The following is a 72089-nucleotide window of genomic DNA, read 5'->3' on the forward strand; positions in this document are numbered from 1 at the left end:
TTCTAGAAATGTGGAAGAGTTGGTAGAAGAAGAGGTTCAGGGATGGCACAGACAGGCTCCTAAGTATACATGGAATTGTAGCAGTGTTTGTAGTATTCAGCAGTAATCAATTGATTTGTTGAAGACATTTGTATGCAAATTTCAATACAGAAGATTGAAACAAAAAATTATATTTTGCAAGGATTAGATCAATGCAAAGTTAGAAAGCATACCGATTTACAAGGATATTTGTTAGCTTCTTTATCTAAGAAAGCGTGCCAAAGCACCTTTCATCACTTTAGGATATTGGCAGTTCACCATTCAAAAATACGAATGGTGACTTTACTTTGTGAATAGTCCAGCATTATTTTTAGGAGAAATGAATAGAGTACTTTTGCAATCTCACCATACAAGAGGTAGAGAAAAGTTTGTGAGAATGTGCAGTTTCAGTTCTTTGGTCCTGAAGACAAATATAGGGTAAATGAGGAATTTGTCGGAACAAGTATTAAGGAAGAGATCCCAGGTCTTGCTACTGACAATTTTGAACAAGACATTATGGCGGTCATTCTGACCGTGGCGGTCGGCGGTCGCCGCCCGCCAAGCGGTTCCTGCCGAAAGACCGCTCCGCGGTCAAAAGACTGCGGCGGCCATTCCGGCTTTCCCGCTGGGCCGGCGGGCGACCGCCAGAAGACCGCCGGCCGGCCCAGCGGGAAAGCCCCTTCAACAATGAAGCCGGCTCGGAATGGAGCCGGCGGAGTTGCAGGGGTGCGACGGGTGCAGTGGCACCCGTCGCGATTTTCACTGTCTGCAAAGCAGACAGTGAAAATCTTTGTGGGGCTCTGTTAGGGGGCCCCTGCACTGCCCATGCCAGTGGCATGGGCAGTGCAGGGGCCCCCAGGGGCCCCACGGCACCCGTTCCCGCCATCCTGGTTCTGGCGGTGGACACCGGCAGAAACAGGCTGGCGGGAAGGCGGTCGGAATCCCCATGGCGGTGCTGCAAGCAGCGCCGCCATGGCGGATTCCCTGGGCCAGCGGGAAACCGGCGGGAAACCGCCGGCTCCCCTTTTCTGACCGCGGCTTTACCGCCATGGTCAGAATCGCCATGGAAGCACCGCCAGCCTGTTGGCGGTGCTTCCGCCGCACTCCGCCATAGCAGTCATGGACCGCCAGGGTCAGAATGACCCCCTATGATTTTTATTACAAATTGTTCTAAAAAAAACTATGTTTGCATTTGCTGTAGACGCACTCACTATAAAAGTCAAACCCAAATCATTGATATATTTTCCAAAACTGAAGGGGAAAACAGAGAAAAGTGGCAAGAATTTGCTGCTTATTTATTTGTAGAGGAGTGTTTTGACTTGTCCATTCAGTTATATGTAAGTACTGCTATAATAAGTTAGAGGATCAGAAAACACCAGCTAGAGCAGTGAATAACAGGTTAGAACTTTTGACTATTCCAGAACAATTACAAGACTTAAATGTATATGAGTCTATCCTTATACAATCTGTGCATCCATTTCAAGTGATTTTACGATTGCAACCAAAGACAGGTATATTGCACCTAACAGAGTTATTGAAAGGCTTTAAAAAAAGAGTAATGTATTTGCCATTAGACTTTTAAAAAAATGTAAACTGTAGGAATAGATAAAGACAATGAACCACTGATTATCCTGGTAAATGGTTTGTCGACTAAGAATAAAACAATTTGGCAAGATTTAGTTGATGTTAATAAAGTAAAACAAGCACCATTACACCTGGTACAAAATAATGTTCATTATAAAAATGTTAATGTGGAACCTAATGTATCCAATATTGATGTTGACAGTTTGCCAGCAAGTGGACAAATAGAAAAAGTAGATCCATCCCGATCAGAGCAAACGTATGAGCACTACAGCATACATTGGTTAGATTCCAAAGAAATCATTGGTGATGCTATTGACCTTTTCCAAATGAAGCAAGCTAAATGAACTCTGATGAGTTTGAGAGAAAAAAGTTTAGAGGCTCTTGTTTTCCCCACCTTTTTTTTCCAGTGGAGTAGGAGGTTGGTATGATGACCGGCCCATATATATACCAGCAGCTGAATACTATTCAGAGGATCTAAGATTCAGACAGTGTATCCCATGCATATTTCACCTTCTATTTGAGATTGACTTGTCTGGACTTTCAAATGAAGTGAATCACATATTAAAAACAGGAGTTAATCTTCAAAATATGTCTGCAGGAGATTTTGTTAACAAAGTTCAAGAAAAGGATGAAAACTTAAAATATAACTTAATCAATTAAATGGCGTGCCAAAGTGGCGCCAACAAATATTGGTTCCTTCGTCATGGAGTAAAAAGAGAAAAAGTCCCCGGAGGAAATGACAAACTAGTCAACACACACTTTCACTCAAATGACTGTTCTCAAATACAATCCACACTATGGCGGTAATTATGAACACAGTGGTAAAAACCGCCGTGTTCAGACAGGTGGACAAAACCCTGACCGCCAGCGACCCCGCCGGCCAAATAAAGAACATTTCTGGGACATTGCTGGCGGCTCCACATGGAGCCGCCGTCAGTGCCTCTGTGTTTGAGGTGCAGCTGCACCCTTCGCGCAGATCACTGCCCGAAAATCGGGCAGTGATCTGTGCGACAGGGCACTGCACTGGGGCCCCTGCACCGCCCATGCAAAAAGCATGGGCAGTGCAGGGGCCCCCAAGGGTGCCCCGGGGCACCCCCTCAGCCAGCCTTTCCCTCACGGAAAGGCTGGCGGAAATGGAAACATTATCCGAAGGGAAGCGCAGCTACCCTGTCAGATAGTGTTTCCACTCACTGCCATGCTGCCTGGCGGTGAGTGAGGGCTGCCGATGGCGGCCCTCACCTTGTTTATTATGTGGCGGGTTGGCCCTCCATGCCGGCTGGTGGATTCAGCCACCAATGCTGGCATGGCGGGCCAACCCGCCATGTTCCTAATGAGGGCCTATATCACCCAATAAATCACTACAATGATTAATCTCAAATAAAGGAATCCATAAAATAATTAATTGAATTAAATAGTCCCATAAAATTACAAAATCATACTACCCATAACAAACAAAAAACATGAAAATTATTTAATGAAAACCAAACATTTAAAAGACACCATACACACGGTGGAGACAAAAAAAGACATCCATATTCATCTATTATCTTCAAGCTGTCCCAATTTTGGTATGTACAGGCCAATCAATTTCTGCAACCAATCCCTGTTCAAATTTAGGCCCGTTCCACTGGGTCTAGCAGTTCAGTTAACTTTGACATGTTTCGGTGGTCAGATAAGGGTTCTTCCACCACCTTCTTCAGGACAAATTAATATGCTCCCAACGTATACTGTTCAGGTCTGCATCCAACATAAATCAGACAGACCACTGCTAACAAATCATCACAAATCCATATCCTTATTCAAGTCTTGACTTTTGCTTCATAATATTCAGAAAAGCAAATAGTTTCAAGGAGTCCCCTTTTTTTTCAGACTCATTTAAATGATATATAAAATCCAATATCATCAAGTTAGGTATCAGTCTCTAATCCGAATGACAGGCCAACTTCCTTGTCCTTTCCTTTTCAATCCGTCATGGAGAACTGAAGTGTATGCTGAGTAACCTAGGGCTACCAACCTGTTTTTTTACATTGAGTTGCTCAGAGTATGCATGGGATGATCTGAATCTGATTAAATTCTTGAGAAAAGCAAATTCTAACATAAAACATATTAATTTGAAGATAGCTGGAAAACTGTGCTCATTAGCTCCTACTAATGTTTGTAGATATTTCAACCATAGGTTCCAAGCTATGCTTGCTTTTATCTGCAACAAAAGAAATCCTCCTCTTGGAGAAGTAAGTGATTTCTTTTGGTGGAAAGTGTACCAGGTAAGAGGTGCTCCTCACATTCAAATACTACTATGGATATGTGCCCAAATTCTGGAGCAGAAAGTGATGAGTCTGTGTTGTCTTTTATAGAACAGCATGTCACATATACTATACCAAAACAGATAGGTGAAAAAGGCCTCAAAGAACAAGTTTTGCGTTTCCAAACACATAGATATGGAAAGTACTGTTGTCGTACATAGAGGTCCAAAGAAAAGTTTTACACAAGATGTTGATTTGGATTTCTATGACCTGACATTTCAAAAGGAAGAGTCAATGGCTCCTTATCTTCACTGAGACATACAGTCCCATGGAAATCACCCAAAAAAAATATAACTTGAAGAGAAGCAAAGATTCCAAACATATTAATGACTATAATCCTGTCATTTTAAAAATGTGTAATGCTAACATGGGCACACAATTTGTCCTATGAAGCCTGTGACTGGTTAAGTTTGGCATGTTTGTTCTCAAAATCTAAAGGAATTGTCTGGGTAACTATTGGTCTATCTATACAAGAAAAAGAGTATTGAAGTCTTTCCTGAAATTCAGTACATGGCAGAGATTGAACCAGAAAGTACAGACATTGTAAAATCAAGTATGTTTGGATACAAACTATCCAAGAAGTAGTCCACATCTAGCAGACAAGTCCCTGTATGGAATTCCTCAAAACTATAGATACAGAAGTAATGTAATTGAAAGCAGATAAGAAGGGAAATATTGAGTATGTGGATGTGATGGATGCTTAGTAAAAGATGGAAAAGAAAACCTGATTAAACAGCAAAAATGTAGCTTCCAAACTTCTGAGAAAAGAGAATTTTTCTATTTAGCAATTCTTCAATTATTCAAACCTTGAAGTACTGAATTGGAATTACTTGGAGATTATGAAGATTATGGAGATTCTTTCAATGCAGTCAACAATAGAATTCATTGTCCCATGTTCAAAAACTACTTACAAATCTTAAATGATGAGATGCATCAAGAAAACAATATTGCTGCTGAGGTAGCAAAGGTTAGTTCTCAAAGCAGCCAAAGTTCAGCACCTTCAAGTCAGGATCCTCTTGGAAAACCTATTATTGAAAATGAAGCTGCTATAGTTGTGAATGAAGTGGAAACTGCCATGAAACAAGCTAGACAGAAAGCAGCAGATTTGGAAGAGTTAGTTGGGCACCTTAACAATGAACATAAAGAGATTTTTATTGAAGTAAGAGCCAAAATAGAACATGGATTGCAACATAAAAGACAGAATATAATTGCTCCTCATTCAAGAAAATACTATAATATAGTGGTCCGGCTAGTACTGGAAAAAGCTTTTTAATCAAAGCTATCTCTACTTACTTACTGAAAACTGCAGATTCAAACTTATCATGTATATTAACAGCACCTACTAGACTTGCTGCACACAATATCAAAGGAATTACTTTAATAGACTACTAATGCTACAGGTTGAGCATGACAATAAACTTGAACACCACAAGTTATCTGATGAAGCTTGTCAAGAGGTGGCAATAGTTTTGAAGAAAGTGACATTTTTGATTATTGATAAAGTAAGCATGGTTTTAAATCTAATGCTTGCCTTTGCTAACCTGCGAATGCAACAGATTTAAAAAACTGAATATGATATCTTTTTTTGGAGGAAAGCATATGATTGTTTTTGGAGACCTACTACAACTTACTCCTGTAAAAGGTCAGCCTGTTTTTAAAACTCTTTCACATGAAGAGACCTAAAACTTATTGGGAAGTATTAGCAATGTTAACATTTGCCAATATTTCCAATACTAGGAACTTGTTAAAATGTGCGTCAAACTTCTGGCATTGAAAAGGAAACATTCTAAAGGACAGAGTAGGAGTTTTGACAAAGGAGGGAAAACTGATGTTGGAAAGTCAACTCATTCAGAAACTGTTTTCCTCAAAGAAGACAGCAGCAGAGCTAATGTATAACTTTTGTAAAGAGGGGAAGCATATAGTTTCTTTCATGCTTCACCTCAAGAGTGTGCTGCATTTAATGAATAATTACTAAAAATTGAGAATGAAGATATTTTGGTGATTACTGTGATTGGCAAAATGGAACAACAAAGAGTAACTGTTCTGCTGAGTGAAAAAGTAAAAAATAAAATTACCTCTTTGGAGAAATCTTTATCCAGGACTATAAAGGTGTTTACATGTATGCAAAAACTGTAGAGTAATTTTAAGACATGATTTAAATGTTGAAGAATGATTGGTAAATGGTGCAATGGGTAAAGGTTTCGATTTCATTAGTTTTCTAGTAACTGTGATCAGGTTGAATTCTTATCTATAAAGTTTGATCAGGTTGATGGTGTGAAGCAAACTGGACATTGTGTTGTATAGGTTTTGCTTGTGAAAGATTTGTATGTCCGATGAAAACAGTTTCCAGTTTGTCTTGCACATGCCATAGCGATCCACAAGTCTCAAGGGTTAAGTGTTGATGCTGCATTTATTAATATCAATAGTACAGTTTTTAAAGAAGTAATGTCATATGTAGCATTGTCGTGAGTTCAAACATCTGGTTTGTTTCTGATTGATTTTGATGAGAAGAAGCTTAGTGCAGATGCAAATTACATGAGAGAGTACAATAGATTAAGAAGTAAATATTCTCCTCATTTAGGACAGTATCTTGTATATGAAAAAATGGGTATTATGCCCTAAGTGGAAACTGACAAGATAATCAAAAACGATTATAGAAAAGACAGAAAGCAAAGCTAAAGAAGAAGGTATGAAGAAAAGGATATTGGAAAAGGATGGTGATATGGTAGGTTACCAATTGGATAGCACTAGTGGTGTTAACTGCTATGCCAATGTTGTTCTCAGCGTTCTCTTCCATCTACCACATGTTGTAAATGCAATCGAAGAAAAAACACATTCTACACAGCACTATTTAATTGTCCTCAATGCTTAATACAGTACAATACATTCTGCTTCAGGCATTCAAGAACTAGTAGACAAATGTAGTGGATCTGTAGTATTTGCTCTAAATGCTCAACAGGGTACACGTGAATTTATTATGGTAATCCTTGGAGTTTTAGAAGAAGAAGATGTAAATGTTGACGACACATTTCGACTGAGTTAAACATAGACACAGGAATGTGAAGATTGTTCTTTCTCATCTACCACTGAACTCCAGTCTGAGGGATTTCGGCATTAAGGGGGTTATTCTGACCCCGGCGGTCAAGGACCGCCGGGGCCGGGGTCGGCGGTAGCACCGCCAACAGGCTGGCGGTGCTCCGCCGGGCATTCTGACCGCGGCGGTACAGCCACGGCCAGAAGCGGAAAGCCGGCGGTGTACCGCCGACTTTCCGCTGCCCATGGGAATCCGCCATGGCGGCGCAGCTTGCTGCGCCGCCATGGGGATTCTGACACCCCATACCGCCATCCTGTTGGTATGGGGTGTTGTGGGGCCCCTGGGGGCCCCTGCAGTGCCCATGCCAATGGCATGGGCACTGCAGGGGCCCCCGTAAGAGGGCCCCACTTTGTATTTCAGTGTCTGCTTTGCAGACACTGAAATACGCGACGGGTGCCACTACACCCGTCGCACATCCTCCACTCCGCCGGCTCCATTCGGAGCCGGCATCCTCATGGAGGGTTGTTTCCCACTGGGCTGGCGGGCGGCCTTTTGGCGGTCGCCCGCCAGCCCAGTGGGAAACCCAGAATCACCGCGGCGGTCTCCTGACCGCGGAGCGGTGTTCTAGAGGGGGGAACTCTGGCGGGCGGCCTCCGCCGCCCGCCAGAGTTAGAATGACCCCCTAAATCTGCTGGATTGTAAACGTGTGTCTTTTGATAAATTAGTTAAAAACAGTGATCAAAATATGGCCTGTCTAATCTGTAAATCAAATGCATTCTCAACATTTGTTATACAGAGGAGTGGCAAATACATTATAGCAATGTTTAAACAATGCAGAGCAGAAGGAACGAAACTGGATAACAAGATTACAAACATTAAAGCTGGACGGATATAAATTTCTGGTAGGACATATTGTACTTTGACTATCATCTTCCATAAAGGCTTAACTATTACATGTGGACATTATACTGTATATTTAAATACTCAAAGTGGAAGGACATAATGCAATGATAGCTGTCTGCAATTCAAATAAAAACTATGTTTCAAACTTCCTAAATCATATTTATTGTTTCTTCAACCAAAGGTCTAAGGTGGATGAGTGGAATAATATTGGAAATAGTGTTCTTTCTATGTAGATCATTGATACTTAAGATATCATTTGGCCTAACAAGGGTGATGTCTTCAAAAAGATGTCAAAAAGTGTTGTGTGCATGACATGTATTCAAATCATTTTTAGGAACCAAACGGGTACACAGCTGTATCTGTACATCGATCATCACTGGTTCAGATGCCTATCAAGGGTGATATCAAGAAAAGCTATTGAAAAATAAACTCTGGATGAATATGTTCACACTCTTTCTATGGAAAAATACCTTTACATTCTTCTGTGTTCCTTGATAATAACTCTTTAAGACAATATTCAGCCTACTGCGGCTTGTGTACAAAAGGAAATGAAAAATTTAAATGGTGGATTACATCTATTCATAGCTTTATACCAGGTATAATTCTAAGCAACAAGTTGTTAGCTTCGGTTGCTTAAGTATTTTTTTTAGAAATTGTAGTGAGCACGATTCACAATAACACTTATTTGGAGTGAAATGCTGTGAAGTTGCAAATGTGATGCATACTGATATTAATTTTAAATAACGTGGTATATGCTCATGGTTTTTTTTTTAAGCCCATATGACTGTTTTTTCCCCCCACTGTTCAGTGATGAGCAACTATACACAGTTCTTTTGTAGCGAAAAAGTATAGAAGCTGAGAACAGTGAACAAGGGAACATAATATGTATAATTGCCATATCAAAAAACAAAAGCTGCTTGTGTTTTGTTCTTAATAATATATTTGATATTATAGATTAACAAGTTTTAATAGCTGTAATGATTATATCAAAGTTTAACTATTATTTGTCTTCTTTCTATTTAAATACAGATCACAGGACTTTGCTTTAGCAGTAATGCAGGTCAGTAATTAAATGTTGCTTCATTAATAGATTATCCATACATAAACGTATGCACTCAGTCACTCCCCCTTACAGGCACTCATGCACCCATTCATTCACCCTTCAGCCCCTCATGCACCCATTCACTTACCCATACAGTCACTCATGCACACATTCACTCGCCCATGCAGCCAAATATGCACCCATTCATTCACCCATACAGCCACTCATGCATCCTATCACTCATCCATACAACAACTCATGCACCCAGTCACACACTCACACACCAACTTATGCACCCAGTCTTACACCAATACAACTACTCAGGCACCCATTCACTCACCCACACAGACACTCATGCACCCATTCTCTCAGCCAGACAGCCGCTACTGCACCCACTCACTCACCCATACAGCCACTTATGCACCCAGTCACTCATCTATACAGCCACTCATGCACCCATTCACTCGCCCACATAGCCACTCATGCACCCTATCAATCATCCACATAGCCACTCATGCACCTACTTACTCACCCATACAGCCACTGATGCTCCTAGTCCCTCACCCATGCAGTCACTCATACACTCACCCATACAGCCACTTATGTACCCAGTCACTGGCCCATACACCCACTTCTACACCCAGTCACTCATCGATACAGCTACTCATGCACCCATTCATTAACTATTACAGCCACTCACTCACCCAGTCACTCACCTATACAATCACTTGTGCACCCTATGGGTCATCCATACAGCTACTCAAGCACCCACTCTCTCTACCAGTCATATATCTAAACAGCCACTCACTCACCCACACAGTCATTCATAAACCCAATCACTCACCCATATAGCCACTCATGCACCCATTCACTCACCCATACAGTCACTCAGACACCTAGGGGGTCATTACAACATTGGCGGTAAAAGGCGCTTACCGCCGTGCAGAAGACCGCCAATACACCGCCGCCGCGGTGGCATTCCGCCACAGCTATTATGACACACATCTTGGAATCCGCCAAAATTCAGACACCCACACAACACCGCCACACCAAAGGTCAGTGATAAACTGGCGGAAACAAATCCTCCACCTCCACGCCAACAGAAACACGCCCATGCTATTACGACCCACGATTCCACGCAGCGGTCTTTCAACCGCAGTATTCCATTGGTGGTACACACCGCCGCGCTCAAAATACACACACATCTACAAAACACCGGCACATTGGACAATTCGAAATACACACACCTGACACACATACAAACAACACTCCCACACACCAAACACAATATAAAACACACACACTCATCACCCACAAACCCCTACGACCAAAAAGTAGACACAGAGGCGACAGAGAGAGAGCACAGAATAGACAACCCCACTACACAGAGGCATACAACACAATCACCCACACAACATCCACGCACAAAACACCACACACCACTACACTCACCACACTCATCACCACATACACCACCCCACACATCACCCACACCACCCCATGACACGCCAAAGAGGAGGCGCTCAGGGTCATGGTGGAGGAAATCGTCCCGGTAGAGCCACAGCTATTTGGCTCACAGGTACAGCACACATCAATAGCCAGGAAGATGGAGTTATGGCGCAGAATAGTGGACAGGGTGAACACCGTGGGACAGCACCCAAGAAATCGGGAGGACATCAGGAAGAGGTGGAACGACCTACGGGGGAAGGTGCGTTCAACGGTCTCCAGGCACAACATCGCGGTACAGCGGACTGGCGGCGGACCCCCACCTCCTCCCCCACAACTAACAACATGGGAGGAGCAAGTCTTGACCATCTTGCATCCTGAGGGCCTCGCAGGAGTTGGTGGAGGATGGGACACTGGTAAGTCAAATCTTAACTATCATATCCCCCACCCTACCTGCATGCTATCACACACCCCCTCCCTCAACCCCTCCCCTATCACTACAACTCCTCACTAATCTACCCATGACACAAACCACCCATCCCAACACCAAGCCCTGCATGACACAACTAAGCATGGACACCCCTCACTAAAGCATGCCCACTGCAAAAAAAAAACAGTACACCCCCCCAACCATCATCACACAAACTCACACACAGGAATGCATGCACTGGGGTACACAAACACCCACCCATTGCACACCATTACACACACACATGCAATAATCATGCTCTTATGCCCCTGCAGGAACCCGAAGGACCATCACCACACCAGAGGGTCCAGACAACACCACTCCACCCACAGAAGAGGCCCACAGTGACGACAGCAGCTCTGCCCTACTGGATCCTGATGACCAGCCCGGACCATCGTGGGCCTCGGGACAGTCGGTTCCCCTTGCACAGGCACAGCCCAACACCGACCTTCCACCCTCTGGTAACACCAGCACAGCACCCACCCAGCGGGCCCAAACCTCCCTACCCAGGACAGGTCAATCAGCTGTGTGTCCACCACTACAGGGCACCCAGGCTAACCCACCACCCCAACAACAACAGGGACCTGGGGGCAGTGGTAGTGGGCACACGGTCCAGGGGACAGAGGCACAGGAACACAGGGGAACTGGGAGGGCTGCTGTGCGACAGGGAGAGGACAGGCCAAGGGAACCCACTCTCCACGAGGCCCTATCCTCCATCATGGGAGCATACCACCACTCCCAGGAGACGATGGTGACGGTTCTGGACAAGTTGCAGGAGACCCTGCGCCTGCAGGACCAACTGTATTTGGGGTTCAGGGAGGAGCTCAGGACCATCAGCTCCGCCCTGGGCACCATCGTAGGGGTGCTGAAGGACATACAGCAGACCTTGAGGGACACCGTGGCACTCCAAGGGGCTCCTGACACTAGCCAGGATGATGAAATGCCCACCACCTCCGCCGGCGCTAGTGGACAGGACGCCCCGCCACAGGACCAACACACCAGCACCCCACCCCCTGCAGATGGACAACCACCACGCAAGCGGTCCCTGAGATCCAGGAACAGGACAAAGCAAGATGGCAAGACCCCCGCCAGGAAATGACACCACCCTGATTGTCCTCCCACTGTCCCACTTTGTTACCTTGTCCATACTTTAACTGCCCCAGCTCCTCTTCCTATGCCCAGATGGGCAGTGCATGTGTGAGACTAATAGACTGGTCTCTGCCATGGACATTCCTCCACCATCACCCATCCTCATTTTACAACCCCCTCCCATATCTGAGCACTTCAATAAATACCCTTGAAACACAAAACAATCTGGAGTCAGTCTGTGATTTAGTAAAAATGTATTATCAATGACAGTGTCATAATGGGTGTACCATTCTAAAGCTAACATACCTATGTCACACATCACAAGCCCTTGAAGGATGCAAGCAGTTGACACGTAGGTAACCACACCTGTGAAACCGTAATGGAAGGGTGCAACTCAGTTAACAAATGTTGACTTAAATTGAAAAACAGGATAGAGGTAGACGTGTGAAAGTTAATGTAATGCTAAAAATGAAAATGTTCTCACCTGTGTCTCACTGGAAATATTGCTGTATGACTGACTCCCTGTTGTCGTTGTCTTCTTCATCAGCTTCATCCTCATCACTGTCCACAGGCTCCACAGGCTCCACAGCTGCTACAACACCGTCATCTGGATCATCCTCTTGCAGAAAAGGCACCTGGCGTCGCAATGCCAAATTATTGAGCATGGAGCAGGCGATGATGATGTCGCACACCTTTTTCGGTGAGTAGAATAGGGATCCATCTGTCATATGGAGGCACCTGAACCTGGCCTTCAGGAGGCCGAAGGTGTGTTCGATCACCCTCCTAGTCCACCCATGGGCCTTATTGTAGCGTTCCTCTGCCCTGGTCCTGGGATTCCTCACTGGGGTCAGTAGCCACAAAAGGTTGGGGTAACCAGAGTCCCCCTAAAGCCATACACGGTGCCTCTGGAGTTGAGCCATCATATCAGGGATGCCGCAGGATGTAGGCGTCATGCACTGAGTCAGGGAACATAGCATTTACCTGCGAGATGTACTGGTCTGCCAAACAGACCATCTGGACATTCATGGAATGATAACTCTTCCTGTTCCTGTACACCTGTTCACTCCTGTGGGGGGGACACACCAGAGCTACATATGTCCCATCAATAGCACCTATGACGTTGGGGATATGTCCAAGGGCATAGAAGTCACCTTTCACTGTAGGCAAATCCTCCACCTCAGGGAAAATGATGTATCTCCTTACGTGTTTCAGCAGGGCAGACAACACTCTGGACAAGACATTGGAAAACATAGGCTGGGACATCCCTGATGCCATGGCCACTGTTGTCTGAAATGACCCACTTGCAAGGAAATGGAGCACTGACAGCACCTGCACATCAGGGGGGATTCCAGTCGGATGGCGGATTGGTGACATCAGGTCTGGCTCCAACTGGGTACATAGTTCCTGGATTGTGGCACGGTCAAACCGGTAGGTTACGATGACATGTCGCTCTTCCATTGTCAACAGGTCCACCAGCAGTCGGTACACCGGAGGATTCCGCCATCTTCTCATATGTCCCAGCAGACGGTGCCTACAAAGGACAACAGCGAAGAACCAGTCATTAGTCCTCCAGGTATGTACCCACAGTCACAAACAAGACTACAGCACTCACATAACCCTTCCTGTATGTGTGTTGAGTGTAGGCCTAGCTATGTGTGTCGCAGTATGAAATGAAGCCATGTGGGTCCCTGAAATGGCAGCTGCCTGACCTCTAAACTGGGACAATGGGATTGTGGGGTAACTGCGCTGTTGTTACACACCGTCGCGGTAGGGGGTCGTAGACCGCGGCGCAATGCTGCATTGGTTGACATTGGACCCTATGGGTCCCAGGAGCCAATGAACAGGTGCGCGGGCGGTGATGATGCGCACCGCCGCGGACGTCACCGCCGCGGACGTCACCGCCATTTTCTATCTGTTCAATCACTACATACCTGACCTTCGACAGGAGAGGACCTACACTGCAAGTGCTGCTGTGACCTCGGTCTGGAAGCGACAATGGCTGCTGCGTCTGGGGAAAGTGCCCCTGCCTTCACTGCACAGGAGTTGGAGAAACTGGTAGACGGGGTCCTCCCCCATTACACGCTACTCTACGGTCCTCCAGACCAACAGGTTAGTACACAGGGAGCACGTTGTATGGGCTAGGCCTGGGTGGAGAGGGCTGGTTGGAAGAGGGAAGGGGGCAGAGTCCATAGAACATTAATGCATGGGAATGAATGGGCCACATGGCCAGAGTAGGGAGGGGGCCACTCACAACGACGGTGCAGTTGGTAATGACTGTTCCCCTTTCCTCGTGCATGTCATGTAGGTCAGCGCCCACCAGAGACGGGGCACCCACTGCCATAAGAGATGGGAGGACATTCGCCGCTGCAGCAAGAAGACAGCGGAGGCTCAGCTGGGGATGGCCTCCCAACGTGGGAGGGGTGCCCGTCGCACCATGACACCCCTGATGTTCCGGATCCTGGCGGTGGCCTACCCGGAGTTGGATGGGCGCTTGAGGGCATCACAGCAGACACAAGGGGGTGAGTACAACCTCATTCTGCAGACTTTGAGTGCAGTGGCGGTGTCTGGGTGGGGGAGGTGGGCTGTGGGTGTCCCTAGGCCAGGGCGAGTTAGGTAGGCAAGGCCCCTCCTTAATGTAGCCCATGTGGCACTCTACCCCACCTCAGCAGAGTGCCAAGTCGAGGTATAGTTGCCCCTGTGTCATCCATGTGCGCCGATGTCCACCATTGCCATATAGGCCATATCCCAGAAATTGCATGTGCATCTGCTCTCCCTGTACTTTTGTACATCAGCATCAACAGGCGGAGGTACAGTGGCACCGGAGCACGAGGGAGCTGCATCCCACATGGCCATGGAGGGCCACACCACAGACTCTGAATGCACCAGTGGGACGGAGGGCGAGGGGAGCTTCACGTCGGCCACCGGATCACCAAGCAGCGACACGGACTCGTTCGACAATGGGAGCTTCCTTGTGGTGGCGGCACCATCTGTGCCCCCCACCTCTACAGGTACAGCCGCCACCTCCCCTACTAGCACTGCCCTCCCAGCAGCCCCTCAGCGTTCGCCCCGTGCACGCTCACCCAGGAGGGTGGGCATCACCTTCGCCCCAGGCACCTCAGGCCCTGCCCCAGTCACCCCTGCTGCCCTCAGTGAGGAGGCCATTGACCTCCTCAGGTCACTCACTGTTGGGCAGTCTATGATTGTGAATGCCATCCAGGGTGTAGAACGAGAGTTGCAACACGGTAATTCATTCCTGGAGGGCATTCATTCTGGTCAGGCTGTCCTTCAGCGAACCCTGCAATCTTTGGCCTCAGCACTGATGGCAGCAATTGTCCCTGTGTCTAGCCTCCCACCTCCAACTTCCTCCACCCAGACCCAATCTCCTGTACCCGAGCCCATCCCAAGCACACCTACAGACCAGCATGCACGCAAGTCAACACACCCAAGTTGCTCAAGCAAACATAGGCACCACACACACCACAAGCACTCACGCAAGCCTCACCCACATAGAGACACAACAACATCCACTGCCTCCACTGTGTCCTCCTCCTCCTCTTCACCCTCCTCCCTCCCAGTGTCGTGTACACTCTCACCTGCATGCACTATATCTACAGCCACTAGGACTCGCACCAGTACACCCAGCACCACACCCCGCTCACCTGCACTCACCACCTCCACTGCCATTTACACGTCCCCTGTGTCCTCTCCCAGTGTGTCTGTGACGCCCCCTCCCAAAGTACACAAACGCCGGCAATCACTCACCCAACATCCATCCACCTCACGACAGCCTACATTACCTGCACCTGCACCCAAAACACCTAAAGTGACACCTCCGACAACCACCTCTTCTTCCTCCACTCCCAAACCCCCTCCAGCTACCCATCCCAGTGTTCGTCAGAAACTGTCCCTCTGTAAAGTTGACCTTTTTGCCCCCACCCCACCCCCCTCCAATTCATCAGTCCCGTCGTAGCGCCTCAGCCAAAAAGCCTCCAATACCAGTGGTGCCTCTTCAAGGTTTTTGAGTGCACCGGCCACCAGGGCAGGCAGTAGGACCCCGAGCCAAGGCACTGGCAGCCCACCCCCTGTAAAGGCAATAAAATTGGAGAGTGGACGACGGGACCGTGTTAAGACTCCAGGTGGAAAAACTACTGACATGGGTTCCAAGGGGATTGGAGAGTCAGCTGTGACTCCACCAAAGGTGGGAAAGGGCCAGAGGAAGTCTGCCCAGCCTGTAGTGAGTGTCACGGCGGAGAAGTGCGCCATCGTTTCCGGCGGTCGAGACACAGCCGCCAACACTGTCGTTACTGGTCCAGATACCACCGCCAGAGACACAGCCCAGGAGGGCCCCACTATCGTCACTGGTCCGGAGACCACCGCCAGAGTCACAGCCCAGGAGGGCCCCACTATCGTCACTGGTCCGGAGACCACTGCCAGAGTCACAGCCCAGGAGGGCCCCACTATCGTCACTGGTCCAGAGACCACCGCCAGAGTCACAGCCCAGAAGGGCCAGGTATCGTCACTGGTCCGGAGACCACCGCCAGAGTCACAGCCCAGGAGGGCCCCACTATCGTCACTGGTCAGGAGACCACCGCCAGAGTCACAGCCCAGGAGGGCCCAGGTATCGTCACTGGTCCGGAGACCACAGCCACCGCCGGAGTCAGTGCCCAGGAGGGCCCCACTATCGTCACTGGTCAGGAGACCACCACCAGAGTCACAGCCCAGGAGGGCCCCACTATCGTCACTGGTCAGGAGACCACCGCCAGAGTCACAGCCCAGGAGGGCCCAGGTATCGTCACTGGTCCGGAGACCACCGCCACCGCCGGAGTCAGTGCCCAGGAGGGCCCCACTATCGTCACTGGTCAGGAGACCACCGCCAGAGTCACAGCCCAGGAGGGCCCAAGTATCGTCACTGGTCAGGAGACCACCGCCACCACCGGAGTCAGTGCCCAGGAGAGCCCCACTATCGTCACTGGTCAGGAGACCACCGCCACCGCCGGAGTCAGTGCCCAGGAGAGCCTCACTATCGTCACTGGTCAGGAGGCCACCACCGGAGTCAGTGCCCTGGAGGGCTCCGGCTGCCACAGCCACGATGGGCAATGATGAAACGCCATGCCACACACCAATGTCCTTATCAGAACCACCATGGCAAAGCACCGCTGAACTCTCCTGAACCGCCATGGCAAAGCACCGGTGAACAGGGCACAGACCGCCATGTCAAAGCACCGCTGAACAGGGCACAGACCGCCATGGCAAAGCACCGCTGAACAGGGCACAGACCGCCATGGCAAAGCACCGCTGAACTGTCCTGAACCGCCATGTCAAAGCACCGCTGAACAGTCCTGAACCGCCATGTCAAAGCACCGCTAAACAGGGCACAGACCGCCATGTCAAAGCACCGCTGAACAGGGCACATACCGCCATGTCAAAGCTACGCTGAACAGGGCAAAGACCGCCATGGTAAAGCACCGCTGAACAGGGCAATGCACCGGGTAGGAATGAATGGCCCGCCACATCAGGCATCCTTATCCCATGTGCAGCTGGGACAGTGACAGGACACGACCTTTCACGGGGAGACTCATCCAGTCTGGGCACCAGTCCCCCCCAGTACCAGTAGAGACCTGCAGCAACTTGAGAGACTGTGGCTTTGCACTCGCCAGGATGGCACAGTGGGCAAACCACCCACTGTATAGACTTGAGAGACTGTGGCTTTGCACTCCCCAGGATGGCACAGTGGGCAAACCACCCACTGTAGTGACTTGAGAGACTGTGGCTTTGCACTCCCCAGGAGGGCATGAATGGGCATGGAGCCCCGTCGTGGATCTGGCTTTGCAGTCATCCGGCTGAGGTGTCCCCCCTTCCCTTCCCCCTGAGGTGCCTGTAGAATTTCTATCTGATGCCCCGGCAGTGTTCTCTCCGATTGTGGTTAGGTATCGTTTGTGGGCCTCGCCCATGGATATTTGGACTGATGGTGCACGGACATTGTTATGTACATATCTGCACTACTTCTCGTCTTGTATATAATTATGACTGATTTTCAAATATATATCTGTATATTTTTGTATGACATGTATATTTGCACATTACATTGTTTGACCGATTTTCGCTTTGTGTATTCATTCTTCCGGGGGGATTGTGGGTTGTTACTGTGATTTTTGTGAATGCAGTGGTGTGTATGTTGTAATATGCGAGGGTGGGGGTGGGGGTGTTTGGTGTGTGTCTCCCTAACTTTTGCCTTCCCCCTCCCCTATGTCGTAGGTGCAGTACTCACCGTTGTCTGCGGGCTCTACATAGCTGTTGGTCGTAGAAGAGCAGAAACACAAGGGCAGGGAGTATTTGGAGTTCCGGCTCCATGGAGTCGTTGTTCCTCGTGGGATATGTTCAGGTGAGCGTTTTCCCATAGCAAAAGCTGTTTCCGCCGTGTTTTTATCCACGGTGAATCCGCCCCGGAAAAGGTGGCGGATTGGCGGGTTGTAATAGTGTGGGCGGTACATTGTCTTCCGCCTGTCTGTTGGCGGTGACCGCCCCGCTGCTTGTCTGTACCGCTGTGGCGGGCGAAGTGTTAAAGTGGTTTTCTGGTGAAGCAGCTGCCATATTCTTCTCAATCAAAAAGAAAGAGAAACACCCCCAGATAAATAATCAAATTCATTCTAAACCAACACAGGTCTGCTCCAATTGAAACAAACTCAAATGAGGCTGAAAAACAGGTGGGACTGTAAAGCTATCTATTTATATTTCTAGTAGTTTTTCTAATATAATAATAAACCACTAACTTTGAAACATATTTGAAAGTTGTAGTTATTTAGTAATTCATACTTTTAAAAGTGCAGTTGATTTGCGTCTCAACATCGACCCCGGAAACACGTCACTGCAAGTTTTGCGTATCTATCGCAACTCCACTAAAATTATCAAAACCAATGTAAAATAACTTTTGTATACAAAATTGTATTGTTTAAGACTCTATAAATGCATCTCTTAATGTGATTCATACTTATGAAATGTGTTTACATATTTTTTACGAAAATTGTAACTGCGATAAAGATGCAATTCCAGTGTGAAAATTCGCAATGGGATGTGACTCCAATAAAACATAAAAAAATACTAAAGTATATGTCAATAAAATATGCATGTAAATATCTTACGGCCCTCACAATTTGTTTTATAAAAAAGAAACAAATTACAAAGCCTTAAAATAATAGTTTTAAAATAGTAAACTGTAAAAAAACATACAAAATAACTTAAAACAGCAAAGGTTACAGAGATGTTTTATCTACAAAATAAAAGTAAAAAGAGCATAGCCTTCTTAAAAAAAATACATGGATATGATAGTTTTTTGCTAACAAAGGTTATAGAAACGTTATAGTTAGGAAATAGAAATAAAAAACGTTAGACATTAACTTAAAAAAAACAAAGGTTATAGTGATGTTATAGTTAGGAAATGGAATATAAAAAACATTGGAAATTCACTCAAAAAACAAAAGTTAAAGGGACGGTTTAGTTAGGGCCACATTTTTTTCATACAAAACCATAGACATTCAACAGTTATAGGTTTTTGAGCTAACTATAACTTACGCCCTCACAATGCACTGCTTATGAGCTCACATATTACATCACTGATGACATCGTCAGTGACATCAGTGATAACATCATTGATGACATCTGAAATGACATCAATAATTACATCACTTATGACATCATTGACAAAAATGATAACATACCCACTGATACCCACACACAAACAATCCTGCATCCACACACATAATTGGTCAAATTCTCGTTCATTGACCCACAACACTACTTACACACTACCATTTAGTTGGTCATACAGACACTAATAGAAGAACACACTCACCCGTTTATCGCTGGGTCAAGTTTCCACTCACTTACACAGCTACTCACTCACCCACTCACTCACCAAACAGTCACTCACACACCAACTCATACATCTGACAAACACTCACATAAATCTACAACAATCTCATATAGCTAGTAGCATCACTCACCAATCCAACCAGTCACACACCCACCGCCTCAGCTATGCAGTTTCAGACATAGGTACTTAATCACCAAAACAGACATTTACACTCACAGACAGTCATCCATACAACTAACACACCCAGTCACTCACCTATACAAACTGTCACACACCCACTCACTCATACAGGCTCTAACACACCATGTTGCTTCCTCATACATCTATTCACACAACTACTTAATGACCTATTCTGTGACTTACATATTCTCCCATTTATATATATTCACTCATACACTCACTTGATTACCCCTAAAGTCACTGACTCACCAACTCACTCATCCAAACACTCACTAACACAACCAACCACTCACCCACATAAGCACTCACACACCCACTGACTGATCCATGCAGGCACTCATACACCCACTCTCATACCTATGTACCCACTTACACTCAATCAATCATTGCTATACCTACAAGGTTTTTTTGGACCATGTGTACAGCTAGTAAAGCCAACCCCATGCCACTCAGCCTTTGGCCATGGGCAGCATGGGGCTGGCCAGAGGGATTAGGGAAGGGAGCATGCGGCCCCCTCTGCAACTAAAACTGTTCCTGGGGACCCTATCCAGGACAAAACTTCATTTAAAGTAGGGGTGGTAGTAACTCAGAGAACTCCAGGTAGCATATTCATGTGGAATTACCTGAGAATTCTGCAAGATTGCTCAGAATTACGAGAGAGGAGTAATTGTACATTTAGCGCTATTTCATTCCACCAAAATGCCTCCTCATGTCCAAAATAGATGCAAGGATGCATTTAGAGATAAGAAATAGTGCTAAATGCAACAGAAGTGAATTGACCGCCTGTGTCAGAATGGAATGGAGCCTTGTCTGTGCATTTATTCAAGAACAGTACACAATTTTGCATGATATGTCAACCTAACTGGAGTACTTTCTATTAGTTGATTAGTAAGTGCTTTCTCATTGGGTGAATGTCTAGTGCCTAATCTACACTAGGGCCAGCTTTAGAGCAGTGTGACCGGTGCAGACACACCTGGCACTCACCTCACGGGGAATGCTGTGTTTAGAAATAACTTATGGTTTTAGGAGTACCTGCTGCAGAGTCCTTGTGCATCCTGCAGTTTTCAGGCAGCAATAAAAATGCCATGATCAGTCTTGTGATTTCCTACTGGAAAGGGATCTGAGTTTTGTCTAGTGGCAGTTTGACTCCTAGTAAAGTAGTACAGAGGGTTAATATGCCAGCTGCAAACAATGCGTACTATGCATATCACAGAATGGTATTTTATGTGGCTAGCTCTGTCGATTACTGCTTTCGTCACAGAGAAGCATTTCATAAGTTACAACCCTAATTAGGGGTTGGAGAAAATTGTGAAGTTTGTCTCCATAGATTTTCACAGAGTTACATAAATACTGTGAAGTTCCACACATGGGAAGAAAATATGCACTTCACGCTGCATTTTAATGCTGGTAGCATAAGCAGCACTGAAAATCAGTGCAAACTGCACCATATGCTGCTCAAGAGAGCACTGCCATTGCAGTTGATTCTTCTTCTGCTTGAGTAGAATATCTACTCGAGCACCAGCAAATCTACATGAGAAGCAGCCCTCTGACTGAGACTGCCAGTGACCAACCGAGTTGGAAAAGCGTGCTTAGGGATGCCAAAATCTTGCTTGTACTCATCAGCTCTTATTTCTGGAACCTCGCGGGAAAAAAATGACACCACTCAACAAACTCACCACTAGAACACTGTTTTACAAATTTTGCGAGTGGAATTAAAGATTCTGTCCACCTGTAATCCTAGTAAAGAATAGTGATTTATGAACTGACATAAACGAGCTACATGCAAACTGCATAATATTGACTAGGATGTGATTTTTTCCCCATTCTTTCATTATGAATGCCTAATGTTGGTAAAAAAGGTTCATTTGGGTAGATATACATTCTTATTAGTAAAGCCAACCCCAGCCAGCATTTTAGAAAAATAACTGAAATGCATATGAGAGGGGGTGATGGAGGGATGAGGGACACTGTTGGAGGGTGGTAGGGAGGGAATTCATAGAGGAGGTAATTGGTGGGGGAGCACCAAAATCATTTGCCACCCGAGTCGCCACTAGGGCTAACGCCAGCCCTCTTCTATATGAAATTGTGTGAAAGACCAGAAGAAAATGTCTCCAGTGACTTTGTGTTCATGTACTTTTGGCAATGTGTTTGGTCCACAAGCGTCTTTAAATGGGAGTGACAGATATAATTAATCTCCACCAAACAAAGGTACTTCCTCCTAATTAAATAGAATGAGTGTTGCTTTATTCAGTGGAGATTTCCTTCTACTCCTCTCCACCTAGGACGCACCATCAAAAATTGGCCAGAAAACATGCTTGCCGCCCTTCGGAAAGTTGAAACTGTCCATCAGCCTAGAAAACTGGGGTAAGACAGCTGCATGCTACTAACATAAAAGTGGTGGGGAAAAATGGGCAGAGCTAGTAGATGATTTGGCATCCATGCCTACTCTGCAGTAATTAAACTGTAGAACCATGAGCTTGGCTCCCAGATCAGGGGAAGACAAGAAAGAACTCACCCATCTTTGCCTTGGACAGCCGCTTCAGAAGAGAATGCACTCTCAATAAATCAATGATGCATTCACCTCAATCAAGGATTTAAGTTTGTTTTCCAATGAGGAATTGTAGTGAGAACATGCTTGGCTTTGCCTGGACCAAATGCAATACCTTAGGATGGTTTTGGCTTTTACAAAGGTGAAGCTTCAACTGGGGCACCTGCCATGTTCATATTCGTAAGTGCTTCCCATTGAAGTTTCATTTCTTGAATTGAGAATCTTTTCAGAATAGAAAACTTGCTTGTTTATTCATCCAAGAGGTGTCCACAGTTTGGCATTAAGGCCCTCATTACAACCCTGGCAGTCGGTGTTAAAGCGGCGGTAAGACTCCCAACAGGCCGACAGTAAAAGAAAATGGGATTACGACCACAGCGGAAACCGCCAACATAGACAGCCACTTTAACACTCCGACCGCCTCAGCGGTACAAACAAACAGCATGGCGGTCACTGCCAACAGACAGGTGGAAGACAATGTACCGCCCACACTATTATGAGAGGCCAATCCGCCACCTTTTCCAGGGCGAATTCAACGCGAACAAAAACATGGCGGAAACAGTACATCGAAGGGGAAACACTCACCTCACACAACCCACGAGGAACCAGGACGACATGGAGCCAGAACTCCAAATACTCCCTGCGATAGTATTCCTGCTCCTCTCCCAGGAGCACGAAAGACGGCGGCGACAACCACGGTGAGTACTGCACATACAACACAGGGGAGGGGGGGGAGGGAAAAGAGAGTGACACAAACACGCAACACCCCTACCCCCACCCTCACCCACAACAACACACACACCATTACATGCTGCGACAATAGATTTACAACCCCCAACCCCCACTGGAAGAACGCAATGACAAAAGGAAACAATTGTAACGATTGTAATCAATAAAAATCCATTAGTCAAAACTTTAAATACAGTATAAACAATTATGTACACCAACTATACAAGTCCGGATAGTGCACCATTCAAAGTCCGTGGACCACTGGGCCCAAAATGCAGTAGTGGATGCCTTTCTCCACTGGTTCTGGAGGGGGCTTTGTACCCAATGGCTACAGGGTCTGGGGAAAGGGCCCCTGCCTTCACTGCGGAGGAGTTGGACAAACTGGTGGATGGGTCCTCTCCCAGAACACGCTACTCTAAGGTCCTCCAGACAAACAGGTGAGTACGCTGTGAGCATGATGCGTGGAGGAGGACATCTCAACCATTAATGACATAAAAAAGAGGTGGCAGGATGAGAAATGGGTGTAGAATAATCTGAAAAGGACAGATGTGGCCAGTGCTCTTACTAGTGTTTAAAGTGGAACCCATCTCTGTCTCACTCAAATTGAAAAGGACACACTCTACACCATGCACCCTAGCCTGCTGCATGGGCTGCCTGTGACTGGTGAACTTAGTGCTGTGTCAGGCATGACATGATGCTTAAACAATCATTTTGTTTGTAAATATGTGTATTTACCAGTGCAATTTTGATGATAGAAGACTCAATAATCAAATTGATCATATTGTCTCATCTAAGGAGTGGCTCCAACTTGCGGAAAGCCTAAAGACATATACACATAGGTTAAATCACATCCTCTTTTGGACTCTAATATTGATATGATGGCTTCATTACATCTGCTGTCAGGAGCACCTTAGTTATTAGGAGCGCTACTATTACTGTACCCAGGGTATCAGGAGACATTCTGGCTACAGCATTTACACCCACTGGCAACCGTCTGTCAGGTAATTGTGCCAAACTGTGTTTTAAACTATTATTTTGCAAAACGCTTGCAATGACATCTTTGTGAAATTAACTTCACAGACAATGCCATTTTTTCTAAGCATGTAATGAGGGTGCGCGAACTTTTCAACATATTCAGTAATGTCCATTTTATTCTGCATGTCCACTTATTAATCATGCTTAATGTTAATGAAGGTGTCAGACTTCCTTTTGAGGCTGTTGGATCCAGGATAATGTCTTCCAACCTAATTTTGAGGAGCCAGGTTCAGCAGCAGATCTCACATGGGACATCGAAACCACATAGATGTGTGCCTGAAGTTGGAGAGTAGGATTTTGCATTTCACATTTTTGTTGAACACCTCACTGCTAAAGTTAGAGCTATCACAAGTAGGTTTACACAAACTAGATATCATGTGTAACCTTTGATACATGCAAAAATGAATTTATAGGTCTATAGTGCTGTAGCACATACAATAGTATGTCAAATATTTCAAATTCAGCAACATATGTCTTTTAGGTACTGGGGGCAATGAGTCACTAGATGGAGCCCAACCATCCACCAGCCGAGGATGGCGGGCAATCCGAGGAGAGAATCTGATCCTCCTCCATGCAGCAATGTCAGCAGCCAGCACTGCTCTTCAATATGAAGATGAGGAGGAAGAAGATGACCAGAAGCTGGAGACATTGATGAAGGGGGGAGCATTGTTGGCCCACTGTCAAACAGACTGAAGGCTACATCATGTGCAGCCAGCTTTGTACCTTCCACTATCTGTATGAGGATTGCCAGTCCCCAGAAGGCAGCCAACCAGCCACAGGGTCTATTGCTTCCAACACAACCATCACCTCCTCACAGTCCTCATGTCCTAGGTCGTGGGTAGATTCTCTTATACACTCCTCCTAAGAAGGTGCATCCCAAGCCTACTTTCAAACATTAGAAGGAGAGTGCAACCCTGGTGAGGAGCAGGTATCCCTGGGCATGAATCTCCTCCCCAGAGCTTCCCATCCCTCCCAATGCTGGTTGACCTGATGCTCATTTTAGAGGGCATCCCATGCGGAGTGGCTGGCAGATGCTCATGGTGGCTAGTGGGAGAAACAATTTTTCCAACAACACACCGATGTCCAGTGTGGCAAGACATTTGTGCACTAGGGTCTACTCTATTTGATATTGCATACTTATGTCAAGGGCTCCCTCAGGTGTTTGACATTTAGACCCATGCATTAGACTATGTTGCAAAATGTTGTCAGGGCATGTTGAGGACCAAATCAGAATGTATTGTGAAGAGAGTGCAAGAAACCATCCCTTCTTCATGAAGATGATGGCGGGAATGTTGAAAATGTTGCAAAGTCGTCCTTCATTGTCAACACATGGAGATGAATCTACACACATACCTGCACCCCACCATGCACAGCCACCTGCACCCACCGACCTGTACGGTCACCCCTACCTGTATAGGTACCTGCACCACCCTACCTACGTACACATTCACCCCGACCTGAGCAGGCACCTGCACCCCCCTTTATAGGTACCCCAACTTGTACAGGCACCTGTGCCCCCACCTGTACAGGCAATTGTACCCCACATGTACCAGCACCCCCCACTTGAACAGGCACCTGCACTCCCCACTTGTACAGGCACTAGTACACCCACCTGCACAGGTACATGCATCCCTACCTGTAAAGGCACCGCCCAACTATACAGCCACACCCTCTCCTGCATAGACTCCTTCAGTTGAGCAAACTAACCCACCTGCACAGGCAGATGTCACAAAGTCACCTATACATCGACACCAACTCAGAATGCGCACTTACTCACAAAGATCCTCACCCCCATAATTGTGTAGTCAAACAATATATACCTTGTGGCAACTCTAAATATTTATCAGTACAACTGATATGTAAATTAATTTAGAAATGGGCACTGATCACAACTTCTATCCTGACTTGAGTTTGATTTGGTGTTTTTCAAATGATTACTCTTAATGCAGAACAGATATGTCAATATAGCTGTGTGTGAGTACTACATAGTGACATGTGGGACTATTTGTGTTATAAGCCAGCATGTTGAGAGCATAGCAAATCATCTACAGATATACATTTAACCACATTGAATGCAACCTACATAATGCAAATTCAATAGGAGACTGGTTCAAATATTAAATAAAGTAGTAATGATGACCAAATAAATAGAAAAGTAAACTGTTAGATGGAAAGGGAAAAAGAAACACAGATAAAGTCATCTTTCAAAATGGGCAAGAGGACTTGGAGGGGGGGTTCGCAACATATAAAAAATATCAGAAAGCATCAGTGAAACCTGCCTATATACAAGGGCAAAGAAATGTGGTATATAGACAACACATTGTCCAGACATAAGAGTCCATGGTCAACAGAATAAACAATGTCCACCCCGAAGCCACATATAATGTTGCTACTTTTGACATAGTCAATGGCCATACTTGCTCTAATCTTTGATGATAACATTCAAATCCTCCACATATATGGACTCACAATGACTGGTTAATGCAGGACCAGAACCGTTGGATGGAGACAACATGAAGGTTAGCAGAGGGAACAGAGAGGGATGACACCCTTGGAGACACAACAACAGTGGTTTGGATGGGTCTTTGGACAACACAGACAATATGACTGCACAGTTCATGATGTTATGTTATGTTATAATTGCTTATATAGCGCCTAGACTGCCCAGAGGCCTTGTAGCGCTTATACTGCAATAGCTGGATTGTACTGTTTATATTCGTGCAGGAATTTAAGTTTTAAATAACCAAGTCTCATCCTTCCTAAAATAAATCTCTTGTGAGTTTGATCTGATATTAAGAGGAAGGTTTTTCCAAAGCAAAGCACCTTGATATGCCAACGATCTTCCACCCCATCTTGCTTTCTTCACAGTTGGCACTATGACCAGCTGAGGTGAGGAGGATCTAAGTGGCCTGGCTGGGATGTAGACAGATTCCAACGTTTTGAGCATTTCAGGACCATGATCGAATATGGCTCTATGAATGTGGCATAGGGCCTTGAACTGAATCCTTTTATCCACTGGGAGCCAATGTAGGGACGCAATTCCTGCCCGTATGGAGTGTTGCTTAGGAGTATTTAAGAGCAGACGTGCTGATGGATGGATATGATGGAGATATTGATGTTTTCAAACCGCCTTGACTGTGACTCTCTGAACAATAGATCTCATCCCTTATCTCCTGTAAGTCCTGACATCAACATCTGCCCTCATCACCCCTGAGGTGAAGCCACAGGAGCTAACACACATGGAGGGGTTTGAGTTGCACATAATGGGAGTATGGTGTCGGGCAGTTGCTTTCCTCAACTCTTGCAATTGTAAGGGGAGTAGTGGTAGGGGGCAGCTGAAGGCCCCAATGGATTAGGGACCTCAGGAGTTATGGAGGGGTTGGTGGCAGACCCAGTTGTTGGTGGGGCCTGCTTGGGAACACCTCGCCACTAGTTCCTGTAAGCCAGTAAGACACCAAAAATCATCATCCCTAGCTGATGGTGTCCCTCTCAATGCCCCCCCCCCTTTAGTCTCCTTAGCCTCCTTGCAAGTTGTTGATGTAGATGGCATTGTCATTATACGGGTGGGCTCAATTCCCCTGCTGGGTGTTTGGTCTCCCTCCTCCCCCTCACTGGTGGTTATAGAGCAGATGTGCCCGCCTATGAACTCAGAGTCTCCTGGTCTGCCCCAGTCCTGTCCAGATGTTCCTTGGCCAGCCCAGCCCACTGACAAATAAAATAGAACATTTATGTAGGTGGCATAACATTTTTGTTAAAGGTAGACACAACACAAAGCAAGTGCTGACATTATAGTTCCTTGATCTAAATACGCAATATTATGTGCTTTGAAAAAAAAAGTAGCTGTGATGTGAGTTTAATGTGAATAAAAAATTCACATATTGAATGATTACTGATATTTGGTCGGTATTGTCTGCAGTATTTACCAACCTTAACTTCAGCCTTAGTGTAATTTGAGGTTCCAATAATGTTCAGATACTAAGGGGGTCATTACAACATTGGTGGTAAAAGCCGCTTACCGCCGCGCAGAAGACCGCCAATACACCGCCGCGGCGGCGGAATTCCGCCACAGCTATTATGACACACATCACGGATTTCACTAAAATTCAGACACCCACACAAGTCCGCCACACCAAAGGTCAGCGATAAATATGCAGAAACAAATCCTCCACCTCCACGCCAACAGAAACACGCCCATGCTATTACGACACACGAATCCACGCGGCGGTCTTTCAACCGCGGTATTCCATTGGCGGTACACACCGCCGCGCTCAAAATACGCACACATCTACAAAACACCACCACATTGGACATTTGGAAATACACACACCTGATACACATACACACACCACTCCCACACACCCAACACAATATAAAACACACACCCACATCACCCACAAACCCCTACGACCACAATTTCTGACAGAAGGCCAGAGAGAGACAGCACAGAATAGAGGACCCCATCACACAAAGGCACACTACACCATCACCCACACAACATCCACGCACAAAACACCACATACCACTACACTCACCACACTCATCAACACATACACCACCCCACACATCACACACAACACCCCATGTCACGCCAAGGACACCCCCGCTTCTCCGAGGAGGAGCTCAGGGTCCTGGTCGAGGAAATCATCAGGGTAGAGCCACAGCTATTTGGCTCACAGGTACAGTACACATCCATAGCAAGGAAGATGGAGCTATAGCAAAGAATAGTCAACAGGGTCAACACTCTGGGACAGCACCCAAGAAATAGAGAGGACATCAGGAAGAGGTGGAACGACCTACGGGGGAAAGTGCGTTCCACGGTATCCAGGCACCACATCGCGGTACAGCAGACTGGAGGCGGACCCCCACCTCCTCCCCCACAACTAACAACATGGGAGGAGCAAGTCTTGTCCATCCTGCATCCTGAGGGCCTCGCAGGAGTCGTTGGAGGAACGGACACTGGTAAGTCAAATCTTCACTATCATATCCCCCACCCTACCTGCATGCTATCACACACCCCCACCCTCACACCCTCCCCCATCACCCTAACTCCTCACTAATCTACCCATAACACAAACCACCCATCCCAACCCCAAGACCTGCATGACACAACTAAGCATGGACACCCATCACTAAAGCATGCCCACTGCACATACCCACAACACCCCACAAACATCACCACACAAGCCCCCACACAGGAATGGCTGCACTGGGGTTCATGCACACCCAACCATTGCACACCATGAAACACACACATGCAATAATCATGTACTTATACCCCCCTCAGGAACCCGAAGGAACGTCACTACACCAGAGGGTCCAGACAACACCACTCCACCCCCAGAAGAGGCCCACAGTGACGACAGCAGCTCTGCCCTACTGGATCTTGATGACCAGCCCGGACCATCGTGGGCCTCAGGACAGTCGGTTCCCCTTGCCCAACCACAGCCCAACACCGAGCTTACACCCTCTGGTAACACCAGCACAGCACCCACCCAGCGGGCCCATACCTCCCTACCCAGGACAGGTCAATCAGCGGTGTGTCCACCACTACAGGGCACCCAGGCTAACCCACCACCCCAACAACAACAGGGACCTGGGGGCAGTGGTAGTGGGCACACGGTCCAGGGGACGGAGGCACAGGAACACCGGGGAACTGGGAGGGCTGCTGTGTGACAGAGGGAGGACAGGCCAAGGGAACCTACTCTCAACAAGGCCCTCTCCTCCATCATGGGAGCATACCACCACTCCCAGGAGACGATGGCAACGGTCCTGGACAAGTTGCAGGAGACCCTGCGTCTGCAGGAGGAGCAGTATTTGGGGTTCAGGGAGGAGCTCAGGACCATCGGCTCCGCCCTGGGCACCATCGTAGGGGTGCTGACGGACATTCAAAAGACCTTGAGGGACACCGTGGCACTCCAAGGGGCCCCTGACACTAGCCACGATGATGAAATGCCAACCACCTCTGCCGGTGCTAGTGAACAGAACGCCCTGCCACAGGACCAACACACCAGCACCCCACCCCCTGCAGACGGACAACCACCACTAAAGCGGTCCCTGAGATCCAGGAACAGGACAAAGCAAGATGGCAAGACCCCCGCCAGGAAATAAGAGCACCCTGATTGTCCCCCCACTGTCCCACTTTGTTACCCTGTTCAAATCGGAACTGCCCCAGCTTCACTTCCAATGGCCAGATTTGCAATGTACCTGTGAGACTAATAGACTGGACTCTGCCATGGACATTCTCCCACCATAACCCATCCCCATTTCACAACCCCCCTTCATGTTTATGCACTCAAATAAACACCCTTGAAACACTGATAAAACTGGAGTCAGTCAATGATTTTGAACTTTGTATTGTCAATTACAGTGTCAAAAATGGTTACCAATTGGAAGGCCAACATACCAATGTCACACATCACAAGCCTTTCAAGGGTGCAATCTGTTGACACATAGGTTACCACATTTGTGAAACTGAAATGGAAGGGGACAACTCAGTTAACAAATAGTGAGTGAAATGTAGGTACAGGATAGAGGTAGACGTGTGAAAGTTAATGTTATGTTAAACCTGAAAACGTACTCACCTGTGTCTCACTGGAAATATTGCTGTATGACTGATTCCCTGTTGTCGTTTTCGTCTTCATCAGCTTCATCCTCATCACTGTCCACAGGCTCCACAGGCTCCACCACTGCTACAACACCGTCATCTGGATCATCCTCCTGCAGAAAAGGCACCAGGCGTCGCAATGCCAAGTTATGGAGCATGGAGCAGGCGATGATGATGTCGCACACCTTCTTCGGTGAGTAGAATAGGGACCCACCTGTCATATGGAGGCACCTGAACCTGGCCTTAAGGAGGCCGAAGGTGCGTTCGATAACCCTCCGAGTCCGCCCATGGGCCTCATTGTAGCGTTCCTCTCCCCTGGTCCTGGGATTCCTCACTGGGGTCAATACCCAGGAAAGGTTGGGGTAACCAGAGTCCCCCAATAGCCATACACGGTGCCTCTGGAGTTGACCCATCATATCAGGGATGCTGCTATTGTGCAGGATGTAGGCGTCATGCACAGAGCCAGGGAACATAACATTTACCTGCGAAATTTACTGGTCTGCCAAACAGACCATCTGGACATTCATTGAATGATAACTCTTCCTGTTCCTGTACACCTGTTCACTCCTGCGGGTGGACCAGAGCTACATGGGTGCCATCAATGGCACCTATGATGTTGGGGATATGTCCAAGGGCATAGAAGTCACCTTTAACTGTAGGCAAATCCTCCACCTCAGGGAAAATGATGTATCTCCTTACGTTTTTCAGCAGGGCAGACAACACACTGGACAACACGTTGGAAAACATAGGCTGGGACATCCCTGATGCCATGGCCACTGTTGTCTGAAAAGACCCACTTGCAAGGAAATGGAGCACTGACAGCACCTGCACGTCAGGGGGGATTCCTGTCGGATGGCGGATTGGTGACATCAGCTCTGGCTCCAACTGGGTACATAGTTCCTGGATTGTGGCACGGTCGAACCGGTAGGTCACAATCAAATGTCTCTCTTCCATTGTCAACAGGTCCACCAGCGGTCGGTACACCGGCGGGTTCTGCCATCTTCCAATATGTCTCAACTGACGGTGCCTAAGAAGGACAACAGCGAAGAAACTGTCATCATTCCTTCAGGTATGTACCCACAGTCACACCCAAGACTACAACAGACAATTAACCCATCCGGGAAAGGTTTTGAGTGTAGGCCTCGGTATGTGTGACGCAGTAGTAAATGAAGCCATGTGGGCCCCTGAAATGGCGGCTGCCTGACCTCTAAACTGGGACAATGGAATTGTGGGGTAACTGCGCTGGCGTTGGACACCATCGCGGTAGGCGGTCGAAGAGCGCGGAGCAATGCTGCATTGGTTAACATTGGACCCCATGGGTCCCAGGAGCCAATGAACAGGTGCGCTGGCGGTGATGATGCGCCCCGCCGCGGACTTCAACGCCGCGGACGTCACCATCATTTTCCATCTGTTCACTCACTAGATACCTGACCTTCGACAGGAGAGGACCTACACTGCTAGTGCTGCTGTGACCTCGGTCTGGAAGCGACGATGGCTGCTGCGTCTGGGGAAAGGGCCCCTGCCTTCACTGCACAGGAGTTGGAGAAACTTGTGGATGGGGTCCTCCCCCAGTACACGCTACTCTACGGTCCTCCAGACCAACAGGTTAGTACACAGGGAGCACGTTGGATGGGCTAGGCCTGGGTGGACAGGACTGGGTGGAAGAGCGAAGGGGGCACAGTTCTTACAACAGAAATGCATGGGGATGAATGGGCCACATGGACAGAGTTGGGAGGGGCCCACTCACATTGACGGTGCAGTAGGTAATGACTGTTCCTTTTTCCTTGTGCATGACATGTAGGTCAGCGCCCACCAGAAGAGGGACATTTGGTGTGCCATCGCCAAGGAAGTCCGGACCCTGGGGGCCCACCAGAGACGGGGCACCCACTGCCGTAAGAGATGGGAGGACATTCGCCGCTGCAGCAAGAAGACGGCGGAGGCTCAGCTGGGGATGGCCTCCCAACGTGGGAGGGGTGCCCGTCGCACCATGACCCCCCTGATGTTCCGGATCCTGCCGGTGGCCTACCCGGAGTTGGATGGGCGCTTAAGAACATCACAGCAGACACAAGGGGGTGAGTACAACCTCATCCTGTGGACTTTGCGTGCAGTGGAGCTGTCTGGGTGGGGGAGGTGGGCTGTGGGTGTCCCTAGGCCAGGGCGAGTTAGGTAGGCAAGGCCCCTTCGTAATGTAGGCCATGTGGGACTCTATCCCAGCTCAGAACAGAGGCAAGTTGATGTATAGTTGCCCCTTTGCCATCCATGTGCACAGATTTCTACCATTGCCATGTAGGCCATATCCCAGAAATGCATGTGCAGAGGGCAGGAGCACGGTGTAATGCATGGGGCTGCTGCATCTCTCTTGTCCGCCAACGGTAGCGGTATGCCATGCACTAAAACTCTCTTTCTTCTGTCGCCCCTCTTTTCCTGCTCTCCCTGTCCTTTTGTACATCAGCATCATCAGGCGAAGGTACAGTGGCACCGGAGCACGAGGGAGCTGCATCCCACGTGGCCATGGAGGGCCACACCACAGACTCTGAATGCACCAGTGGGACGGAGGGTGAGGGGAGCTTCACGTCGGCCACAGGATCACCAACCAGCGACACAGACTCGTCCGCCAATGGGAGCTCCCCTGTGGTGGCGGCACCATCTGTGCCCCCCACTTCAACAGGTACAGCCGCCACCTCCCCTTCCAGCACCGCCCTCCCAGCAGCCCCTCAGCGTTCGCCCCGTGCCCACTCACCCAGGAGGGTGGGCATCACCTTCGCCCCAGGCACCTCAGGCCCTGCCCCAGTCACCCCTGCTGCCCTCAGTGAGGAGGCCATTGACCTCCTCAGGTCACTCACTGTTGGGCAGTCTACCAATGTGAATGCCATCCAGGGTGTAGAACGAGAGTTGCAACACGGTAATGCATTCCTGGAAGGCATTCATTCTGGTCAGGCTGTCCTTCAGCGAACCCTGCAATCTCTGGCCTCAGCACTGATGGCAGCCATTGTCCCTGTGTCCAGCCTCCCCCCTCCAACTTCCTCCACCCAGACCCAATCCCCTGTACCCCAGCCCATCCCAAGAACACCTACAGACCAACAGGCACACAAGTCAACACCCAAAAGTAGCTCAAGCAAACATAGGCACCACACACACCACAGGCACTCACACAAGCATCACACCCATACAGACACAGCAACATCCACTGTCTCTACTGTGTCCCCCTCCTCCTCTTCTCCCTCCTCCCTCCCAGTCTCGTCTACACACACACCTGCATGCATCACATCTACAGGCACTAGGACTTGCACCAGGACACCCAGCACCCCAAGCCGCTCACCTGCACTCACCACCTCCACTGCCATTTACACGTCCCATGTGTCCTCTCCCAGTGTGTCTGTGACGCACCCTTCCAAAGTACACAAACGCCGGCAATCACTCACCCGACATCCATCCACCTCACGACAGCCTCCAGTACCTGCACCTGCACCCAAAACACCTAAACTGACACCTCCTACTACCACCTCCTCTACCTCCACTCCCAGACCCCCTCCAGCTACCCATCCCATTGTCAGAAACTGTCCTTATGTCAAATTGACCTGTTTGCCCCCACCCCCCCTCCAGTTCATCAGTCCCGTCGTAGCGCCTCAGCCAAAAAGCCTCCAGTGCCAGTGGTGCATGTTCCATGTTTTTGGAGTGCACCGTCCACCAGGGCAGGCAGTAGGACCCGGAGCCAAGGCACTGGCAGCCCACCCCCTGTAAAGGCTCCAAAATTGGAGAGTGGACGACGGGACCGTGTCAAGACTCTTGGTGGGAAAACAACTGAAATAGGATCGAAGGCAATTGGTGAGTCAGCTGTAACTCCAAAGAAGGTGGGGAAGGTCCTGAGGAAGTCTGCCCAGCCTGTTGTGAGTGTCACGGCGGAGAAGTGCGCCATCACTTCCGGCGGTCGAGACACAACCGCCAGCACCGTCGTTACTGGTCAGGAGACCACCGCCAGAGTCACAGACCAGGAGGGCTTACGTATCGTCACTGGTCAGGAGACCACCGCCAGAGTCACAGCCCAGGAGGGCCCAAGTATCGTCACTGGTCCAGAGACCTCCGCCAGAGTCACAGCCCAGGAGGGCTCAAGTATCGTTACTGGTCAGGAGACCACCGCCACCGCCGGAGTCACAGCCCAGGAGGGCTCAAGTATCGTCACTGGTCAGGAGACCACCGCCAGAGTCACAGCCCAGGAGGGCCCAAGTATCGTCACTGGTCCAGAGACCACCGCCAGAGTCACAGCCCAGGAGGGCCCAAGTATTGTTACTGGTCAGGAGACCACCGCCAGAGTCACAGCCCAGGAGGGCTCAAGTATCATTACTGGTCAGGAGACCACCGCCACCGCCGGAGTCACAGCCCAGGAGGGCCCAAGTATCGTCACTGGTCAGGAGACCACCGCCAGAGTCACAGCCCAGGAGGGCCCAAGTATCGTCACTGGTCCAGAGACCACCGCCAGAGTCACAGCCCAGGAGGGCCCAAGTATCGTTACTGGTCAGGAGACCACCGCCAGAGTCACAGCCCAGGAGGGCTCAAGTATCGTTACTGGTCAGGAGACCACCGCCACCGCCGGAGTCACAGCCCAGGAGGGCCCAAGTATCGTCACTGGTCAGGAGGCCACCGCCAGAGTCACCGCCCAGGAGGGCCCAAGTATTGTCACTGGTCATGAGACCACCGCCAGAGTCACAGCCCGGGAGGGCCCAAGTATCGTCACTGGTCAGGAGACCACCGCCGGAGTCACAGCCCAGGAGGGACCAGGATCCCACAGCCCGCTGGGCAATGATGAAACTTTAAGCCACACACCAATGTCCAGTGTAGAGATCGTCATGCCACACACCAATGTCCAGTGTAGAGTTCGTCATGCCACACACCAATGTCAGTATCCGAACCGCCATGTCAGAGCACCGCTGAACAGGGCAAAGACTGCCATGGCTAAGCATCGCTGAACAGGGCCAAGACCGCCATGCCAAAGCACCGCTGAACAGGGCAAAGACTGCCATGGCTAAGCATCGCTGAACAGGGCAAAGACCGCCATGTCAAAGTACCGCTGAACAGGGCCAAGACCGCCATGGTGAAGACCGCTGAACAGGGCAAAGACTGTCATGGCTAAGCATCGCTGAACAGGGCAAAGACCGCCATGTCAAAGCCCCGTTGAACAGGGCCAAGACCGCCATGGTGAAGACCGCTGAACAGGGCAAAGACTGCCATGGCTAAGCATCGCTGAACAGGGCAAAGACCGCCATGTCAAAGCACTGCTGAACAGGGCCAAGACCGCCATGGTGAAGACCGCTGAACAGGGCAAAGACTGCCATGGCTAAGCATCGCTGAACAGGGCAAAGACCGCCATGTCAAAGCACCGCTGAACAGGGCCAAGACCGCCATGGTGAAGACCGCTGAACAGGGCAAAGACTGCCATGGCTAAGCATCGCTGAACAGGGCAAAGACCGCCATGTCAAAGCACCGCTGAACAGGGCAAAGACTGCCATGGCTAAGCATCGCTGAACAGGGCAAAGACCGCCATGTCAAAGCACCGCTGAACAGGGCCAAGACCGCCATGGTGAAGACCGCTGAACAGGGCAAAGACTGCCATGGCTAAGCATAGCTGAACAGGGCAAAGACCGCCATGTCAAAGCACCGCTGAACAGGGCCAAGACCGCCATGGTGAAGACCGCTGAACAGGGCAAAGACTGTCATGGCTAAGCATCGCTGAACAGGGCAAAGACCGCCATGTCAAAGCCCCGTTGAACAGGGCCAAGACCGCCATGGTGAAGACCGCTGAACAGGGCAAAGACTGCCATGGCTAAGCATCACTGAACAGGGCAAAGACCGCCATGTCAAAGCACTGCTGAACAGGGCCAAGACCGCCATGGTGAAGACCGCTGAACAGGGCAAAGACTGCCATGGCTAAGCATCGCTGAACAGGGCAAAGACCGCCATGTCAAAGCACCGCTGAACAGGGCCAAGACCGCCATGGTGAAGACCGTTGAACAGGGCAAAGACTGCCATGGCTAAGCATCGCTGAACAGGGCAAAGACCGCCATGTCAAAGCACCGCTGAACAGGGCAAAGACTGCCATGGCTAAGCATCGCTGAACAGGGCAAAGACCGCCATGTCAAAGCACCGCTGAACAGGGCCAAGACTGCCATGGTGAAGACCGCTGAACAGGGCAAAGACTGCCATGGCTAAGCATAGCTGAACAGGGCAAAGACCGCCATGTCAAAGCACCGCTGAACAGGGCCAAGACCGCCATGGTGAAGACCGCTGAACAGGGCAAAGACTGGCATAGTGAAGACCGCTGAACAAGGCAAACACCGTGTGGGTATGAATAGTCTGCAACATCAGGCATCCTTATCCCATGTGCAGCTGGGACAGTGACAGGACATGAACTTTCACGGAGAGACTCATCCTGTCTGGGCACCAGTCCCACCCAGTACCAGTAGAGAACTGCAGATACTTGCGAAAATGTAGCTTTGCTTTCCCCAGGATGGTCTAGTGGGCAACCCACCCACTGTAGAGACTTGTGAGACTGTGGCTTTGCACTCCCCAGGATGTAACAGTGGGCAACCCACCCACTGTAAAGACTTGTGAGACTGTGGCTTTGCACTCCCCAGGATGTAACAGTGGGCAACCCACCCACTGTAAAGACTTGTGAGACTGTGGCTTTGCACTCCCCAGGATGTAACAGTGGGCAACCCACCCACTGTAAAGACTTGTGAGACTGTGGCTTTGCACTCCCCAGGATACATCAATGGGCATGGAGCCCCGTCTTGGATCTGGCTTCGCATTCATGTGGCTGAGGTGCCCCCCCTTCCCTTTCCCCTGAGGTGCCTGTAGTGTTTCTATCTGATGCCCCGGCAGTGTTCTCTCAGATTTTGGTCAGGTATCTATTGTGGGCCTCGCCCATGCATTTTTGGACTATTGGTGCACGGACATTGTTGTGTACATATCTGCACTACTTCTTGTATTGTATATTTAAATATGACAGATTTCGAGATATATATATATCAGTATTTTTTTGTATGACATGTATATTGGCACATTACAATGTTTGACCGAAATTAGCTTTGTCTTAGCATTCTTCCTGGGGGATTGTGGGTTGTTAATGTGATATTTTTGACTGCATTGGTGTGTATGTTGTGATATGCGAGGGTGGGGGTGTTTGGTGGGTGTTCCCCTAACTTTTGCCTCCCCCATCCCCCGTGTCGTAGATGCAGTACTCACCGGTATCTTCTGTGCCTATGTCGCTGTTGGTCGTAGAGGAGCAGAAAGACAAAGGCAGGTAGGATTTGGAGTTCCGGCTCCATGGAGTCGTCGTTCCTCGTGGAGTGTGTTAAGGTGAGCGTTTTCCCATAGCAAAAGCTGTTTCCGCCGTGTTTTTATCCACGTAGAATCTGCCCCGGAAAAGAAGGCGGATTGGCCTGTCACAATAGTGTGGGCGGTACATTGTCTCCCGCCTGTCTGTTGGCGGTGACCGCCGCGCTGTTTGTCTGTACCGCCATGGCGGGCGATGTGCTAAAGTGGCTGTCTTTGTTGGCGGTTTCCGCTGGGGTCGTGATTCCCTTTTTTTGTCCGCCGGCCTGTTTGCGGTATTTCCGCAGCTTTAACACCGTCCGCCAGGGTTGTAATGACCACCAATGTCTTTCAACCTAATTTTGAGGAGCCAGGTTCAGCAGCAGATCTCACATGGGACATCGAAACCTCATATATGTGTGCCTGAAGTTGGAGAGTAGGATTTTGCATTTCACATTTTTGTTGAACACGTCACTGCTAAAGTTAGAGCTATCACAAGTAGGTTTACACAAACTAGATATCATGAGTAACCTTTGATACATGCAAAAAAGAATGTATTAGTCTATAGTGCTGTAGCGCATACAATAGTATGTCAAATATTTCAAATTCAGCAACATGTGTCTTTTAGGTACTGGGGCAATGAGTCACTAGATGGAGCCCAACCATCCACCAGCCGAGGGCGGCGGGCAATCCGAGGAGAGAATCTGATCCTCCTCCATGCAGCAATGTCAGCAGCCAGCACTGCTCTTCAATATGAAGATGAGGAGGAAGAAGATGACCAGAAGTTGGAGACATTGATGAAGGGGAGAGCATTGTTGGCCCACTGTCAAACAGACTGAAGGCTACATCATGTGCAGCCAGCTTTGTACCTTCCACTATCTGTATGAGGATTGCCAGTCCCCAGCAGGCAGCCAACCAGCCAACCAGCCACAGGGTCTATTGCTTCCAACACAACCATCACCTCCTCACAGTCCTCGTGTCCTAGGTCGGTGGGTAGATTCTCTTATACACTCCTCCTAAAAAGGTGCATCCCAAGCCTACTTTCAAACATTAGAAGGAGAGTGCAACCCTGGTAAGGAGCAGGTATCCCTGGGCATGAATCTCCTCCCCAGAGCTTCCCACCCCTCCCAATGCTGGTTGACCTGATGCTCATTTTAGAGGGCATCCCATGCGGAGTGGCTGGCAGATGCTCATGGTGGCCAGTGGGAGAAACAATTTTTCCAACAACACACCGATGTCCAGTGTGGCAAGACATTTGTGCACTAGGGTCTACTCTATCTGACATTGTATACTTATGTCAAGGGCTCCCTCAGGTGTTTGACATGCAGACCCATGCATTAGACTATGTTGCAAAACGTTGTCAGGACATGTTGAGGACCAAATCAGAATGTATTGTGAAGAGAGTGCAAGAAACCATCCCTTCTTCATGAAGATGATGGCGGGAATGTTGAAAATGTTGCAAAGTCGTCCTTCATTGTCAACACATGGAGACGAATCTACACACATACCTGCACCCCACCATGCACAGCCACCTGCACCCACCCACCTGTACGGTCACCCCCACCTGTATAGGTACCTGCACCACCCTACCTACATACACATTCACCCCGACCTGAGCAGGCACCTGCACCCCCCTTTATAGGTACCCCCACCTGTACAGGCACCTGTGCCCCCACCTGTACAGGCAATTGTACCCCACGTGCACCGGCACCCCCCACTTGAACAGGCACTAGTACACCCACCTGCACAGGTACATGCACCCCTACCTGTAAAGGCACCGTCCAACTATACAGCCACACCCTCTCCTGCATAGACCCCAGGCCTTCAGTTCAGCAAACTAACCCACCTGCACAGGCAGATGTCACACAGTCACCTATACATCGACACCAACTCAGAATGCGCACTTAGTCACAAAGATCCTCACCCCCATAATTGTGTAGTCAAACAATATATACCTTGTGGCAACTCTAAATATTTATCAGTACAACTAGAATGTAAATACATTTAGAAATGGGCACTGATCACAACTTCTATCCTGATTTGAGTTTGATTTGGTGTTTTTAAAATGATTACTCTTAATGCAGAACAGATATGTCAATATAGCTGTGTGTGAGTACTACATAGTGACCTGTGGGACTATTTGTGTTATAAGACAGCATGTTGAAAGCATAGCAAATCATCTACAGATATACATTTAACCACATTGAATGCAACATACATAATGCAAATTCAATAGGAGACTGGTTCAAATATTAAATAAAGTAGTAATGATGACCAAATAAATAGAAACGTAAACTGTTGGATGAAAAGGGAAAAAGAAACACAGATAAAGTCATCTTTCAAAATGGGCAAGAGAACTTGGAGGGGGGTGCGCAACATATTAAAAAATATCAGAAAGCATCAGTGAAACCTGCCTATATACAAGGGCAAAGAAATGTAGTATATAGAAAAAACATTGTCCAGACATAAGATTCCATGGTCAACAGAATAAACAATGTCACCCCCTAAGCCACATATAATGTTGTTACTTATGACATAGTCAATGGCCATACTTGCTCTAATCTTTGATGATAACATTCAAATCCTCCACATATATGGACTCACAATGACAGGTTAATGCAGGACCAGAGCCCTTGGATGGAGACAACATGAACGGTAGCAGAGGGAACAGAGAGGGATGACACCCTTGGAGACACAACAACAGTGGTTTGGATGGGTCTTTGGACAACACAGACAATATGACTGCACAGTTCATGATGGAGATATTGATGTTTTCAAACAGCCTTGACTGTGACTCTCTGAACAATAGATCTCATCCCTTATCTCCTGTAAGTCCTGACATCATCATCTGCCCTCATCACCCCTGAGGTGAAGCCACAGGAGCTAACACACATGGAGGGGTTTGAGTTGTACATAATGGGAGTATGGTGTCGGGCAGTTGTTTTCCTCAACTCTTGCAATTGTAAGGGGAGTAGTGGTAGGGGGCAGCGGAAGGCCCCAATGGATTAGGGGCCTCAGGAGTTATGGAGGGGTTGGTGGCAGACCCAGTTGTTGGTGGGGCCTGCTTGGGAACACCTCGCCACTATTTCCTGTAAGCCAGTAAGACACCAAAAATCATCATCCTAGCTGATGGTGTCCCTCTCAATGCCCCCCTTCAGTCTCCTTAGACTCCTTGCAAGTTGTTGATGTAGATGGCATTGTCATTATACGGGTGGGCTCAATTCCCCTGCTGGGTGTTTGGTCTCCCTCCTCCCCCTCACTGGTGCTTATAGAGCAGATGTGCCCGCCTATGAACTCAGAGGGCCTGATTACAACTTTGGAGGAGGTGTTAATCCGTCCCAAAAGTGACGGTAAAGTGACGGATATACCACCAGCCGTATCACGAGTTCCATAGGATATAATGGACTCGTAATGCCGCTGGTGGTATATCCGTCACTTTACTGTCACTTTTGGGACGGATTAACACCTCCTCCAAAGTTGTAATCAGGCCCAGAGTGTCCTGGTCTGACCCAGTCCTGTCCAGATGTTCCTTGGCCAGCCCAGCCCACTGACAAATAAAATAGAACATTTATGTAGGTGGCATAACATTTTTGTTAAAGGTAGACACAACACAAAGCAAGTGCTGACATTATAGTTCCTTGATCTAAATACGCAATATTATTTGCTTTGAAAAAAAAGTAGCTGTGATGTGAGTTTAATGTGAATAAAAAATTCACATATTGAATGATTACTGATATTTGGTCGGTATTGTCTGCAGTATTTACCAACGTTAACTTCAGCCTTAGTGTAATTTGAGGTTCCAATAGTGTTCAGATACTAATTGTATATAGTTATATTACAAGTTTGAACATTTTAAAGCCAGAACTGAGATGTTCACAACTAAAGGAGCATCCAGGTTTATCCTTTCATTTGTGTAGTTCTCAGCTCCGACTGCGCAGTCTCAACAGTTTTACACTTACTATAAACAGTCATATATTATCTAACATAAATAAACACACCTTAAATTAGAGTGTAATTTTACCTATGGAAATTGGGGCCTTAGAGATATTATCAGCAAAGATTTGCATAAAAACATTTGTCTTTTCCTTAGGTACATCAGACACTATACATGGCACAAGACACATTTTGCCATCAGAAAATACTTTTTGCTGTACAGCGCAGCTCATATGTGCTTAGGTGGGACAACTGCTGATAATTTGGAAATGACACACATACAATTGTTGAAAATATGTGTGCATTTGCTACACAGTGGATATGTATGTATCCATTGGAGTGACAGAAGTGACACAATGTCAGCCTTTCCTTTATTTTCAGCAACAAATAGTAGTTATGATACATAGGCACAATTAATATCATACCAAAAATAGACAGAGTAAACACCCATCATTCACCATAGCAAACAACTGTTATAAAGTCCTTAGTTTGCTAATGATGAATGTTAAAGTGCATTTCATCTCAAAAATGCAATTGTGATGAAAATATCCTCAGTTGAGGCCTGAAAACTACATGTCCCAGAATTCCTTCTAAGCACACACTTCCAAAAGTGAAAGGTAACAAACAACACATGACAGGACATTTATCTCACCACTCAGATCATACTTAATAACTCATTCTGCAGTTCATGCACTTACCAGCTCTCTGCTGCCCAAATTCCTCCAGCTGAAAATGGAGTGTCGGCCAGGCTGTCTTCAGGACCCTCCTGTACAGTGGGCTCATGTGGGACCATTGTAAACGCAGTTGGGCGGACACATGAGGCCCTGGGCCTTAATGTGGGTGCAGCATTGCAGGTCCTCTCAGCACTTCCAACACATCTTTGCCACACTGCTGGTACATGCCCCTTGCACTGCAACGTGTAGAAATGTCACCCCAAATTTCTGTACGTGCTGCATTACTCAACTCGGTATCAAGCACCCCCTCACAGATGTTATTCAATTCAGTTTCACTGAAGGGGATTGCCTTCTCATCTGGACCCTCAGCCATGTTTGGGGAAAGATATGTAAACAGAGCAGCAGGATGAAAAAGGACTGAACTCAGAAGAGAGGATGACACAGAATGATCACAAAATGGCTGCCTCCACATTCTTGTATGTTATTTTCTTTATGTCACATCTTGTGTATTTGTAGTGATCGCTAACCTGATCACTTATTCTCAGCCCCGAGTCTCTGCCCTGCGTGTGGAGATCCAGCTATGCTCATGTAGTGGAGAATCCACATGCAGGGTGGATCTCAATGCAAATACACAGGAAGTAACATACTCCTGGGAATCTATGCTTTCATCATATTTAAAGGCAGCCCCCATGTTTACCTATGAGAGAGATAGGCCTTGCAACAGTGAAATCCGAATTTGGCAGTATTTGACTGTCAGGCGTATAAAACACATTAGTATATGTCCTACCTTAAACATACACTGCACCCTGCCCGTGGGGCTACCTAGGGCCTACCTTAGGGGTGCCTTACATTTAAGAAAAGGGAAGGTTTAGGCCTGGCAAGTGGGTACCCTTGCCAAGTCGAATTTGGCAGGCTAAAACTACACACACAGACACTGAAGTGGCAGGTCTGAGCCATGTCTATAGAGCTACTAATGTGGGTGGCACAGCTAGTGCTGCAGGCCCACTAGTGGCATTTGGTTTACAGGCCCTGGGCACCTCTAGTGCATTGTACTCTGGACTTACCAGTAAATCAAATATGCCAATCATGGAAAACCAATTACACATATATTTTACATAGCAACATTTGCACTTTAACACAGGAGAGCAGTGGTAAAATGCCCAGAATAACAAAAACAGCACAAACAGAGTCCAGCACATATGAACAACATGGGATACAGAGGCAAAAAGTTAGGGTACACCACACCAAGGATGCCAAGTCTAACTAAATTCAATGAAAAAACAGGTTAAAGTAACGTTAGAGTTAGTGAAATGTTCAGTAATGCAGAATATTAAACTTTTAAAACTGCAGAAATTCACCATATATAGAGACAGTTATCTAAAGTACCTAAAACCTGTGCCCTAAAGTAACTATCAAGCACTCCCCACCATGCACAGTTTTTCATCAATAGTTTCATTCCAAAAGTTGCAGTGATATCATCAATGATGCCATAGATGTCATGAGTTATGTAAAATGTGGGGCAATTAGCAGTGCATGGCAAAGGAGCAAGCAATATTATCTTTTTCAAATAAACACAATCCTGCTCTCAGCTGGCAGGAGAATTTGTAAAGCTCCTACCAGCTTGAAATAGACTTTGGTGGTCATTACAACCCTGGCGGTCAGTGTTAAAGCGGCGGTAAGACCGCCAACAGGCCGGCGGTAAACATTTTGCAATTACGACTGTGGCGGAAACCGCCAACAAAGACAGCCACTTTAACACTCTGACCGCCACGGCGGTACAAACAAACAGCGCGGCGTTCACCGCCAACAGACAGGCGGAGGACAATGTACCGCCCACACTATTATGACAGGCCAATCCACCATCTTTTCCGGGGAGGATTCACCGCGGATAAAAACACAGCGGAAACAGGAATCCCAAAGGGAAAACGCTCACCTCTACACACCCCACGAGGACGCCATGGACCCGGAACTCCAAATTCTTCCTGCAGTAGTCTTCCTGCTTCTCTACCAGGAGCACGAACACCGGCGGCGAAGACCACGGTGAGTACTGCACCTACGACACAGGAGAGGGGGGAGGGAAAAAACAGGGACACACACATGCAATACGCAACACCCCCACCCCCCCCTCACCCACGACAACACGCACACTAATACAGCATGAAACATTACAGTTACACCCCCTGAACCCCCCTGAAGAATGCAAAGACAATAGAAAATGAGTGTAACCATTGTAATATATTAAAAGGAAGTAGGCAGAAATAGATATATATACCACGTACATAATATATACCAAGCAAAGTAGTCCAGGTAGTGTTCTAAGAAAGCCCGTGGAACACTGGGACCACACGGTATGGGCGAGGCCCACACAAGATCCCCGACCATGACGGAGAGAACACTGCAGGGGCATCAGACAGCAACTAAACAGGCACCTCAGGGGGAGGGAAAGGGGGGCACCTCAGCCGCTTGAGTGCACGGCGATAAATCCACGAGGGGGCCACATGCCCACTGTTACATCATGGGGAGTGCAAAGCCACAGTCTCTCAAGTCTCACCAGTGGGTGGGTTGCCCACTGTTCAATCCTGGGGAGTGCAAAGCCACAGTCTCTCAAGTCTCTACAGTGGGTGGGTCTGTTCACTGTTCAATCCTGGGGAGTGCAAAGCCACAGTCTCTCAAGTCTCTACAGTGGGTGGTTTGCCCACTGTTGAATCCTGGGGAGTGCAAAGCCACAGTCTCTCAAGTCTCTACAGTGGGTGGTTTGCCCACTGTTCAATCCTGGGGAGTGCAAAGCCACAGTCTCTCAAGTCTCACAAGTGGGTGGTTTGCCCACTGACATATCCTGGGGAGTGCAAAGCCACAGTCTCTCAAGTCTCACAAGTGGGTGGTTTGCCCACTGACATATCCTGGGGAGTGCAAAGCCACAGTCTCTCAAACTGATGCCTTCTCCACTGGTTCTGGAGGGGGCTTTGTGCCCAGAGTGCTTCATCCTTCTAAGGACAGAGGGAGTGGATGTATCTCTCCACTGGTTCTGGAGGGGGCTTTGTGCCCAGAGTGCTTCATCCTGCTAAGGACAGAGGGAGTGGATGCCTTACTCCACTGGTTCTGGAGGGGGCTTTGTGCCCAGAGTGCTTCATCCTGCTAAGGACAGAGGGAGTGGATGTATCTCTCCACTGGTTCTGGAGGGGGCTTTGTGCCCAGAGTGCTTCATCCTGCTAAGGACATAGGGAGTGGATGCCTTACTCCACTGGTTCTGGAGGGGGCTTTGTGCCCAGAGTGTTTCATCCTGCTATGGGCAGAGGGAGTGGATGTATCTCTCCACTGGTTCTGGAGGGGGCTTTGTGCCCAGAGTGCTTCATCCTGCTAAGGACAGTGGGAGTGGATGTATCTCTCCACTGGTTCTGGAGGGGGCTTTGCGCCCAGAGTGCTTCATCCTGCTAAGGACAGAGGGAGTGGATGCCTTACTCCACTGGTTCTGGAGGGGGCTTTGTGCCCAGAGTGCTTCATCCTGCTAAGTATAGAGGGAGTGGATGTATCTCTCCACTGGTTCTGGAGGGGGCTTTGTGCCCAGAGTGCTTCATCCTGCTAAGGACAGAGGGAGTGGATGCCTTACTCCACTGGTTCTGGAGGGGGATTTGTGCCCAGAGTGCTTCATCCTGCTAAGGACAGAGGGAATGGATGTTTCTCTCCACTTGTTCTGGAGGGGGCTTTGTGCCCAGAGTGCTTCATCCTGCTAAGGACAGAGTGAGTGGATGCCTTACTCCACTGGTTCTGGAGGGGGCTTTATGCCCAGAGTGCTTCATCCTGCTAAGGACAGAGGGAGTGGATGCTTTACTCTTCTGGTTCTGGAGGGGGCATGGTGCCCAGAGTGCATCATTCACCCCGTGACGGAATCAATTGCGTCATTGCCCTTGCCGCTCATGGGCCAGCGGTGCTTGAGATGGCGGTGCCCTGTGCAGCGGTGCTTGAAATGGCGGTGCCCTGTGCAGCGGTGCTTGAGACAGCGGTGCCCTGTTCAGCGGTGCTTGAGATGGCGGTCTCCATTGCAGGGTCTCAGCTGCTGGCGGTCCTTCATGGCCCAACGGGGCTTGTGCTGGCGGTCCTTTATGGCCCAATGGGGCTTTTGCTGGCGGTCCTTCATGGCCCAACGGGGCTTTTGCTGGCAGTCCTTTATGGCCCAAAGGTGCTTTTGCTGGCGGTCCTTCATGGCCCAATGGGGCTTGTGCTGGCGGTCCTTCATGGCCCAACGGGGCTTTTGCTGGCGGTCCTTCATGGCCCAACGGGCCTTTTGCTTGCGGTCCTTCATGGCCCAACGGGGCTTTTTCTGGCGGTGGCCTCCTGGGCAGCTGGGCTGGTGCTGGCGGTGGCCTCCTGGGCAGCTGGGCTGGTGCTGGCGGTGGTCTCCTGGGCAGCAGGGCTGGTGCTGGCAAAGGTCTCCTGGGCAGCAGGGCTGGTGCTGGCGGTGGCCTCCTGGGCAGCTGGGCTGGTGCTGGCGGTGGCCTCCTGGGCAGCTGGGCTGGTGCTGGCAGTGGTCTCCTGGGCAGCTGGGCTGGTGCTGGCGGTGGTCTCCTGGGCAACAGGGCTAGTGCTGGCGGTGGTCTCCTGGGTAGCTGGGCTGGTGCTGGCGGTGGCCTCCTGGGCAGCTGGGCTGGTGCTGGCGGTGGCCTCCTGGGCAGCAGGGATGATGGTGGTCTTCTCCGCAGTGCTGCTCTTCCCATACTTGCCAGGTTTCTTGTGGCCCTTCCCCACCTTGGAAGGTGTCACAGCTGACTCCACACTCCCACCGGGACCCCTGGGAGCGGCTTTGGTGGCTGGAGTCTTCCCCCTCTCCTGCCGGGCACTGGCCAACTTCTGATGCTTCACAGGTGGGGGACTGTCTGTACAGTGGCTCCGTACCACACTGGCTGCCCTGGTGGCCTGTGCACTCCAGATTCCGGTGACTACAGGCACCACTGGTCACAGAGATGTTGTGGCTGAGGTGGCAGTTCTGGACCTATGAGATGGACGGTGTGGGGGAGGTGTGGGAAAGAGGTCAAGGGTGGACAGGAACAGTGTTTTGGACACACTGGGATGGGTAGCTGGAGGGGGTTTGGGAGTGGAGGAAGAGGTGGTGGTTGTAGGAGGTGTACGTTTGGTGACTTTGGGTGCAGGTGCATGCACTGGAGGCTGTCGCAAGGTGGATGTATGTTGGGTGGGTGTGTGCCTGCGTTTGTGTACTTTGGGAGGGGGCATCACAGACACATTGGGAGAGGACACAGGGGACGTGTGAATGGTAGTGGGGGTGGTGACTGCACGTGAGCGGGGTGTGGTGGTGGGTGTGTTGGAGAGGGACGTAGTGGCTGTAGAGGTAGTGCATGCAGGTGTGAGTGTAGACGTTACTGGGAGGGAGGAGGGAGATGAAGAGGAGGGGGACACAGTGGAGGCAGTGGATGTTGGTGTGTCTGCATGTGTGTGATGCTTGCGTGAATGCCTGTGGGATGTGTGGTGCTTATGTTTGCCTGAACTACCCTTGGGTGTTGACATGTGTGCATGTTGGTCTGTAGGTGTGCTTTGGATGGGCTGAGGTAGAGGGGATTGGGTCTGGGTGGAGGAAGTTGGAGGGGGAGGCTAGAGACGGGGACAATGGCTGCCATCAGTGCTGAGGCCAGAGTCTAAAAAGCTCGGTGAAGGGCCGCCTGACCAGAATGAATGCCCTCCAGGAATGCATTAGTTTGTTGCAACTGCCTCTCTACACCCTGGATGGTATTCAAAATGGTAGACTGCCCAACAGTGAGAGACCTGAGGAGGTCAATGGCCTCCTCACTGAGGGCAGCAGGGGTGACTGGGGCAGGGCCTGAGGTGCCTGGGGCGAAGGTGATGCCCACCCTCCTGGGTGAGCGGGCACGGGGCAAAGCCTGAGAGGCTGCTAGGAGGGCGGTGCTGCTCGGGGGGTGGCGGCTGTTCCTGTAGATGCGGGGGGCACCGATGTTGCCACCACCACAAGAGAGCTCCCATCAGAGGATGAGTCCATGTCGCTGGTCTCAGCTCCTGTCCCCGCCGTGGAGCTCCCCTCGTCCTCCGTCCCACTGGTGAATTCAGACTCCGTAGTGTCGCCCTCCAGGGCCATGTGGGATGCAGCTCCCTCCTGCTCCGGTGCCACTGCTCCTCCGCCTGATGATGCTAATGCACCCAAGAACAGGGACACGACAGACACAGAAGCCCCCGGCACTACGCCGTGCTCTTGGGCTCCACTGTTTAATTCCTGGGAAATGGCCTACAAGGCTATGGACGACATCTGCACACATGGATGACACAGGGGCATGACTAGGTGTACTTGGCACTCTAAAGAGGTGGGCTGGGGTGCCACATGGCCTGCCTTACGGAAGGGCCTTGCCTACGGAACTTGCCCTGGCCTAGGGAAACCCACAGCCCACCTCCCCCACCCAGACAACTCCACTGCGCGCAAAGTCAGCAGAATGCGAGTGTACTCACCCCCTTGTGTCTGCTGTGATGCCCTCAAGCGCCCATCCAACTCCGGGTAGGCCACCGCCAGGATCCTGAACATCAGGGGGTCATGGTGTGACGGGCACCCCTCCCACATTGGGAGGCCATCCCCAGCTGAGCCTCCGCCGTCTTCTTGCTCCAGTGGCGAATGTCCTCCCATCTTTTCCGGCACTGGGTGCTCCGTCTGTGGTAGACCCCCAGGGTCCGGACGTCCTTGCCGATGGCACCCCAAATATCTTTTTTCCAGTGGGCCCTGACCTACATGAAATGTACAGGGGAAAAAAGCAGTTATTACCAACTGCACCGTCAAAGTGATTGACCCCCATGCCTACCCTTGCCATGATGCACATGCACTCACCGTCGTTTCATGCACGCCTCAATCTCCCCCCATCTTTCATCCACCCCACTCCACACAGTCATAGCCCACACAGCATGCTCACAGTGTATTTACCTGTTTGTATGGAGGACCGTAGAGTAGCGTGTACTGGCGGAGGACCCCATCCATGAGCTTCTCCAACTCCTCCGATGTGAAGGCAAGGGCCCTTTCCCCAGACATTCGTGCCATTGTCTCTACCAGACCGAGGTCACAGCAGCACTTGCAGTGTAGGTCCTCTCCTGTCTAAGATCCGGTATTGAGTGATTGAACAGATGGAAAATGGCGGTCACGTCCGCAGCGGGGCGTACCGTCACCGTCGGCGCACATCGTCATTGGCTCCTGGGACCCATAGGGTCCAATGTTAACCAATGCAGCATTGCGCCAGTGTACAACGCCAGCGCAGTTACCTCACATCCCATTGTCCCACTTTAGAGGTCAGGCAGCCGCCATTTCAGGGGCCCACATGGCTTCATTTCCAACTGCGTCACACAAACCTAGGCCTAGACTCAACACACATACAGGCCACCTTTTGTGTATGATTGGTGTTCTGTGTAAACTGTGGATACGTACCTCTGAGTTGTTTGACTCTGTGCTCGCTGTTGTCCTTTATAGGCACCGTCCGCTGGGACATGTGAGGAGATGGCGGCATCCTCCGGTGTACCGACCGTTGGTGGACCTGTCGACAATGGAGGAGCGACATGTCCTAATCACATATAGGCTTGACCGTGCCACAATCCAGGAACTGTGTACCCAGTTGGAGCCAGACCTGATGTCAGCAATCCGCCATCCCACAGGAATCCCCCTTCAAGTGCAGGTGCTGTCAGTGCTCCATTTCCTAGCAAGTGGGTCATTTCAAACAACAGTGGCCATAGCATCAGGGATGTCCCAGCCTATGTTTTCCAACGTATTGTCCAGAGTGTTGTCTGCCCTTCTGAAACACATGCGGAGCTACATCGTGTTCCCTCAGGTGGAGGATTTGCCTACAGTGAAAGGTGATTTCTATGCCCTGGGACATGTCCCCAACATTGTAGGTGCCATTGATGGGACCCATGTGGCTTTGGTCCCCCCCCACACGAGTGAACATGTGTACAGAAACCGGAAGAGTTATCATTCTATGAATGTACAGATGGTATGTTTGGCAGACCAGTACATCTCCCATGTGAATGCCAAGTTCCCTGGCTCAGTGCATGACGCCTACATCCTGCGGAATAGCAGCATCCCTTATGTGATGGGTCAACTCCAGAGGCACTGTGTGTGGCTATTAGGTGAGCACCTGGAAGCAAGACAGTGGGAATGGTTGTCTGGGGTTACCCTACAGGTTAGTGTGTGTCTAATACTGGTCCCTCGCCATTTGCAGGCGACTCTGGTTACCCCAACCTGTCATGGCTACGGAACGCTACAATGAGGCCCATGGGCGAACTAGGAGAGTGATCGAGCGGACCTTCGGCCTCCTGAAGGCCAGGTTCCGGTGCCTCCATATGACAGGTGGATCCCTATTCTACACACCAAAGAAGGTGTGCCAGATCATCGTGGCCTGCTGTATGCTTCATAACTTGGCATTGCGAAGACAGGTGCCTTTTCTGCAGGAGGATGGTCCAGATGACGGTGTTGTTGCAGCTGTGGAGCCTGTGGATAGTGAAGAGGAGGAAGCAGAGGAAGAAGACATGAACAACAGGCACTCAGTGATCCAGCAATATTTCCAGTGAGACACAGGTAAGAGTACAGACCTGCCTACTACATGTACTTAAACACTACTACCTCTCTACTGTCTGTCGTTTTCACCCAGTGTATGATCACTGAGTTGTCACTTTCCCTTACGATTTCACAGATGTGGGTCCCACTGTGTGACATCTGCTTTGATTCCTCATGGACTTGAGCTGTGTGATATAGGTATGTTGACATTACAATTGAAAGAGCATTTTGTCACTGTAATTGCACTATTTCAAAATAACAGACAGACTGCAGATTGTTTTGTGTTTTAAGTGTATTTATTTACGTGCTCAATATTGGAGGGGGTAGTGAAATGGTGAGGGGTGATGGCGGAGGAATGTCCATGGCAGAGTCAAGTCTATTAGTCTCACAGGTGCATTGTCCAAATGGGCATAGAAAGTGGAGGTTGGGCAGTTTAAGTATGGACAGGGTGACAAAGTGGGACAGTAGGATGACAATCAGGGTGGTCTCATTTCTTGGCGGGGGTCTTGGCATAGTGCTCTGTCTTTGTTCTCGATCTCAGGGACCGTTTGCGGGGTGGTTCTCCCTCTGCAGGGGGTGCTGGTGTGGTGGTCTTGTGGCGGGCGTCCTGTCCACTAGCGCCGGCGGAGGTGGTGGGCAGTTCATCGTCCATGCTAGTGTCAGGGACCCTTGTAGTGCCACAGTGTCCCTCCTGGTGTTGAAGAGTTCCTTCAGCACCCCTACGATGGTGCCCAGGGTGGAGATGATGGTTCGGAGTTCCTCCCTGCAGCCCATATACTGTTCCTCCTGCAGGCGCTGGGTATCCTGAAACTTGGCCAGTACAGTTGCCATCGTCTCCTGGGAGTGGTGGTATGCTCCCATGATGGAGGAGAGGGCCTCGTGGAGAGTGGGTTCCCTTGGCCTGTCCGCCCCCTGTCGCACAGCAGCCCTCCCAGTTCCCCTGTGTTCCTGGGCCTCCGTCCCCTGGACCGTGTGGCCACTACCACTGCCCCCAGGTCCCTGGTGTTGTTGGGGTGGTGGGTTGTCCTGGGTTCCCTGTAGTGGTGGACACACAGCTGATTGAGGTGTCTTGGGGACGGAGGTATGGGCCCTCTGGGTGGGTGCTGTGCTGGTGTTTCCAGGTGGGGGAAGGTCTGTGATGGCCTGTGCCAGTGTGAGGGGAACCGACTGTCCCGAGGTCCCTGACGGGCCGGGCTGGTCATCTAGATCCAGTTGGACAGAGGTGCTGTCATCACTGTGGGCCTCTTCTGTTGGTGGTGTGGACATGTGTGGACCCTCCTGTCCAGTGACGTTGAGTAGGGGTCCTGTAGGGGTATAAAAGGATGGTTATTACATCTGTATGTGTCATGGTGTGCAATGGGTGGGTGAGCGTGTACCCCAGTGCTTGCATTCCTGTGTGGGAGCTTGTGTGATGGTGGTTTAGGGGGTTGCATGGGTATGTGCAGTGGGCATGCTTTAGTGATGGGTGTCCATGCTCTGTTGCTGCATGCAGGGCTTGGTGTTGGGATGGGTGGTTTGTGATGTTGGGACATATGTGAGGAGTTGGGGTGCTGGGGGTAAGGGTGGGGGTATGTGATAGCATGCAGGTAGGGTGGGGGATGTAACAATTAAGATTTGACTTAGCAGAGTCCATTCCTCCACCTACTCCTGCGAGGCCCTCAGGATGCAGAATCGCCAAGACCTGCTCCTCCCATGTTGTTAGTTGTGGGTGAGGAGGTGGGGGTCCGCCGCCAGTCCGCTGAACTGCCTGGTGATGTCTTGATACCACGGAACGCACCTTCCCCGTAGGTTGTTCCACCTCTTCCTGATGTCCTCCCGATTTCTTGGGTGCTGTCCCACTGCGTTGACCCTGTCCACTATTCTGCGCCATAGATCCATCTTCCTTGCAATGGAGGTGTGCTGCACCTGTGATCCGAATAGCTGTGGCTCTACCTGGACGATTTCCTCCACCATGACCCTGAGCTCTTCCTTCGAGAACCTGGGGTGTCTTTGCTGTGCCATGGGGTGGTGTAGGTGATGTGTGGGGTGGATTGTGTGGTGATAAGTGTGCTGATATGTAGTGGTGTGTTGTGTGAGGTGCGTGGAAGTTGTGTGGGTGATGGTATTGTGTGCCTGTGGATGCTGTTGTTCTTGCTGGTGGTGTCTCTCTCTGGCCTTCTTTCTGGATTTTTTGTCGTAGGGGTTTGTGGGTGATGTGGGTGTGTGTTTTATATTGTAATGGGTGTGTGGGAGTGGTGTGTGTATGTGTATCAGGTGTGTGTATTTGGAATTGTCCAATGTGGCAGTGTTTTGTAAGAGTGTGTGTATTTTGAGCGCAGTGGTGTGTACCGCCAATGGAATACCGCGGTTGAAAGACCGCCGCGTGGATTCGGGTGTCGTGATAGTGTGGGCTTATTTATACTTATACTTATATCCTGTGGATAGTGAAGAGGAGGAAGCAGAGGAAGAAGACATGAACAACAGGGACTCAGTGATCCAGCAATATTTCCAGTGAGACACAGGTAAGAGTACAGACCTGCCTACTACATGTACTTAAACACTACTACCTCTCTACTGTCTGTCGTTTTCACCCAGTGTATGGTCACTGAGTTGTCACTTTCCCTTACGATTTCACAGATGTGGGTCCCACTGTGTGACATCTGCTTTGATTCCTCATGGACTTGAGCTGTGTGATATAGGTATGTTGACATTACAATTGAAAGAGCATTTTGTCACTGTAATTGCACTATTTCAAAATAACAGACAGACTGCAGATTGTTTTGTGTTTTAAGTGTATTTATTTACGTGCTCAATATTGGAGGGGGTAGTGAAATGGTGAGGGGTGATGGCGGAGGAATGTCCATGGCAGAGTCAAGTCTATTAGTCTCACAGGTGCATTGCCCAAATGGGCATAGAAAGTGGAGGTTGGGCAGTTTAAGTATGGACAGGGTGACAAAGTGGGACAGTAGGATGACAATCAGGGTGGTCTCATTTCTTGGCGGGGGTCTTGGCATAGTGCTCTGTCTTTGTTCTCGATCTCAGGGACCGTTTGCGGGGTGGTTCTCCCTCTGCAGGGGGTGCTGGTGTGGTGGTCCTGTGGCGGGTGTCCTGTCCACTAGCGCCGGCGGAGGTGGTGGGCAGTTCATCGTCCATGCTAGTGTCAGGGACCCTTGTAGTGCCACAGTGTCCCTCCTGGTGTTGAAGAGTTCCTTCAGCACCCCTACGATGGTGCCCAGGGTGGAGATGATGGTTCGGAGTTCCTCCCTGCAGCCCATATACTGTTCCTCCTGCAGGCGCTGGGTATCCTGAAACTTGGCCAGTACAGTTGCCATCGTCTCCTGGGAGTGGTGGTATGCTCCCATGATGGAGGAGAGGGCCTCGTGGAGAGTGGGTTCCCTTGGCCTGTCCGCCCCCTGTTGCACAGCAGCCCTCCCAGTTCCCCTGTGTTCCTGGGCCTCCGTCCCCTGGACCGTGTGGCCACTACCACTGCCCCCAGGTCCCTGGTGTTGTTGGGGTGGTGGGTTGTCCTGGGTTCCCTGTAGTGGTGGACACACAGCTGATTGACGTGTCTTGGGGACGGAGGTATGGGCCCTCTGGGTGGGTGCTGTGCTGGTGTTTCCAGGTGGGGGAAGGTCTGTGATGGCCTGTGCCAGTGTGAGGGGAACCGACTGTCCCGAGGTCCCTGACGGGCCGGGCTGGTCATCTAGATCCAGTTGGACAGAGGTGCTGTCATCACTGTGGGCCTCTTCGGTTGGTGGTGTGGACATGTGTGGACCCTCCTGTCCAGTGACGTTGAGTAGGGGTCCCGTAGGGGTATAAAAGGATGGTTATTACATCTGTATGTGTCATGGTGTGCAATGGGTGGGTGAGCGTGTACCCCAGTGCTTGCATTCCTGTGTGGGAGCTTGTGTGATGGTGGTTTAGGGGGTTGCATGGGTACGTGCAGTGGGCATGCTTTAGTGATGGGTGTCCATGCTCTGTTGCTGCATGCAGGGCTTGGTGTTGGGATGGGTGGTTTGTGATGTTGGGACATATGTGAGGAGTTGGGGTGCTGGGGGTAAGGGTGGGGGTATGTGATAGCATGCAGGTAGGGTGGGGGATGTAACAGTTAAGATTTGACTTACCAGAGTCCATTCCTCCACCTACTCCTGCGAGGCCCTCAGGATGCAGAATCGCCAAGACCTGCTCCTCCCATGTTGTTAGTTGTGGGTGAGGAGGTGGGGGTCCGCCGCCAGTCCGCTGAACTGCCTGGTGATGTCTTGATACCACGGAACGCACCTTCCCCGTAGGTTGTTCCACCTCTTCCTGATGTCCTCCCGATTTCTTGGGTGCTGTCCCACTGCGTTGACCCTGTCCACTATTCTGCGCCATAGATCCATCTTCCTTGCAATGGAGGTGTGCTGCACCTGTGATCCGAATAGCTGTGGCTCTACCTGGACGATTTCCTCCACCATGACCCTGAGCTCTTCCTTCGAGAACCTGGGGTGTCTTTGCTGTGCCATGGGGTGGTGTAGGTGATGTGTGGGGTGGATTGTGTGGTGATAAGTGTGCTGATATGTAGTGGTGTGTTGTGTGAGGTGCGTAGAAGTTGTGTGGGTGATGGTATTGTGTGCCTGTGGATGCTGTTGTTCTTGCTGGTGGTGTTTCTCTCTGGCCTTCTTTCTGGATTTTTTGTCGTAGGGGTTTGTGGGTGATGTGGGTGTGTGTTTTATATTGTAATGGGTGTGTGGGAGTGGTGTGTGTATGTGTATCAGGTGTGTGTATTTGGAATTGTCCAATGTGGCAGTGTTTTGTAAGAGTGTGTGTATTATGAGCGCAGTGGTGTGTACCGCCAATGGAATACCGCGGTTGAAAGACCGCCGCGTGGATTCGGGTGTCGTGATAGTGTGGGCTTATTTCTGTTGGCGTGACGGTGGAGGTTTTGTTATCGCCGGTTTATCACTGACCTTTGGTGTGGCGGACTTGTGTGGGTGTCTGAATTTTGGCAGATTCCGAAATGTGGGTTATAATAGCTGTGGCAGTTTTCCACGGCCACGGCGGTGTGTTGGCGGTCTTCTGCACAGCGGTAAACAGCTTTTACCGCCAATTTTGTAATGAGGTCCTTTGTGTTTGTTCCTGTTTAGCAGGAGTTTTAAGAATGTTCCTTCCAGCCAGGAGCAAACACAAGTTTCCTTGCCTGCTGTGGTGTGGGCAGGGAAACCGCTGTATCCCAGGGGTGGGCTCCCCGGGTCACAGTATATGAGCCAGCTCGGGCAATGTGGTCCTCAGGGAGGGGGACCACACACCCCCTCACTTTTGAGTAACAGCCCATGGGACAGGATCCATGGACTTAGGGAGGCTTGGGGAGGTGGAACAGATTTACACCAAAATGCACAAAACCCTCTTTCTCGACCAAGATCTAGGTTTCTGCCAAATTTGGTGTAAATCTGTTCAGTGGTTTGGGATGTAGCTGTGTCTAAAGTTCCTAATGAAAAATGAATGGGGAAAATGTGTTATGGAACCCCCTTTTTTCTGAGCCCCCACTTGATCGATCATCATGAAAATTTCCTTGCACCAACTAGTCAAACAGTATCACTTCTTTGTAAAGTTTTGTTCTGATACATGAAAGGGGGCCAAAGGAACTAGCACATAAAATAAATGCATTATCTATGGGCACACACTCCTAACTATAACTACACAGTGTGTAATATAATATGTGTATGTATTTAGATATGCTCTGATTGACTAAGTCAAATGAGACTAGTCAATCCTGATTGGTTTGTGATGAACTGGACAATATATTTTGACAGCCATCACAAGAATCAGGGACTTGGTCCCTGTGTGCTGAAAATGAAAAAGAAAATATTTAAGAGGGCAGGATGAGCACACCCAGACCCCAAAAGAACATGTGGGGGGAGGTTTGAAGTGGACCCCCCTTTATTGGCTGGCCACAACATGGACAGCATGCAGTGGCAACCATTATAGGACTCTGGATGATGTTCCCCATTGAAAGGCATGTAGTGAATTGCAGGTTTAGAGGGTCACAAAAAAGGAGAGACTATAAACGTTGAGAACAGATTTTCGCTACCATATAAATCATTTGTTGGTGGTACCATACTCATTTTTAGTAATAGTGGTGTGTTCTAAGGTGATTTCACCCTGTGAAAAATGACCCTCCACTGGGATTTCATGAATCGTGTTTTAGAGAAAACAGTTTCTTCTTATGATTTTCTCATAGAGGTTATGGGAGGTGCTCAAGAAGCTAGAGTGAGAGTATATTTTCTCTACATTCACACCATCTTCCTCAGCCATGTGTGCGTAAAGCCTGACATTCTTAGTAAACATGTACTTCCAACAGCAGTAGAGGTCAGTTGATTCCCCTGTGTTCTTCTGCAGCCTCCCAGAGTTTTGCTAAAGGACTACTAGAGCGCTAACAGTCTGGTTTATGACACAAGTGGGGCAGTCCTGAAGCCATCTTGATTGAATCAAACTGACATAATTTAAAACATTTAATTTTGAAAGGAAGAGAATGGGGGTTCGTTTGTTCATATAAACTATGGTTAGTTCCATAGAAAGCTAAATTAGGACACATTTTAAATGAGTTCTCAAATATCTTCCTCATATGTCTAATGAAAACACTCTGACATGCAGACTGAAACATTCACTTTCAGTACTAGCAGCAGACTGACAGTTAACTCTCCAGTGATCAACTGCAGCTTTACCACAGTGTTCTAATGAGCAACTAGAGTGTTAACATTCTGAATTTATGACAAAAGAGTGTCACATCTGAATGTCATCTTGATGGAATCTAAGTGGAAATCTAAACACATTTTCTAATGCTGATATTGCAGCAAATGAGGAAATTAAGGAGCTTCATAGCAAAAAAAAGTCACCCAAGATGGCCACCAGAGAAACAAGAGCCCAAAATGCTTAATTTTGTATTTTAATTGTTTGCAGTTTTATATGCAAAGGGCATGACTTGAATGTATAGTGCTTTACATGAGAACACAATCATTATGGTTATAGGCATGGGGAGATAAAGTGATTTGCCCAGAATCACAGGGTTTTGATTAACACCAAAATGTAAACCTGCTTTTCCAGTTACAAAGCCAGCAGATCTGACTGTTACACAACCTCCTCTCTCCTAATAAATAATCAAGTGATCAATGGGATAAAAAAACCATAAAAACAGTGAATATTTTAAAAGTGGTTTGTCACTGTTAGACATGACATCCTTGCCATATTCTACCCTGACTTTTTTGACTTCTGACCTCCTGTTTGCTGACTGTTTTTGCTGGCTTTAAGGAATCTGGGCACTTTACCACTGCTGACTAATGCCAAAGTCCATTGCCTTTCCCTAAAATATGATGGCATCTTTTTTTAACACATATAAGTCACCCCTAAGGTAGGCCCTAGGCAACCCCAAGGGCAAGGTGCAGTGTATTTAAAAAGTTGGACATGTACTTTTAAACCTTACTTGTACAGGTAGTGAAAAACTCTTACATTTGTTCCATAGGAAGGGATGGGACACCCAAGTCTGATATCTCTGGAATCACAACTTATGATGAAGTCAGATTTTAAAATGTAATTCTAAAATTGCCACTTTTAGAATGTTGGAATTTCTTACTTTAAACCCTCTAGTGCCTTCTGCCTGTCTCTGAATAGGTCTGAGTGGGTGGCAGCTGGGCTCTTGCGCATTCCCTCCAGACAGCCACACACAAAGAGGATATAGGTGTGACTGAGTGGCCATCTGCATATTGATGGTCCATCCTATGCAGGATGGGAGGGAGTCTGACTCTTACACCTGAATGGGCTGTATCCAGAGCACTCACAAAGAGTTGCATAACCCCTTGTAGTGTGTCTTCAGCTGGGGCAGGAAGGGTAGGGACTTTGTGCACTTCAAAGACCTTTATTTGAAGTCTCCCTCACTTCAAAGGCACTACTGGGTATAAGAATTTGATATCTGACCCTACCACATTAGTACACTTCTGTACCTGAGGATATTACGCCAGGAAGACGGACTGCTGTGCTGCTGAAAGGACTGTCCCTCTGCTGGACTTTGCTGGACGCCTGCTCTGCTGTGCGGTCCTGCTGCCTGCTGCCCGCCTTGCCTGGCAGTGAGAAGGACTGGACCTGCATCTCTACATCCCCAGACACAAAGGGCCTGATTTTTACTTTTTTGAGCTGCATTTGCGTCATTTTTTTATGCAAAATCTGCGCAAACTTACAAAATATAATTGAATTTTGTATGTTTGCGCCGCTCTGGCGTGAAAAAATTACACAAATGCAGCGCTAAAAAAGTATAAATCAGGCCCAAAGCGACCCCAAGGGCTTGCTGGTGTGCCTCCCGTTCTGAAGTCTGAGGGACAACAAAGACTTCACTCACCCCTACTACAGCCTCTGGACCCTTCCAACTGTGAGTCCTTCCATGCAAAGTGGTGTCAATCCAGTCCTGGGCCCTTGGAAGTGGGTTCTGCAACTGTTTCTACAAAAATTGATCCATCGCTGTCACTCTGCCAATTGGAACCACCACACCTCTCCCCGACAAGGGCCCATCGGCGCTGCCAATGAGGACGAGGACATTGCAACACCATCTGTGTGACTCAGAATCAATGCATCGCCCTCAGCACCAGATGTGCAACTTGACAATGACACATAATCTTCATCACCAAAAGTTCGCCAACGATGCATCACCTTATCTGCTCCTTGCATCATGTCTCCAAAATGTACTCCATCCAAAATGTATTTTTTCATCAGGACATGGTTGGCCCATGTATCCAACCCACAGCCATGGCTGTCGTCTTGACTTTTCAGGTCTGACCCGGTCTAGCACGTCCAGATAGCCCCAGTTGGTGCTTTAAGCTCCTAAGCATTTTATTTGCAGATATTCTTTAAAAGAATCATATCTCAACTTCTACTTATGGGATTTTTGTTATTTTGGTCTTGTTTTGTTCATTAAATTAAACTCTATTTTTTCTAACCTGGCGTGGTTTATTTTTGTGCGGTGTTTTCACTGTTTTACTGGGTGAAGTGTTGCACAAATACTTTACATATTGCCTCTTAAGGTAAGCCTACCTGCTCTGAGCCAATCTACCAGAGGGTGAGCACAGGTTAATTTATGGTGTGTATCTCACTTACCCTGACTAGGATTGTGGTTCCTGCGTGGACAGGGTGCATATCTTTGCCAACCAGAAATCCAATATCTAACAATCACTACTGAAAAGTCAGGAAATGTGCTGTCATTGTAGTTTTTTAGAGCACTAACCATAATTTCTATGGGAAAAGACTCTCTCATTTTATCATTTCTAAAGGATTTTTATTTAGATTTTAAGGTTTTGATTCCATCACGATGACTACAGGTGTTCCACACTTGTGTAATAAATACAGAATGTACGCACTCTAATTGTTCATCAGTACACTATGAGGAGACAGAGGCTAGGATCCCAAACTCAGACAAAAGAAGGGCTGTGAGAGGGGGTAGAGGCAGAAAGTTGAGCATGTTGGGTGGGCAGGAGGGACAGTGGCAGCCTAAAGGACCACAAAGGGCAGAGGAAAGGGCGCCAGGGGCAGCAAGCCAAACCATGCAGGACAGGCAAGAGAAGCTTTGGCAACACAACGGACCATTGAGGGCAGAAAGGACAGGCATTGGCAGTACAACCACAGCACAAGACACCATGGAGGACAACAGGGAGCCTATAAGGATATACACATGGATAATGGAGGGAAGTTAGGAGAGGGTCAGGGGAAGCAAGCTGACCTCACTGGGCTGGTGGGAGGAGGAGTGGTAGCACAAATGACCATACATAACAGACAGGAGGGTTACTCTCAGCACAGAAGCAGTGGTGGGCAAGAGGGAGGGGGCAGGGCATGCACAGTGAACCATGGAGGGCAGACAGGAGGAGTAGGGGATGGACACAGACAACAGAGGGCAGGGAATGGGGTAGGGGCTTCACAACAGACCTCACAGGGTGGGCAGGAGGAGCAGTTGCAACACCATAGAGAATGGAGGGCAGAAGAGAGTGGTAACAAAATGGACCATGGAGTGCAGGATGGAGGGTATAGTGGGCATTGAACTCTGACAATGGAAATCAGGGTGGAGGTGGCAGGGACAGGTTGCAGCTATCTGACAATGCTTGGCAGGCAGGAGGGGCAGGGGCATCTAAACGGAATACTCAGAGTAGACAGGACGGAATGTTGCAACTACCATGGAACAAGTTGGGCAGAAAGTAAGGAGCAGGGGCATGCACACAGACATTGGAGGGCAGGGGGAAGTAGGGTAGGGACAGCAAGCTAAGCACACAGGCTAAGCAGGTGGGCGGTGACAGGGGCATAGACATGGACAATGGAGGGCAGGAGGAGTGAGCAGGGACAGCAAGCTAAATGGAGGGCATTGGCAGCACATCAAACCATGCAGGGCAGGAAGGAGTGGCAGGTGCATGGACTTGGATGACAGGGCAGGGAGAAGGTGGGTACGGACAGTAAGCTAACTGTACAGGGTAGGCAGAAAAGGCAGTGACAGAATAATGGCCAAACAGGGCTAAATTGATAGGTCAGGGGCAAGGTCTTGGGCAATCACTTGACAGTAAGGAGGAGGGGGGCAGAGGCAGCAAACGTTGGTGAAGACAGCATACCGGATAATGCCAGGCTAGGCCCAGCTTATACCTCCCTCCCTACACTGTGCATTGCGATGGAAATCTTACTTCATATTTAAAAATCCTCAAAATTCACTGAAAAAAATGCAAAGGTTAAAGTGATGTTATAGTTAGGAACTGTAAAAATGAAAAAACTGTTCATTAAAAAAACCTTAAAATATCACTGAAAAAAACAAAGATTAAAAGATGTTATGGTTAGGTGAAATGGCACATAAAACATACAATTTTAAACTAACAAAACCACTGAAATTAAAAAAAGATATTTTAAACTAACAAATCCACTGAAATTCACCAGTTAGAATTATCTCAAGTAACTATAACTTGTGCCCTAGACTAACTATAACTCACACTGTCAACAATGATGGTATTGCAGATGTGATTAAAGATGTTATAAGTGCAGTCAATAAGTATGTCATGAGCGCTTTAATATGCAAGGGTAAAAGCAGGGGGATGGGGTCCCCCAGGCCAATTAAGGGTGGGGAGTGGGCTACATGCCCCTCTCTCCTAAATATACATATTTTGGCCCCACTGGATAGGTACCCCGGGTAGTAGTGTGGCGTTGGCAGCCTGCTGGGGATTTGACCACCGGTGCTATCTGCAATCCAAGACCTATGGCCACCTCCTGTTGTGCAGGGCTAAAGGATGTGCACAGCACGGGGTTGGCTGCTTGCTCAGAGTTTGAAGCACAAAATGGCTGCAAGACAGGCCCTGGGGCTAACCCCATGCCACACACAACCAAAGACCATGCACAGCATGGGTTGGCTGCCTGCAGGTGGCTGCCATGCTCTGCCTGATGAGACGTCTTGTGCAGTGTGAAGCTGGCTACCTGTGGGGGACTTGGCTGCCTCCGAGTGGGTTAGCCACTGCGACCAGGCCTTGTTGAAAACTCCCGGAAATGCACAACCGATGACTGTGAGCAGCATGGTGTTGGCTGCCTGTAACGGCTTTGCAGCAGAGTCTGTTCACAAGTGGGGGGGGGGGGGGGGGGTGGATTTACCTATGGTAATAAAACATTACTTTATATTAAAAAAACATACAAATTCACCAAAAAACAAAGGATAAAGTAACATTATAGTCAGGAATTAAGTGTGACAAATAGATCTGCTTTGTTTAAAAAGAATTAGAAAGACACTGAAGAAAACAAAGGATAAAGTAACGTTATAATTGGGTGAATATGTCAGTGACAACATTAATGCTTTGAACTCAAAATTCCACAGAAATTCAGCATTTATAATTAGCGCATGACATGTTGCATAATAGCATTGATAATATATTTTAAAATCTGAAAAGACACAATTGAGGACAACACTGTACATGGCAGCTTGAAACTTTAACTTTACCTGAGAAGTAAAATACTTGTGAGTTAATATTGTGTGATGTAAAAATATTCCTTATGCAGTGCCTGCGATGTAACTAGTACAGAAGAAATGACCTAAGGAGACCTACATTCTTCTAGTGTGAGAAGGCTCTTGGCTTCATTGGGTCGATGAGGCATTGTGTCCGAGCTGGCAATATTTTGGGCAGGTTTATTTTGTATTATGCTCCAAACATTCAGCTCAGAGTGTTCCTGAAAAATACCCACTACTTTTGGCAGGATGGTAAGACATTTTAGGAAGCTGTCTGTGGCTTTTAGCTGTTGTGGAGGCATCCTATCTTTCACTCCATTATTACATCAGTGTCCCGGATAGAAGTGGCAGATTGGAAAAGGGGTTTGGAGTTGCGTAATTTGGTGCTCCATACAATTACTCGTCAATATACTCATTATGTGAATATATTATTAACCCATGTGCAGTGTATTAATTAAAATTCTACAGAGTGGCTGTTTTAATTATAATGAAAGCCACATTTATGCAATAAAACAATAACCCATGTATTTGGCATGTCTGTGGCTAGATCCAAAACACTTGAACTGTTTTTGATTTAACTGCACCTTGAATTCGTGATCTTCTGTCTTCTGTAGGTGCCTTATTGAAGAGTGCCTGCTAGTTAGAATATGCTTTTGTTTATTGTTGAGAGCTGTTAGATTAGACATACTCATATGAATTAGGCAGTTGGTGTGTAGTGCATGGGAATGGGAGAGAGACTCCTGTAACAGGCAGACCGGACTGTTGCTTACTTTAAGGCTGGGCAGCTGTATGATTCTTTGTTCAGCGATCGGAACCTAGGGTTTACCTGCTCCAAGAGAGCATGATTTCTTAAATGGACTGGCCAGAGGGATTGGTGGGACAAAGCTTCCAGAACCTTCTATTTCATATTAATTGTGTGTTATTAAAATAGTTTGGCAGATCCTGTCCTGACTTCGCTGAGCGACGACTTGCCCCAAATTCTGCTGATTTTAAGAGCCTGAGGTGTTGAGTTTATGCTTGAACATCTGTGGCTATGCCATTGAACCTTAACTTGGTTCATTTGATGCTAACTCCTTCTTTTAAACATTCCTTTTGCCATTTTCAAAGCTTTATTTAGACTAGGGAAGCTCCTTTTTTGAACCAATCTACTTCATGCTATATGCTTTGTAACCTGCTATATATTGCTTCTGTTTCTTTATAGTATATAAATACAGATTGCACAATTATTAAGATATACATGTTTTTTGGATAAATTGATTTACCGAGTGATTGACTCGAAATGTGGTGCTGATATTAGCTCCTGTTATGTGTTTTCAATTCACAGAAGCAAATGTCCATACACCCAACCAGTGGAGAATCCTAAATGATGACCATATTAACGCATTTTGATACAGGGCGATCCGCTGGACTAGGTTCAAATTGAGCATGGTTTTTTGAAATACTGTGCCTCCTACCTGAATAGCATTATTTTAGTTTTTAGTAATAGGAGTGCTGTGAACCTACACTATAAAAGCCAAAGCTGTGGGAAGTCAAGAAACAGGTGAAGAAAGTTATCTGCCACATGAACCATGTCCTTTGAAGTAGGCAATGAATGAAAAAGTATGACAATGAGAGAAAAAGTCACACACAGAGAAAGGCTAATAACGCAAGTGGAAAGGCAAAGGGTAAGAAATAAAAAGTAGGGATAGAAGAAATTAAAGAAATGTGTAGACACAAGAGGAAAGAAAGAAGGAGCCGTTCAAAGTGGGGTAAATGCTATTGTTCTGATTGGAGCCTTAGCCCAGGGATTAAAAGCAATAACAATACATATAAAATTACAAATTTGTATGATAACATTTTTTTTAAAAATCCTCCTTGTGATATCTGATGTTGTTTTTTTCACAAATCGCTCAACTTGCATTTTAAATTGTGCTTTAGGGTAAAAAAGTGCATTGTCTATTATGTATAAATGTGACTTAACCTAAACGAATATCTCTGTGTTTGTGCTCAATTAAATAAACGTATTTCTCTAATGGACATTGAAAATGAGGACAGTTTTGTTGTGAGGGTTCTAAGCAGAGGCCAAAAAAAATGCCAGAAGAAATTCATCAGACTGACTTTTGTTCTTATTTATGGATGTGCTTTAAGTTAAGAATGTCATAGACCATTACTCTGCCCACATATTTTCTTTCTAAACGGAGCCCTTGTTCCTGCTCCGATCCAATCAATGTTTTTTATATTAGAGAGAGATATTTATATGGAACTTTTGCATTCTGCCGGATGGATTCAAGTCCACAGACATTTCCAAAACCCCATTAGTTTGGAGAGCCAGGACGTGCAAAGTGAAAGCAGAGGCAGAGATCAGATATTGTTATTTTTCTGTCTCCAGTTAAATGCCTTCTTGTATTTATGGCACTTGCCATAGCTGCTACTGAGCTAAACATTTTCAGCAAATTGCTTCGGAGAGTTCCTGCTCTATCAGATCTGTCCTTGTTGAATGAACATTAGTTATGTAAGCTTTAGATCAATAGAATTCACGATGCTGCAAACTGCCCGACGAAATCATCGCCGTGCTGCAGTTGAGAGGTAACACACTGTGTAGGCTCTGACATAAATATTAGTCTTGTTGAATACTTTGCAAAGAAACTTTCAAACGCTTTTCTTGGTTTGAATGTCCCATTACCAACATAATGACTATTTTGTTTTTTTATGTTATTTTCCCAAAGGACTACTTCAGAGATTGTTTTTGATTGCTTGAATCCCACAACTGTACTTAAAGTCCCACAAACCCTGCATGTAGACTACTGATCACTGTCAGGAGACTTGGGTCCACCCCCACACCATTCTATAGTCTTAGAGAGACGTGTAACCATACATGTATTCTATTGCTGTTGATATTAACCCAGCTGTGATGATTTATTGGGGTCTTTGACCTAGCATTTGACAACCTCTAGATCTCCTCGCCTTCATCGCAGCAGCTCTGGTCCGAGGATTTTCGGACGCCAAATGACTGCTTTCCAAGGGGCCCTTACCCTGATCAAGCATCTCCATTATTCTGTCCTTGCTTCAGTTTGCATTTACTTTTTGTAAACCTCTTGAAGACGAAAAAGCCACAGGCTTTCTCAGAAAGTAAGGTGCATATTTATTCTTTGTTTGCGCTGTTTTAGCATCATTTATTTTGACGCTAAAACAGGGCAAACTTAACTTCGTATTTATATTTTGACACTAGACCCGTCTAGGGTCAAAATATAGGAGTTAGCGTCATATTGTAAATGCAGCAAACTACCTTGTGCTAATTAGATGCAAGGTAGGCGTTCCCGTCCACAATATTACGCTAACCCCCTAGCGCAGTATTTATACTCTGGTGCAAAATTGATGCGCACGGAGTAGGTGGACCTACATAATGGGGCTAAACCTGCCTAGTATCATAATATTTAATGCCTGGGTCTCACCAGGTGTTAGGGGACCTGTGGACCCATTTCCATGGCTAAGCACCATGGAATAGGCCCACAGATGCCCACCCCAAGCCCCAGGAACACCCCCACCCATACCAAAGGGGCGCCATAGTATCGGGGACACCATACTGGGTAAGTTCAGGTAAGAATATTTATATTTTTTTCTGTGCCATTGGGGGCACCTTACATGGGCCCCCCTGCCTGCCACTGCGAATTATAGCCTTGCCCAGGGGACACTGGTCCCCTGGGCTGGCCATTGGGGTGGTGTCCATGACTCCTGTCTTTACTAAGAAAGGAGTCAATTCTGGGTGGTAGTGTGTCAGAAAATGATGCTAGGCTGGTTAGCGGCAAATTTATTGCCGATAACCAGCCTAGCGTCATTTCTGACCCACTAACGCCTTTTCCCCTTTCCCCATCCCTCCCCGGATAGCATGTTTTCTGAAGATGCTAGCCTGTCCTTTGTCCCACCGTATGCATTTCCATAAATATGGTGACCGGCTAGCGCTATGGAATGACACTAACAGGCGATATGGATTTTCCTGCCAAACTGCATTGGCGCAGTTTTGTGGCAAAATCCATAAATATGGGCCTAAATACCTTAGAAACTAAGCACATTAAACACGGGGCTGAGCCACTCGCACCACGTGCATGCTGTGATTCGTCCAATCCACTGGAGAAGATATTTAAAGCCTGACAGACTTCATTCTATTTATTGGATTTAAAAAAATGTGTCCAGTCCTATCAACCATCAAATTCCTTGGAAAGCAAACACTGGGAAACTTAAACCTGTTGGCCAAATAACGTTCAATCTGCCTTGTTCCAGTAAAATTCTGACAATCACAAGATTATGTGAACCAAAACCGACCGTTTCATCACCCTTTATTTATCAGTCCCATGAAAGTAAGCAGAATTGCCCTGGCAAAAAGGAGAGGTGACATCCTCATCTCCCTGTATGGTTGTGAGAATACAGCTTTAAATTTCACCGACCTACAAGAAGCTTCGTGCAGTGCAGACCCACGATGGTCTGCTGAAAAGGACAAAAGGTTCGCCTGGACTATGCACTTGAGCTCTGAAATGGCCCAACTCCTTTATCCTCAATTGAAGCCATCGATTTGGGATCATGCCTGTAGAAACAGCTAAATGTCTTGTATCATGTAGTCTGTATGTGAGACAACCCTATCGTGTCTCCCATTGTACCAGTATGTATACCCTCCCTGACAGGTATTAGAACATCACCAGGTGCTGTGCAAATATAAAAAGAGCTATGTATTTCAGTGGATGAAAAAATAACTTTCTCTGCATGAAGTTAAGACTAAGATTCTTTCTCTGGAAGTTGAAGATTCAAACATTCTGGTCCATTGTTTTGGGACCTCTTACAGTCTCTAAATCTGCAATCTAGTTAGGCAAGAACCCTAGGAATGATTCAGCGTGATAAAAGAATCAAACTATTTGCAAGTTAGCATAAGCACGAGAAATAAAATATTCAAGGAGGGTGCTGGAACTAAGAGTGCGCAGATGCAACAACAACCTCGCAGCTCAGAAACGTAACGGAAAACAATGAGGACTTTTAATTGGTTTTCTTTTCAGGCAGCCTTCAGCTGTTGGGTAAAATGCAGTGAAAGGTCAGTGGTAATTAAGGAGAGGCCAGACAACAACGTTTAACAAACCACTGCTCATTTGCTTGCATTGTATATCTAAGTTTAAAGGATGTGACTTCAAAGCAATGGCTTTGGATGGCAAGCTTTTGACATTCTTGTGATCTAGTGCTTTGAAGGATGAAAGGATGAGGCACATGGGCATCACATAGGCAAAATGTGTCAGTTTAACAAATATTAGAAATGAGAATGTGGTGGCAATCAACGTTAGGAGTAGCGTGAGAAATGAAAACCAATGCACTTTTTTTTTATCGTTGTGGGTGCATGATGATAAAACCACTCAGATTTATTAATGAACTTTTTTCAATAACTCCTTTTATGAGTAAAAATGTCCTCCATTTATTCAGAATTTTAAGTGTTAGAAATGGGCTTTCTGGTTGGCTAGGGTATGCACCTCCGCCAGGCAGAACCCGCCCACTTTAGTCAGGGAGAAGGAGTTACACACTCAAGTTAACTCCTGCTTACCCCCTTGGTAGCTTGGCATGAGCAGTCAGGCCTATCCCAGAGGCAATGTGTAAAATGTTTGGATAACACACACAACACACGTGACACACTATCCTCTTCACAAAGGAAACACACCAAGTTATATAAAATTAAACTGTATTGTACACCACATCATTAGCCCAAACACAACCTGTCAGTAATACCCTGCTACCCAAGCAGTTGTCAGAACATTACACAGTACTATTTCTCCTGACCATTCCCATGAAGAAAGACTGATAAACACAAAAGCGCTCTAAAATGACTGAAAGACGATGCCCAATACCTTGTCAAACCTCTCAAGAAATAAATACATACATAGATGACAAATAGTTCGAAGGGAGCAAAAAATTTAACAGCATTGCTTCTTTGGGCACACAACTGGCAGGGAATTGCATGAGAGTTGCCGTCTTACATGTAACACTAGAATGGAGTAGATTCAATTTCTACTTAAAATTCACAATCTAATGTGGCATGCTAAATACATGGGGAATCCTACTAGATCCTAGGATTCTCTGGGTTGCAATTTGTCCAACTAAGTCAACTAAAGTTTCCTGAGACATAACAGCAAATTAACATAGCATTGTCCTTTCTCCTCTATTCCTTATATGGAACCTGTTTATATATTTTTTATGTCTTCTTTTTTCACTGCTTGGTATATATCCAGTTAAGGTATCATCTGCTACGTTTATATATATATATATCTTATTGAGGGTAGGGAGTTGGGATACAAAATATGAAAAAGCAGGTTAAAAGTAGATCAGACTCACAAGATACATGTTATCCGAAAGTGGAAGAACAATATGTGTAGCCATTGTCCGTTCGTTAGCTTTATTTCGGTAAAAATAGATACCATAAAAGCACACCACAATTCACAAATATGTGTAGCCATTGAAAAGCTAGAAAATTATGAACTGTGCTCAAGTTTCCTAAAACTAAAAGATCTATAGTTAAAGTGATGGTATGGTTGAAATATTAAACTTAAAAACCACATATAATTTCGCAGCAAAGCTATGTAACAATGACCCCACCACTGCCCTCATTGTTAATTGTCTAGCACATAACATCACATATGACATAGGTGACATAATCAACTACAACATTAAATATATCTAATATGACACAATGAATAACACCACCAAAGACATTATTTACTGTTGAATTACTTAGAAAATTGAACTCTGGTATGTGCTATAAGCAGTTATGTTATTGTTGGTGTTTTTCACATCAAAAAAGCCCATTGATGAATTGGGTCTATATGTGCGTCTTTAAAAACACGAGCCCTAAGCATAACTCCTGAAAAACCCAGTGAATACACATCAGAAAATCCTCACAGGAAACTCCACATGAGACCGGGTTCAAAGTACAAAACACGAAGGTCCATTTAAAATTTCAGAAGTCAACACAGAAGGCAAAAGGCAATGGTCAGTCAAAAATAAAAAATATTCATAAATGCATAGAAATATAAATCGACATTGGATGTGGAAGCTAAGCCCTAAACTAATCAACAGCCAGAAACAGTTACAGTCTAGAAAAGGCAAATCAGAAGTCAGAGAGCATTTGTCATAAGGACTGCTCAGTATATACTGAAGGGAGGAGTTCAAGCAATATTCTAAGTGCAGATTGATAAACAGACTAACATGGAGTCTGCCATGTGAGAGGTCCAAAGGAAGACCTGGCTCATTTACCAAATGTCTAACTTCTATGCACTTTTAGATAAAGAAACCATACAGTAATTGTGGTTGAACAAAAAAAGTTACAATGAGCTATTCAATAGTAAAACAGTAAACACCTCACATGGTACACCAACTCTTACTCTATATTTATTGAAAACAAAAACGAAAGCACATTCATATATGAACTTCTCTGTTCTCCCAAAGGAAGTGGCCTTCAGTGGAATACAGTTTTAAACCCATCCTCTCTAGGAAAATCATGAACAAAAAATAATGCTTTTAAAATAGTATGGTACAGGGAAGGCCATAGAGCTGACTGAATTTCATACAAATAATATAGCAATGAAGGTCACATTTGTGGTTCCTCAATAAACATGCAGAGAAAGAGTAAACAATGCTGTTTCTGACACTGCATCTCACATGCTATTTAAAGTGATTTAAACAAGACAATTAGGCCTTCTAATGTCAACTATAAAATCACGTTAGATTAAAAACAGCAAACATTGCATTTGCGTTTCTTTAAAATTATTAAATATTTCTGGGGGTCGCACCTTAAGATAATTTTTACAACAACATTAACACTCACTTTTGTTTAGATAAAGACAGCATTTTTATTTCCCATGAAAAGTAAAGGTATTTTGATTTTTTTTATGAAAGGCATCCATGATTGATAGTTTGAACACATGTTTGTGATAGCATTAAGAAGACACAAAGGGCCTCATTATGACCCTGGCGGGCGGCGGAGGCCGCCCGCCAGGATCCCGCCCTCCAAATTACCGCGCCGCAGTCAAAAGACCGCGGCGGGTATTACGAGTTTTCCCCTGGGCTGGCGGGCGGTTCCAGTAAAACCGCCCGCCAGCCCAGGGGAAAACGACCTTCCCACGAGGATGCCGGCTCGTAATCGAGCCGGCGGAGTGGGAAGGTGCGACGGGTGCAGTGGCACCCGTCGCGTATTTCAGTGTCTGCAAGGCAGACACTGAAATACTTTTCGGGGCCCTCTTATGGGGGCCCCTGCCGTGCCCATGCCATTGGCATGGGCACGGCAGGGGCCCCCAGGGGCCCGCGACCCCCCCTACCGCCATCCTGTTCATGGCGGCTTTCCCGCCATGAACTGGATGGCGGTAGGGGGGGTCAGAATCCTCATGGCTGCGGAGCGCGCTCCGCAGCCTTGGAGGATTCCAAAGAGCAGCGGAAAGTCAGCGGGAGACCGCTGACTTTCCGCTTCTGACCGCGGCTGAACCGCCGCGGTCAGAATGCTCATTGGAGCACCGCCAGCCTGTTGGCGGTGCTCCCGTGGTCGGTGGCCCTGGCGGCCACCGGCCGCCAGGGTCAGGATGACCCTCATAGTGTCCCAAGGACACTCTGGGTACCGAAGGTAATCCCAGGTGTCCAAAGAAAGAAGATCTCAAAAATCAAACCAGAAAAATGAGTAAGCATATAGCTATAGCTGATAAAAGTGCGTAATAATAAATTTATGTAAATGATACAAATATACTCAAACCTAGATAAAGCCAAAATAAATTATTATACAGCAAACTAATGAAAAAACACAATATAAACCCTGGAAAAAATGCAAACGC

Source organism: Pleurodeles waltl, chromosome 2_1, assembly GCF_031143425.1.
Source record: "Pleurodeles waltl isolate 20211129_DDA chromosome 2_1, aPleWal1.hap1.20221129, whole genome shotgun sequence".
Lineage (NCBI taxonomy): Eukaryota > Metazoa > Chordata > Amphibia > Caudata > Salamandridae > Pleurodeles > Pleurodeles waltl.